Source organism: Acomys minous, assembly GCF_964271855.1.
Source record: "Acomys minous genome assembly, chromosome: 9".
NCBI classification, from domain to species: Eukaryota; Metazoa; Chordata; class Mammalia; order Rodentia; family Muridae; genus Acomys; species Acomys minous.
The window spans coordinates 7788170-7849086 of record NC_140490.1 but is presented as its reverse complement, the minus strand read 5'-3'; the positions used below and the strand labels follow the sequence as shown (position 1 = coordinate 7849086).

At 46.1% G+C, this 60917-nt stretch overlaps 2 protein-coding genes, 1 long non-coding RNA gene and 1 pseudogene across 9 annotated transcripts; 1 reads left to right on the top strand and 3 right to left on the bottom strand.

Annotated features, from left to right (window-relative positions):
* Positions 1-2927: 2927 nt before the first annotated feature.
* LOC311604768 (disks large homolog 5-like) lies at positions 2928-7010 on the bottom strand. Of its 2 annotated transcripts, none has more exons than XM_084794821.1 (5): positions 6818-7010; positions 5624-5783; positions 4478-4621; positions 3533-3695; positions 2928-3062 (listed from the first exon to the last, which is right to left on the bottom strand). In XM_084794821.1, exons 1-4 carry the CDS (start codon positions 6948-6950, stop codon positions 3548-3550), a joined length of 585 nt encoding a protein of 194 aa, XP_084650947.1. In that variant the 5' UTR covers positions 6951-7010; the 3' UTR covers positions 2928-3062; positions 3533-3547. The 2 variants fall into 2 exon arrangements, with proteins under 2 accessions (XP_084650947.1, XP_084650948.1); XM_084794822.1 differs by having other exon boundaries at positions 2929-3062; positions 3533-3680; positions 6818-7007.
* A 16659-nt stretch (positions 7011-23669) lies between these two features.
* Positions 23670-25738, bottom strand: LOC311605253 (stress-induced-phosphoprotein 1-like; annotated as a pseudogene). The gene is made up of 2 exons: positions 25374-25738; positions 23670-24921 (listed from the first exon to the last, which is right to left on the bottom strand). The product of its transcript is annotated as a stress-induced-phosphoprotein 1-like (transcript).
* A 3424-nt stretch (positions 25739-29162) lies between these two features.
* LOC311604416 (uncharacterized protein) lies at positions 29163-41305 on the bottom strand. Of its 5 annotated transcripts, XR_014781485.1 has the most exons (7): positions 41016-41305; positions 40540-40702; positions 39183-39314; positions 38344-38527; positions 35883-35998; positions 29693-29924; positions 29163-29243 (listed from the first exon to the last, which is right to left on the bottom strand). XR_014781485.1 is itself a non-coding variant. In XM_084794321.1 (6 exons), the coding sequence occupies exons 1-6, from the start codon at positions 41287-41289 to the stop codon at positions 29747-29749; spliced, it is 1047 nt and encodes a 348-aa protein (XP_084650447.1). In that variant the 5' UTR covers positions 41290-41305; the 3' UTR covers positions 29691-29746. The 5 variants fall into 5 exon arrangements, 1 of the variants encoding a protein (XP_084650447.1); XM_084794321.1 differs by lacking the exon at positions 29163-29243 and having other exon boundaries at positions 29691-29924; XR_014781486.1 differs by lacking the exons at positions 29163-29243; positions 35883-35998; positions 38344-38527; ... (1 more) ...; positions 40540-40702; positions 41016-41305 and adding exons at positions 31003-32888; positions 33214-34229 and having other exon boundaries at positions 29794-29924.
* Positions 41306-41314: 9 nt separating this feature from the next.
* Positions 41315-45308, top strand: LOC311604417. The gene is made up of 4 exons (XR_014781489.1): positions 41315-41647; positions 41766-41836; positions 44565-44628; positions 45163-45308. It is a non-coding gene; the product is annotated as an uncharacterized lncRNA (long non-coding RNA).
* Positions 45309-60917: the final 15609 nt, after the last annotated feature.

Here is a 60917-nt window from a genome sequence, read left to right as displayed (position 1 = left end):
CTGTGTGCCTGAGAACAGCGGCCCTGCGCAGGCTTAGGCACCAAACTGAAACCTGTGCTTTCCTGTCGGGAGCCATTTTTTTGGAGTGCTTATAGAAGTAGGCCAGAGGACTTACGACCTTGGCTTACAAACTCTCACACAGCCTTGAGGACTTGGCAAGATGCTTGCGTTGGTTAAGAAGGTTTATTATTAATTCCGGGTCACGATGTGGAATTTGATGTAACTCTTTGACCTAAAATTTGAAAGAAGTCTAAGCGTATAGATACCTAAAGTAATTGGTAGCTTTCATTTGTGTTCCAAGAATCCTCTGGTTCACACGTATGTACACCGTATAAAAGCTCTGAGAGAAATAAACTCAGGGCTACAGTATTTACTGTTAGTCCTCACGAATACTTGTCTCTTTTTTCCTTATCTCTTTTGCTATATCTTTTCCTATGTCTTTTTATTTTCTCAGCCTCTTGCTCCATATCCAGGTACTGGTCAATATTGTCCAGAGCCGGCTCTGGCCAGTGGTGCCTGATCCAGGGACCTGAGACCCTGCAGAGTACATGGAGGACACCATGGTAAGTACGAGCTCGGATCAATCAAGAAGTGCGGTGAATAAATCTTCGGGAGGACTGTAATGTAATGGGGAGTGGAAACAGTCGCCTGCTCTTTGTACATATGCTTAAAAATATGCTCCTCCAGGCTGGAGGAGCAAAAATAGACAGCAACGGTTAAGTAAGTTTTTAGATTTTGTTGAACAAGTATGTCTGTGGATTCTAGAAGAAGGTATTGTAAATATAGAAACCTAGGAAAAGGTGGTAAAAAGTTACAAGATTATTGTAATGTGCATAGACCTGGTAAGGTTCCGTGAGATGTCTTCTGTCTCTGGGCACTTATAAGGGACAGTTTAGACCCCAGGCATGAGAGAGAAAAGTTAGAAGCCGAGTTTACGAGGCACGCACGCCTCAATGCTTGGGAAAAGTGAAACTAAGCCTTCTGCTCCGCCACCTGAGCCTGTGTAAACTGAGCCTGCCAAAAAGATAGAAATATACAGGCTTTTCAGACAGCTTTCTCAACACTAGCAGTACAGATGAAACATAAAAAAAAAAAAAAATTAAGCCCTCGAATTAATCAGAATGGCTTTCTAGATTACAGATAAAGAAATCTGCAAATATTGTAACAGGATTGGACCCTCCTTCATTTGAGGGCTCTCCTCCTATGATAGCTGTGATTAAAAATGCTCAGAATTGTAAGCCAATGTCTATTATACCTAAACTATGTTTCCGCTGCAAGCCAGTGGTAAAGGAGAGGACCTTCAAGGATTTCAGTTGGCATAACTGAGTCTTTGAAGACACTGATGGATGCTCGAGTCAGAGACTAAGAGCTCATAGACCCATCCCCTTTAAACAGTTAACAGATCCGAAAACAACTTCGTAGCTCCTTCTAATTCTCCCTGAAATCTGTTCAAAGTCTTGAGACCATGTCGTTTTGTCTTGCCCATCTGACTTTGTTTTATGGTCATCCTGTCAAATTTTGTTTCTATGTGTGTAAATTTGTTTAATTGCTTAAATGTTGTTTTATGTTTTATGTTTTATATTCTGAGGGGGTGAAAGGTCAAACTTCCCCCTCAGGCTGTTAGTCCTAACTAATTTCAAAGATTCTCAGAAAAGGAGGCAACAAAACTAATAAACTAGCTCTGTCCTTGGAGCCAGGCACTTGCAGCTGAGAGTCTCTGCCTACATCAAACTGACAACCAGCCCAGGGCTGCCTAAGCCTCTAATGATGTACTCTGGGCTCAAACAAGCTCAGAAGCCTGGACACGGTTAAAAATCTGTAACATCTATCACAAAAAAGTTAACTTAAACTCGTAATTTAAGGTTAAAGCCATTCTAAATAACAAATGACATAAACCAACTCAAGAAGTCTCCAAATGTACTTTTAAATTGGGATAAGATTTTTATTTAATTCTTGTCCTATCAGATTTATAAGTGTTAAGATTTAAGGTAATGTTTTTAAATGAAGTATTAGGGCTGCACATCTATGTGTTCATATACAAGATCTTTTCTTGCTGGCAGACAAACTTTGTAACATGAAAATAATACACTTGGTATTGATTTTTAAAAACACTAAGTTGGAGCTGGTCATGGTGGCCCATGCCTTTAATCCCAGCACTTGGGAGGCAGAGGCAGGTGGATCACTGTGAGTTCGAGGCCAGCCTAGTCTACAAAGTGAGTTCAGGACAGCCAAGGCTACACAGAGAAACCCTGTCTCAAAAAACAAAACAAAACAAAACAAAAACCACTAAATTGTTCATACTGTTAAAATTTAGTTTCATTTTATAAAAATTGTGGTTATGCTCTATGACTTCACTCCCAAAAAGGAAACTATGAGATATTATCACCTAAGGAAAACTTACAATAGAAAAATCAACAAATAAGATATATTGATCATAATTTAGATTTAGAAGCCTATGTTTTAACTACTAAGCATACTCCTACAGCTATTTTATGGCAAAAGGTCTCCCCGTATCTTTTAAAGTATTAACTCCTTACTATGAATTTGTTGCATATTTAATTCAATTAATAAGAGAACAATCACATAAATATTTGCTATTGAACTTGCTATTATAGGAATCCCTTTTACTAAATAGCAAATTAATTGGTTATTTTGAAATAGTGATCCATGGGTGATATCTTTGGCTCACTTCATGGGGGAGAATAGATAATCACTACCCTAAAGGTAAGTTATTACAATTCTTAAATGTTCATACTTTAGTTTTCCCAAAGATAAGAAAAGAAAATCCCATCCTTGACACTCCAGTAGGTTTTGCTGATGGTTCACCCAATGGAGCTGTTTTATATGTGATCCAAGATCAAAATACATATTAAAAACGTGTTCTGCTTCAGCACAAGTAGTAAAATTACGAGCTGTGACAGCTGTGTTTGAGATGATGGCACAATACTCTTTTAATTTGTCTTGTGAGGTTGTGGGTCACAGGGACGTTGACCTTTAGGCAGGTTGGGTGGAGTTTCTGGGGACTGCTGGCAGATGCAGTTCACAGCAGTGCGTGGTCACTCCTGGAATGCAGGGAGAAGAGTCACTTAGAGGACGAGTTCTCACAGAAAATATCCACTATGGCATGAGTTACAGGACATTCAGAACATGGCATTAGTTACAGGACATACAGAACATGGCATTAGTTACAGGACATACAGAACATGGCATTAGTTACAGGACATTCAGAACATGGCATTGGTTACAGGACACACAGAACATGGCATTAGTTATAGGACATACAGAACATGGCATTAGTTACAGGACACACAGAACATGGCATTAGTTACAGGACATACAGAACATGGCATTAGTTACAGGACATACTGACCATGGCATTAGTTACACAATGTATCAACCATTGCATTAGTTACAGGACATACAGAACATGGCATTAGTTACAGGACATACAGAACATGGCATTAGTTACAGGACATACAGAACATGGCATTAGTTACAGGACATACAGAACATGGCATTAGTTTGGCCCTACCTGCTGTTTCTGGGTCTAGAGGTCGCTGATCTCCTCCTCTTGGTCCTTGCAGATCTGCTGCAGCAGGGCCCAATCCCCTTGCACTTTCTTCTTCTCCTGCCTCAGCATGTCCACCCTCTTCTTCAGCTGACTCTGCTCCATCAGAAGCCTGCGGCGGAGGTTGCTTGAAACCCCTCTGCAGAGTCAGCCCCTCCCAGCCTCCTCCTTCTAATCCCTACTCCCAGCCCCATAACCCTCACCTGGCCCCAGGTTCCCATGAAGAACTAGGAAACAGGCCAATCCAGCCAAGACAGCTGCACTCAGAAAATCATACAGAGAGAACAGCCAATTCAGGAAAGAACAAACAAGTTCTAAAGTCCCCAACACCTACAAGTAAGTTTTAAAGTCCCCAACACCTATAGGGATCCATGATATTCAAAATGGAAGAGGAGCTGCCACCTGGCCTTTGCCTTCCAAGCATGAAAAAGAAGGCGAGATGGCAGGCACACCAAGGAAGGGTTAGCTGGATCCTGAATGAGACCGGACAGACTATGGCCATATGGTGGGGGAGGAGGTTCCTTTCTGTCAGAGCTCTAGGGGAGGGAAGGAGGTGGAAGAGAGAGGGAGAGTGGGACAGGGAAGATACAAGCCTGGGGATAACACTTGGGATGGAATCTGGATAAATTATAACAAATTAACATTAAAAAAGAAGGGGACAAATATTAACAAGGAAGGACAGGAGACCCAAGGGGAGAACATCCTAACTACTGTCCCTTAAGAATAAGCTCTGTAAACCCTGCCTGAGCCCCTGAGGGTCAGGCATGCCTGACACCTCTCTCATGTCTCTAGATAAGTGATTCACAGCATGAGAGGGGTAGAATCAAAGCTGGGGACTCTCCTGTCCAAAACCCAAGAAAGGCTGTGATGGTCACTGCAGAACTGTTGTGGTCCCTGACAGGCACTTACCAATAGAAGGCAATCTCCATGTCCAGCTCTGTGAGGTTCTTTGAGGCTTCAGCATTCTCTCTCTCCAAATTCTGGAGGTCCAACATGACCTGTTTGTGCTCCTTCCTGAGTTTCTCCAAGAGAGGATTTGGCCTATTGTAGGGCCTGGCCCCAAGAGCAAAGAACCACATGAATATGGACCTCAAGGAGCTGGTGAAGTCAGGCTGTGCCCTGGACTTAGGCAAGCCCAGAAGATGTGCAAGCCCAGAGGCTGCGCAAGCCCAGAAGATGCGCAAGCCCAGAAGATGCACAAGCCCAGAAGATGCGCAAGCCCAGAAGATGCTGCATCCTGGCTTCTAAGTACTGGGATGTCCTGCTGCTCATCAAGCTTGCTTATGAAACACTAGCAGAGGCTAGGTGTTCAGCTGAAGGGTGTCCTGGCTGCATGAGTTCAGTAAGGAAAGTCAGTAAGCGGGGGCCCATTACGTTCTCATGAGTCTATCCCACAGGTCCTGGTGCCCCAAAACCTGTGCTTTCATTTCTGCTTTCAGAGCAGTGATTGTAGATACTGGGTGACTACTACCACAGAGTCAGACTGTGCACATAATTCTGGGGATGAGACACAGCATCAGGACAGCTTTATGAACTGCCCAAGGCATTCCAATGTCCTCCAGAGTATAAGGCACAAGGTCAGAGACAGTGTTGATCTCCAGGCCTTCCAGTCATGCACTGAGATAGAGCAAGTGGGACCAGGACACTCCAGATGCTACCAGGAGCTTCTAGCACTCAGTCACCTGCCAGGCAAGTAAAAAAAAAAAAAAAATCTCATCCCAAACCCACTTACTATCTCACATAAGCCACCACCTGTCAAGGCCTTTCCAAATGCATGCTGGGGACTCACTCTCCACTGCCTCAATCCCTGTGCTGTGTGACTCAGACCACGGGATCAGGTTTTCAACTGGAGGAAGCAGAAGAATCTGTTTCCCATCTCACTCTGTCCAAACTTTAAGTCGTGCCTTGCCTCTGAGAAGCATCAAGGGACATGAGGCTTGGCACAGAAACACCTTGGAGGTGCAGCCTCCTAGAACCCATGACCTTAAAAGGATAAGGATCAAGGTGGCATCGCAGACCCAAGACTGACACCACGGGGTTTGACACAATGCGTACCTTTCATCCAAGGATCCTTCGGTTATAAGGATGAGGCTGTCCCTCAGGTCTTTTCCCTCCTGGGTTATCACCTGCAGCTGGTTGGTCAGCTTCTTCATTTCCTTCCTCATCTGCCTCTTGGAGAGGAGTTTTGTGGGGTATGATGGCTCCCCACTGGCCCCTGTAGGTAGAAGAACTCAAGTGAACTTGCATAGTGACAAGGCATAGAGTTCAGACAGACAACCCCCATTTCCACACAGGCAGAGTCTCTGCCTGGAACCCAGTGACACGCTAAAAATTTTTGTCTCAGGCCTGAGATGCCTACTTTGTGGATCTCAGCTCTCCCATCACTCTGCAGAGAAGTGTCTAAGCAGCCAGGATTTTCTCCACCTTCCTACACATGCTTCAGGTGACCACAGAGATGGCCTCCTCAGGCTTGTTCACAACAGCATAGGAGGCAACCTGGCTTCAGAGCCGTTGGTCTGTGGTTACAGAAGCCAGGAGAATAATGGCACAGTCACAAGCACCCAGGGGCTGTGGACAGGCCTGGGCCTCCTGCTTTGTCACTCTAGGACAGTGACTGTGGATTAAAAACCCATCAAGTAGTGGAACAAGATCGATAGACTGATCAGTTCTCCCCACTGACAGACCCAAACACCCCAGAGCTGGCAATAAGGATCCAGTCTCTGTCTTGCTCCACTACCTGTGACAGTTTGCCTGCACTAGAGCTATGCCAGCCACCCACAACTACTGATTCAGAAAACCTGTAGATGCCACTGTCAGGGAGAGGTGGTCAGAGGAATCCTGAGAACATAAGGTCACAGCCAGGAGCATGTTTCTCTCTCTGTTACTACTGTCCCATAGCCACAGCACTAAAAGAAGCCAGTGGGAGTGAAGTGCAGTGATGCCCTGCCTTAAATTGGGAAACACTGACACCCCTTGACTCCTGATGGCCTCCACTGTCCCCATGTTACACCTCAAATGACAGTAAGAGTAAAACCTAGGCCCTCCCAGTACAACAGCTTTGGCTTTGCCAGCTCCAGACTTTGGAGATGGACAAACTGCTTTTGTGAAATCCTAAACTTTCAGGAATTTTGATAAGCAAGGAAGTCTATTTGCTTCCCAGAGGCTCCTGTTCTGTGCCCCATTACTGGAAAGGCCAGCTCAAGCCCCCACCTCCTCAAGGAAGGTCTGCATCCCCTGCCCAGGACTCACTGTGCTTTCCCCAGGACCACTTCTTTCTTGGTGATTTAAACTCAGATGGAAGGCCAGCTTCCTTCTGTCTCCCTGGGCTTTCTCCGCTGTCCCGATTCTCTCTCCCAAATAGACTCCTCAGTGTGGTCAACATCTTGATTGATAAGGCCTATAGGCACTGGAAGAATGCCCTAAGAGCACTTGCTAACACTAGTGACATCACAAAGGATGCCAAGAGAATGTCCAGAGAAGGGAGCGCTGATGTCATAGGGAGGGAGCAACCTTCACCTCCCTGCTCATGGTCTCCTTGTGCTTAGCAGAAGCTAAGGTGCCCTTTCTAGCATTCTCTCTTGGGATAGCCATTGACCACCACTTCCTCCCAGACCAGAGATCTTTCTAGGCTGGATTAGAAACAGTTTAGCTCTTTTCATGTGGGGGAACTGAGTGTTTACTTGCCAAACAGTGCACAGGAATGTCTCATTCCTTCCTCAAAAACCCCTATTCATCAATATGAGAAATTAAATAGTGGGGAGAGATCACACCAGAATGAATGTGGAGGAAAGGCCACCTGCCTCATGTGTACAGGGGGTTGAAAGCATATCCAGGCAGAGCCTGCAGGGCTAATTGCAATGGCGCATGCTTCTTAGGAGGTACAGTCATGGAAGGCATGTGCTTACCTTTTAAAAGTTGCCCCACTTGAAGTTTAATAATAAACACGCAGAGACCCGTGCTTTGTCTGTGAAACTTCAGATAAAGTCCTGATGCTCAAGAGCTCTGTGAAGATTTCCTGGATTATGTGACCATCAGCTGACAGGCATGTGTGTAAAAGATGCCATTCCAAAATTATCCAGAAGCATACTAGCACCCCACATCCAGCTCAGAAAGGTGGATTCACAGCCCCATAGATTATGATGAGATCCAGCTGAGTATAAATGTCAATATATGGCAGTCTCTTGTGGATCAGGTGACTACCACAACTAAACAGTCACAGCAAACACCAGCTGCAGTGAGCATGGCCAGAGCTTGCTGCCAGTGTTGTGCCTGCAGCTGATGAGGTTCAGGCATGACCCTCAGATGACCTGACTCTATCAGGCCAATTGCCACTTGTTGAATTTTGGGGGGGAAACAGACAATAAAACACTACTAATTATTAACCATGCAGCTCTGAATCCAGCAGAGAGCATCATAATATATGAGGTTTATCATAACCCCAAAGGTGACTGCAAATGGTGTAATGTTGGGGTGCTGAGATGTGCTAAAGAAGCATGCCTGAAGAAGGAGGGACCTGATGTCACCCTTGCAGGTGTGTGCTCCTAAAACATGGAGCTTTAGTTACTCATGAGTTACTGTGCTGAACTGGTGATGCCACACACATTCCATCAATGCATGACTTGCCATCCATGTAAGTGGCAAACAAGAATTTCCCGGAACCTGAGGTGTACCTTCCATGTTAAGTTAAACTCAAAGCCACTGTAAGGATTCAGGATTCCTACTTCTCTCGTGATAAAGACCTCTGTTTACAGAAGGGTGGTGACACCGTGGAGTCAAGGAGCCATGACCTTGAAAGCAGCAACAATGACTCCCACTACAAACAGAGTCTTCTGCTTCCTGAACATGGACTCTACCTGACTGCAGTTTTCATGTCTCAAGGCTGTAGGTTTGGACCTATTGATTATCTGTACATGACTGTGTAGGAGCAATAAAAACTCTACAGTTCTTCAAGCGGAGAACCTAAGAGCCTTCACTATCTATCAATGGCTTAAGTTAAAAGCCGATAGTTGTGTGTAGACAGAAGGTACTGTGTACTTTAAATTCTGATTTCCTCTCTAAATGTAGTGTCAACTCTGCTCCCCAATTGTCCTCCTGTTATGGCAATAAAGCAGCTTACAGCCAATTGATGAGCAGGGGAGAGAATAGGGCTGGACTTCCTGCCAGCCAGAGGAGGAGAGAGGACTGGGCCAGGGGATTCAGGCATGGCTAGAATGGCAAGGAAGATCAGGAGGAAGGAGCTGGAGCCCAGGAAAGCTACAAAGTGCAAGTAGCACTGGGATGTTTGCTGAGAGTAAGGCAAAATAGCACAGAGGGTTAAGAACAGGCTTAGCCTGCTCAGGTTATTATATTGTATTGTAAAAGAGTCTCAGTTATTTGTGGGATAGCCAGGTTAAGAAATAAGCTAAATAGTATTACTATTCAGCTATTAAAAACAAGGAATTCCCGAAATTTGTGGATAAATGGATTGAGCTAGAAATGATCATAATGAGTGAGTTAACCCAGAAGCAGAAAGACTCAAATGGTATATACTCACTTATATCTGCATATTAGCCGAAGGGGCATGTCCCACGAAAGCCTTCACTTACCAGGAAACCGAGACAGAGGGGAGGACATTCTAGTGGGACTCTAGATGAGAGAAGCATGGGAGAATGGCAAAGTAGAAGGATCCAGAGGGTCCTAGAAGCCTACAAGTAGAACATTATGATAGGCAGATTTGGGCCCAGGGGTCCCGCTCAAACTAAGGCACCAGCCAAGGACAATACAGGTGGTAAACCTTAAACCCTTACCCAGATCTAGACAATGGACAGAACATTCTCCACAGTAGAGTGGAGAGTGGGATATGACTTTCTCACATACTCTGGTGCCTCACCTTTGACCATGTCCCCTGGAGGGGGAGACCTGGTGGCAATCAGAGGAAGGACAGCAGGTTACCAAGAAGAGACTTGATACCCTATGAACATATACAGGGGGAGGTAATCCCCCTCAGGAACAGTCATAGGGGAGGGGAATAAGGGGAAAATGGGAGGGAGGGAAGAATGGGAGGATACAAGGGATGGGATAACCATTGAGATGTAACAAGAATAAATTAATAAAGTAAAAAAAAAAAAAGAAATAAGCTAAGAGAAACAAACACAGTTTTATAAAAATGAATTTAAAAGTTGTGAATGGACAAAGTGTTAAGTGTAAGAGGCCCAGATGCCAGTTCAGAGCTGAGGAAGTCACACTCTATCTGGACCTGCCTGGCTGTCTGCAGGATGCATACAGAAATGAACAAGGCTGTGGGGTTCAGGGAAGGCACCGGGGAACTATGGCTCCTAGAAATTATATCATAGAAAAAATAAGATGCACGTCAAAAACTTTCAGAATCTTAGGTCCTGAGGAGTGGAAAATTTGAGTGGAGGAAACACCATGGCCGAGAGTGACCACAGAGGTGCATTTCCACCCAGAAACTGGGATTCCCTTCTTGCTGGGGATGCACCAGGGATGGTCAGAGAATCGCTGAGACACATCTAGAGCTGCTGGCCTCCAGAATAGCTCTGAGAGTGATAATTAGAGCATGTTCCGATAGGACATGGAGGATGCTTTATTAGGTGTGAACAAAGTGAATTCCAGAGTTCTAGCCAAAACCTGCAGCATGTTTCTTCCTTCGCCATGGTGAGAGTATGGCATGTAAAGCCCCAGAGAGGCATGGCTGTGCTCCTTTTGCAGAGACTTTTACAATTGGTATCTGCCTTGCGACTTGTATAGCCAAGGAAAGATTAATGCTGCAGGTCTGTGCTGCTACATCTGCGGTGAGACCGTGTTGATTGGCATAATATTTTGTTTGTGTTTTAGTTTGCATTTTACCTTTGGCTGTTTTGGGTTTTTTTGTACATTTTTTTTATTTATTGTTTTTCATCCTTTGCTAAGGCTATTTACTATATATTGACTGGCTATTTGAAGCTCCTCTTTTTCTCTTTATTTATTTGTTTGTTTTGGTTATCTCAAGACAAGATTTCTCTGTGTAACTTTCTTGGCTGTCCTAGACTCTCACCTTGTAGAGCAGGCTGGCCTCAAACTCACACGGACTGCATTCTGAGTGCGGGGATTAAAGGCTTGTGCCACCAAGCCCAACTTTGAAGCCCTTTTTGAGAAAATGTTTTTTCATGAATTGAAAAAAAGTGATTTCCAACTTTTCACACTTAAGAAGAACTTCTTCATTCAGGTGTGGTGTCACACACCTATAACCCCAGAACTCACAGGCAGAAATGGATCTCTGCAAGTTCCAGAAAATCTGGGCTACCTAGCGAGTTCCCAGCCAGCTAGGGCTACACAGGGGGATGGGCTCTTGGGTGCGGATAGCTTGCCTTACCGCATGGATGCACACTTTATGGTGAAGGACCATACTGTATCCATGCTGTCATGTATTTAGTGACCCCTAAAATATAGTACCCTATATACATACTTTCATGAAGTGAACATGCTGCACAAATTATTGAGACATATTCTGGCATTGCTCTATAGCTTCTCAGGAAATAAAAACATTAATCGAGGAGTATAAAGAAATCAGAAAACCCAGAGATATCTGCATCTGTTTTTGTTTGTTTGTTCATTTGTTTGCTTGTTTGCTTTTGCAACACAGGATCAGTGATAACCACACAACAATGATTACCTGTTTTAAAAAGTGAAAAATCCCAATTGTTTGATTTTTAGCAATGAAGACTCAGGAGCAAGATGCTGGAGTGAAAACCTATTAGCTCAGAGAGGCAGAGAAAGCCCCCAGCTGACCTTCCTACTCAGCTCATACCCTGAAGGAAAAAGCCAAAAACCAAAAGCCCAAGGCCAAGAACTTGCTTGTTCAGCTGACAGCCCAGAAGGAAAAGGCCTGCCAGCTCACCCCACAGCCCAGAAGGAAAAGGTCTGTTAGCTCACCCCACAGCCCAGGAGGAAAAGGCCTGCTAGCTCACCCCACAGCCCCGGAGGAAAAGGCCTGCTAGCTCACCCCACAGCTCAGGAGGAAAAGGTCTGTTAGCTCACCCCACAGCTCAGGAGGAAAAGGCCTGCTAGCTCACCCCACAGCCCAGGAGGAAAAGGTCTGTTAGCTCACCCCACAGCCCAGGAGGAAAAGGTCTGTTAGCTCACCCACAGCCGAGGAGGAAAAGGCCTGCCAGCTCACCCCACAGCCCAGAAGGAAAAGGTCTGTTAGCTCACCCCACAGCCCAGGAGGAAAAGGCCTGCTAGCTCACCCCACAGCCCAGGAGGAAAAGGCCTGCCAGCTCACCCCACAGCCCAGGAGGAAAAGGCCTGCTAGCTCACCCCACAGCCCAGGAGGAAAAGGCCTGCCAGCTCACCCCACAGCCCAGGAGGAAAAGGCCTGCTAGCTCACCCCACAGCCCAGGAGGAAAAGGCCTGCTAGCTCACCCCACAGCCCAGGAGGAAAAGGCAAGAGCTAAAGAGCTCCTTCTTCTCCACACTGTGATAAATGGCCTCCTATCTACTTAATCCCTGTCAGCTGGTTTCTTGCTCTGCCTCATGACCTAGGGTTAACTTTATTAAATCCCGTGTACAGAAAGCTCTTGGATTAAAGGTGTTTTCTGGGGCTGAACCACACTAACAAGAAACAGGCTTTTACAGGTCACAGTCTCGGGGTTCACAATGGGATCAAATATCCTGCAACAATGACCTTCCAAGTCAAGTTGTGAGATAGCTTTGTATAGACGCTGTTGGTCCTTGCATTAGGTGTGATGTTGGTTTTCAGAGTATTTAGATTTATGTGAATGGGTGTTCTGACAACTGTATGTCTTTGCCCCATATTCATGCAGCTCTGTCAATAAAAAATAAAAAATAAACCAAAGAAGAATCACATCCCCTGTTATAGTTGATTGTTGGGCACCATGTAGGTCCTCTGAGAAAGCAGCAAATGCTACTAACCAATGAGCCATCACTCCAGCTTCTGAACTTGACTTTTGCTCTCATAGTTTTAGGTGCTATATTAGTTGGACTGCATCCCCACCAAATGGATAAATCTCTAGGGACGTGTAGGGACAGGTCCATGAGGTAGGCGCTCTGACTGTCTGAGGCTGCCAACTGCCTCAGGGCTCTGGTGTCCCCACCGCTCTCCTCAGGTTCAGGATCATGCACCAGCACTACTTATTGTCAGGTTTAGAGCAGATCTGTCACATCTCATTCGGATGACAACATAGATTGGGCACAACTGATCAAATACAGAATTGAGATGACCATCCTGGAGGCTGGGGTTGGGTAATGAATCCTTCATGGTAACAAGAAAAAAGATCTTCATCTAAACAGGTTGAGAGAAAGCTCCACAGCAGCCACGGGGCATGAGGCTGCAGCACAGGACACATGCTTCTGGTGGGAGCATGTATGTGCGAGCCTGCAACATGAGAGGGACAGTTTACGCTGTCCCTTTGCCATGGCAAATCTCAGGATATATTGAGGAAGTGTTTCTTCCAGGTCACTGTTTTATGATTAATGGAATGGATCCGAATTTGGATATGGGAGGTGAGTCAGAGTTAAAATGTGGGAGGAGTGATCCAGTGGGTCCCCAGACTGTTGGGGACAAACCAAGAGGTTTTAGAAACTCAGCAGCAGGGCCTAGAGAGATGGCTCAGAGGTTAAGAACACTGACTGTTCTTCCAGAGGTCCTGAGTTCAGTTCCTAGCAACCACATGGTGGCTCATAACCATCTATAATGAGATCTGGTACCCTCTTCTGGCCTGCTGAGAATACTGTGTAAATAATAAATAAATCTTTAAAACAAAAACAAAAACAAAACTCAGCAGCAAAAGAAGCTGGGTAGAGGCTTTGGCTCTTCTCTGCCATAGGTCACTTTCTTTATCTGAGCTGACCATGACAGAGAAAGGGCCATCTGCTGATACACTGGAAACTAGGTGAGACTCCATTAATGCCACTCTACCCAGATAGTATTCTATTGAGGGGGAGCTCCTTGTCCAGTACAAAGGAGGAGCCTGGAAATGGCTATTCCTTACTCGCCTGTGCATTCTCCGCATAATGTTTGGATGGCTTCCTAATTACTCCAGAAGAGAAGATCAACCTCAGTACTTCTACTGGCAATTGTGCATGTAAATAATAGTTTCATATCAGCCTTTTACAGGCTAAACTGTCCTTTGTGCGCACAGTCAACTGAGACCCCCTCCTTTTCTCTCCCAGATAGCGAAATATCCCAGTTTGAAACAGTTCTGTCATCCATTCTCACAGACCAGGTTTGGGGTGGCTACATTTCCAGCTGAGTGTACTCATGTAGCCTGCCCTGTGGTTGCTGTAGAAGATGAATAGAGTTCAGATGCTGGATGTAACTCAGGGTTAGATGCCTGGCATGCTCTATGCCCTAGTTCAATCCTAGCTCTAAGGGCTACAAGGGGAAAAAAGTAAGAACCCAGTTATGTCCATAAGTGTAGCCTACAACAACAGGAAAGAAACCATAGAGCCTGTTAAGTCCTCCAACCTTCAGCTTCCACACAGATCTCTCCATGAGATCCATTTGTGAATAAGCTACAATTCATTAATAAACACACACACACACACACACACACACACACACACACACACACACGTGCAAGAGAGAGAGCGACAGAGAGAGAAGACATAAATACAGATAACTAACTTATACCATGCTAGTTCAACATCCTCAGTCATCAGGGAAATACAAATCTAAATGACTCTGAGGTGTAACCTTACACCCCTCAGAACGGCTAAGATAAAAATCTCAAGTGATAGCACATCCTTCTGAGAATGCGAAACAAGGGAGCACGCCTCCACTGATGGCGGGAGTGCAGATTTGTACAACCACTTTGGAAATAAATCTGGAGGTTTCTCAGAAAATTGGGGATAGCTCTACCTCAAGACCCAACTTTACCACTCCTGAGCATATACCCAAAAGATGCTCCATCATAACACAAGGACACTTGCTCAACTATGATCATAGGAGCTTTCTTTGTAATAGCCAAAAACTGGAAACAAACTAGATATCCTTCAACGAGAGAATGCAAAAGAAAATGTGGTACATTTACATAGTGGAATACTAATCAGATATTAAAAACAAAGACATCATGCAATTTCCAGGATAATGAATGGAATTAGAAAAGATCGTCCTGAGTTGGGTAACCCAAACCCTGAAAGGCATGCATGGTATGTACTCACTTATAAGTTCATATTAGCCATAACATACAGGGTAACCATGCTACAATCCTCAGACCCAAAGAAGCTAAGGCGGGGCCCAAGGGAAGATGCTGAATTTGAGTCAGAAAGGGAAATAAAATAGACATCTGGAGTAGAGGGAGGGAGGAAACTAGGTGGGAGAGGGGGTATTCAGGGAAGTGGGGTGAAAGTGGTGGGGATCAGGAATGGAGTAGGGGGTAGGGTAGTGGGCTGAGAGAATGGAATTTGGGGGGACCTATGGATAGAAGAGGCTCCAGGGAGTCTATGGGGTGACCCTAGCTGAGAATCCTCGCAGCAGATGGGATACAGAGCCTAAAGTGCCACCTCCTATATCCTGGTGGGACTTCCAGTAGAGGCAGGAGAACATCAACCCAACCATAACACTTTCGACCCCAAAATTGTCCTGCTTATGAGAAATATAGTGATAAAGTTGGAGCTGCGATTGAGGGAAAGGCCAACCAATGACTGTCCCAACATGAGACCCAACCCATGGGAGAGAACAAACCACCATTAAGAATACTTTGCTATGATTGCAGGCAGGTTCTTCATTTAGCGTAACTGTCTTCTGAGAAGCTTTATCCCACAGGTGAAGGAAGCAGATGCAGAGACCCACGACTGGACAGAAGGCTGAGCTCACGGAATTTTGTGGAAGAGTGGGAGGAAGGATCGAAGGAGCTGGAAGGGTCAAGGACACCACAAGAAGACCCACAGAGTAAACCAATCTGGGCCAATGGGGGAGCTCACACAGACTGAACCACCAACAAAGAGCATGCACGGGCCGCACCTAGACCCCTACACATATGTAGCAGATGTGCAGCTTTCTCACTATGTGGGTCCCCTAACAGTGGAAGTCCAGGCTGTCTCTGACTCTGTTGCCTAGCTTTGGCTCCCTATTCCCTGCCTGGGCTGCCTTGTATGACCTCAGTGAGAGAGGATGCACTTAGTGCTCCTGGAACTTGAGGTGCCTGGGTGGGTCTGTACTCCTTGGGGGCCTCCTCTTCTCTGAGAATACTGAGAGGGGTCAGTGGTAGGAGGGGGTGTGAATGTGGGGTTAGGAGGAGAGGAGGAAGAGGGCTGCAATCAGGCTGTAAAGTGACTTCATATATATATATATATATATATAAAGTTCTGGAACAACAACAAAATAGTGCTCGTCAGCACCTGCCTCAGGACCCATGGCATCCTCTGTAAACACCTGCACTCTCTGACTCACCTGCAGGATCAGAAGTCACGTCTATTCCAGGGAGAGCTTAAGAGGAATAAAGGAGTCATCTGGAAGAAACTCTTCCTCACTAGGCTCTGAGATCCGCCACGGCAAAAGATAAAGCATTAGCCTCCACTCTCACATCCAGTCTGCTCCCTGGGCCTGCACATGGGACTCTCCACCAAGGCACATGGCCTCTGCTGCAGGTTACGTGCACAGCAGCTGCCCTGCTGGTTCCTCAGCTCTGCTGAAAGGAAACTCTATATTTGGGATTCCTTATCTCCCCCAGGAGGGTTTCCTCAAACCTGTCTTGCAGCAGGCAGTGCCATCTGCACTTTGCTCCTGTCTAGCTGTGCTGGGATAACTGGATGCTACAAGGACAAAGGATCACCTCACAAGGAGGAGCCAGGACTGTGTGCAGTGCACTGCTTTAGTAAATCCCAGTGCTCCTGGCAGCCACGGGCACTTTACTAGAACAGACTTCAGGGAGGCCTGCAACAAAGAATGCACAGACCCCTCACAGAGCCTCGCTACTTCCAAGAGGCCCCAGGTGCCCTTTCCATCCAGACAGGATTCTCTGGAGAAGCAGCTCTTGATCTTCTGCTTCCAGGGAACAATCCATTGTGGATTTCACCTCCTCCCGTGCCTCTCCAGCAATGCCCCTCCTCCTCTGACCACCGCTGTCACCTTCTACAATCACAGGAGGCTGCACACCCTCAGCACAGGCTGAGCTGACCAGCCCGGAGCAGGCAGCAGACCTCCAATGTCCTAGATGTTCTGAGTTGCTGACCTACAGCCGGAAGCAGCTAGTTTTCACTTGATGTTATTTGTTCTGCAAGAGGTAAGTTTTGTCCCTAAACCAATGTGATGTAGCTCAACTTCTAGTCTCAGGTCTCTTGAAAAGCTGACTCTATCCCTAGAGACTTAGAGAGAAACGCCACAAACCAAACAGTAGAACCATCAATCAGGCCTATTTAGATAAGGATTAATGACACCAGGTGAACACTGACACTGTGTTCAATCCTGCTAGCTGGTTTAACATTTATCTTTCAATAAATCCTAGTCATAAAAAGACCATAGGTTTCCCTTTGAGCATAGCCAGTTTGGACCTGAGCATCTTTCTGAAAATCCAAGCATATCAACACAGAAAATCTGCCCACTGGACACCAGGTGCTGCCCAGTTAACAAATCACAGGATTCCTGAGCACAAGGCTCACAGGTCAACAAGATCCTTGGCAGAAGCAGCTACCTGATGACCTTGGAAGTGCTCATGGTCTCTTTGTTTAGAGGCACACCGAGGGTGACATGCATGGGGGTTAACAGTGCAAAGCAGAAAGTCTTCAGGGTCATCTGGGTGCCTGGCTGGCCAATGCTCTGGACACAGAATGCACCCACTGCAGAGCCTGGCTTCAGCTTTGCCTTAGAGGAAAAAGCACAGAAGAAACTATTATGCAACAAAGAAAAAGTCATCAAAAGTGCTGGGAACAGGCTTCTGCTTCTTGATTCTTTACACACACACACACACACACACACACACACACACACACACACACACAGCCAAGACACCATGAACATAACATATAATTCCTGATTGTTTCATTGTTCTTTTCGCTGTTTGTAGTTTATTGTATGTGTGTGTAATAATATAAATGTATATGTGAAAAAATAAATTAAAAAACTAAAACAACAACAACAACAAAAAACCCCAAAAGCCATATAGATTCTGTTGGGTTTAGGATGGAAAATGCAACAGGCCAGACAGTATTTGTGCCACAGGCTAGGAACAAGTGACAAGACGGAAGTGAGGGGCTCAAAAGACCTCTGAATTTAGTGTGACTAGATTCTGTGTGGTCAGCATGTGTCCTGGGATGATGTTCAGTGTGTGGAGCAGTTCAAAGTAGTCTGCTCTTCACAGGTGATGAAGTTGATCATAGGGATGAAATCTGCTATACATAATGTGAGTTTCCTTATTTGTAAATGACATTCAGGAAACTCCTCTGTACGATCTTTCATGGTTAGGATCCTGTGGCCCCACTGGAGACCATAGAAGCAAGGCAAAACTCTGCTCAAAGCCTGGCATCGATGCTGGGGCAGTGAGCTCGTCAGTTTTATCTTTAGCCTGGTCTGACCTAGATTCGTGGGGAGAGACAGACACGCAGTGAGGAATCGTCTTGCTTGTCTGCGGGGATTTTACAGATTGTTAGTTGATATTCCTCCTTCTCAAAACTTGCCATTCCGTGGTGACTAAGTATGCAGATTGTGAGTCTATGGGAGCCATTCTTAATTAAGCCACCGCAGTTGCCTTGTAACCCACTTCCTCTTACTCTGAGCACACCTGGGGTCTGGTTTCTTTCCCTTTTATTGACGTACTGAGCCTGGCATCCATGCAGGAAATGTGTTTTCTCATTGCAGGTGAGCTTCTCCAGAGGTCTCTAAGCAACCAGCTTGGTCCCACCTTTCCTTCTTGGCTGATTGGCCAGAAAAGCAAGCTCAAGAGCCTTTGGGGAAATTCTGCGGATTTCAGTTTATCCCTTTGATGAGAAGCAGTAGGGCTCACAGCCGTCACACAGGCAGAAATGAGTGAGAACGGAAGCCTCCTAACCGGAAAATGCCAGCAGTTGCTTGGGAAAAGCGCTCTGTCCTCCCATGTCATTTCCCCTCTGTTTTCAGGGATTGTGAGCTGTACCTGGTCTCTCTGAGGCTCCTTTACTCAGGGGCAGGTGGCTCCCTCCCTGAATTGACCTCGATCCAAGACTGCTGTCCTCTTCACCACGAGACAGGAGCAAAGGGCCCTCAAATCTCTGTGTGGAGCCCAGAGCGTCCCAGTCTCAACAGCTTTCCAGCACTGACCCTCAGTTCTCAGCGCCAGCCTCTGATGTGCGTCCTTCTACCCTGTCCTCTAACAAGATGGGGAAGGCGAGACATGGAGAGAAAGTCAGTTGCTGTGGGGAAGGAGAAGAGGATTAACTTTCCAACCCCTGGTGACCCCTTCTTAGCATGCTCAAGGCCTGGGGGCCATCTGTCAGAACAGATAGAAGAAAAAAATCAAACTAAGCTGACACACACACACACACACACACACACACACACACACACTCACACGCACACAATTGTTTGAGCCACAAAATCTATAAATCCCAAGTTCAGCCCTTACACTGTTTCCAGAGGAGGACACACTTGTGGGTTCATTGTTCATTCCCATTTCAGAGGAATGAGGGGTTCTCACCCCTCTACTCTGAATCTGTGAAGGTGTCACAACTGTGGGACCCCAGACAATAAGATGCACCATTTTTCAGAACAGAGCAGATATATTCCTAGACTATGCATGTGACACTAGAGCAGTGGTTCTCAATCTGTGGGTCCTGACCCCCTTGTGAGTCAAAGCCACTTTCACAGGGGACACCAAATGTCATCTGCGTATCAGACATATCCATAACCATTCATAACAGCAGTCAGTTGTAGTTATAAAGTAGCAATGGAAATCATTTATGACCTGGGTTCACCACCATATGAGGAATTGTATTAAGGTATCACAGGATTAGTAAGGTGAGAACCACTGCATTATAGGGTCTTGTTGAAATACAAATCTCTGGCCTTGGCCTAGACTAGCCAGCCAGGCCCACTAGAGTAATAAACCTGCTCCTGCACACTGTTCAACTTACCAGCAAGTCTCCAGTGAACCAGGGTTTCTCTGTATAACCTGGCTGTCCTGGACTCACTTTGTAAACCAGACTGGCCTTAACGTTGCAGAGATTTGCCCGCCTCTTCCTCTCAAAGTGCCAGGGTTACAGGCATGGGCCACCTCTCTTGGCAAATATTTTAAAAGAAAGGGAGGAAGAAAAGAAAATAACAGATGCTGGTAACCTTTGCTACCTGTTGGTAACTGTTGGGGGGATTTAATTCATTGTTTGTATGAATTTAAGTGAGTGCAGCCTCTGTGACAATCAGCATGGAAGTTCCTTAAGAATCTAAAAACAAAGCAGGATGTGGTGGGCTGTTAAGCCCAGCACTTGGGAAGCAGAGGCGTGGGTATTTCTGTGAGTTTGAGGCCAAACTGCTCTTTATAGCAAGTTTGGGTGAGACCCTGTCTAAAAAAAAATCTAAGAACTATTGAATGATCCAGCTAAACAACTCCTGGGTATATACCCAATGGAATCAAAGTTAGTAAAAACCAGAAATCTTGTGCACCCATGGGTTTTGCAGTTCTTTTCCCCATAGCCAAAGAAGGAACCAGTTTGAACACTGAAAAGTGGACTGAGCTATAAATCATCATGTTAAGCAAAATAAGCCAGACTCAGACAAATGCCATGTTTTGTGTCCTATGTGGAATTTTCATGTGTGTAAGACATGGAAACAGGAGGAGCACTGTGGCAGGGAGAGAACAGAATCTGATCTGGAGGAATGGGGAGAGAGCAAAGGAGAGGACAACGGGGGAAGTCTGCTTATTCTCATGTAGAATCTGAATATAAATATAATGACATAGGATATGAAAGAAGGTGAATTGTCAGGAAATAAGCCTCTTGGGTGGCTGGCTGGCTAAGATAGAGTCTGAGACAGTGAAATATCCAAACGCTAAAGCAAATGGTGTTTATCCTGTGCAATGGGCAACAGGGCCTGCATAATTGCCGCCCCAGGCTCACTGGTTTCACCTGCAAGTGGTCCCTCAAGGCAGCACCATTATTACTCCAGTCTGTGTCTCACAAAATCTGGTTTCAGAGGTGAAGGAAGTGAGGAGAACCTTGTGGAAGAAAAGAAACAGCTGCCTTGAGGAGGACGTGAAGAGCAGGAAGATAGACTTGGGTGTGGTTCTGGCCTAGGAAGTGCATTGCCAGGTTAACTCCGCCTCATTTGCAGGTTCCCGATCCAAGTCTAACGTTTAGTGCATCCTTTAGGCAACTGGAAAGGAGGATGGTCTGCATCCCACCTGCCTCGGTCCTGGGAGGGATGTCCTGTCAGTTATTCTTCTTGATGCTCAAATTCTCAAACAGTGAACAAGCCCCATCCCTGACAACAACACCGCCCCCTTCTGTGCATTTAAAGCATAGCTGCATCCAACAAATAGGTCACTTGTTCATAATGTAAGAAAGGACTCAACACATGAAACTATCGAGGTTTCCTCATAGCACCCTCAGCTGTGGCACCAATGTCAGGTAGATCCCTTCGTAGATTCTCACACACAGCCCATCTCCATGAAATACATCCCTAGGGGGCACATTTAACCATCCTTGTCCTGTAGGCATGCAAGGCTCTCTTCCCCCTCAGCACCATTCACCTTTCCACCTTGCAGCTCCCACCTTCCCTTCAACATCCACTGTTCCTCCTGCCTCTTGACCTGCACAGCTGCCTCTGGCTGTTCCCCCTCATTATACAGGAAAACTGCCTTCTCGCACACACTTACTCGGGACCCTCATAGGAAGCAAGTCTTTCAGGCTATTTTCTAGTTCCAACCATTTTCCTGCACATTTCTTGATGCCCTTGTTTTTAATAGCAGAGTAGTATTCCATTGTGTAAATGTACCACGTTTTCTTTAGCCATTCTTCAGTTGAGGGATATCTAGGTTGTTTCTGGTTTCTGGCTTTTGTGTATAAAGCTGCTATGAACATAGTTGAGCCAGTGCCCTTGAGGTATGGTGGAGCATCTTTTGGATATAGGTCCAGGAGTGATGTAGCTGGGTCTTGGGGTAGAACTTTTCTCAGTTACCAGCAACAGAGGACTGTTCTCCTTGCTCTACATCCTCTATAGCATGTGCTGCCACTTGAGTTTCTGATCTTAGCCATTCTGATGGAAGTTTGATCTCAGAGTCCTTTTGATTTGCCTTTCCCTGATGACTAGGGACACTGCACATTTCTTTAAGTGCTTCTGAGCCATTAGAGATTCCTCTCTTGAGAATACTGTTTAGTTCTGTACCCTATTTTTTTTTTAAATTGGGTTGTTGGTGTTAAATTTCTTGAGTTCTTTATATATTTTGGATATTAGTTCTCTTTTGGAGGTAGGGTTGGTGAAGATCTTTTCCCAGTCTGTAAGCTTCTGTTTTATGCTAATGATGGTGCCCTTTACCTTACAAAAGCTTTTCTATTTCATGAGGTCCCATTTATTAATTGTTGATCTTAGAGCCTGAGTCCCAATGCATTCAAGGCTGTTCCCCACTTTCTCTTCTATTACGTCAAGGTCTTTGATTCATTTGGACTTGAGTTTTGTGCAGGGTGGTAGATATGGATTTATTTATATTCTTCTACAAGCAGACATACAGATAGACCAGCAACATTTTTTAATATTTTTCTTTTTTCCATTGTATGGTTTTAGCTTCTTTGTCAAAAATCAAGTGTCTGTAGGTATGTGGGTTTATTTTCTGGGGACTTCTATTTTATTCTATTGATCATTCTGCCTGCTTTTAGGCCAACACCATGAAGTTTTTATTATTATTACTTTGTAGTACAGCATTATATCCAGGATGGTGAGCTGTCCACTAGTTCTTTTATTGTACAGGATTGTTTTAGCTAGGCTGGGCATTTTTGTTTGTTTTTTTCCCCATATGAAGTTTAGTATTGTTCTTTCAAATTGTATAGATAATTGTGATGGAATTTTGATGGGAATTGCATTGAATCTGTAGATAGCATTTGATAAGATGGCCATTTTACTATGCTAATCCTACTGATTCGGGAGTATGGAAGATTTTTCAGTCTTCTGATATTTTGTTCAGTTTCTTTCCTTAAAGACTTGAAGTTCTCATCATACATGTTTTTCACTTGCTTGGTTAGGATTACACCAAGATATTTTATAGTATTTGTGGCTATTGTGATGGAGATTGTTTCCCTAACTCCTTTTTTTTAACCTGTTTATTGTTTGTATTCAGGATAGCTACTGATTTTTTTTTTTTTTAGGTAATTTTGTATTCATCGCATTGCTGAAGGTGTTTTTCAGTTATATGAGTTCCCTCGTAGAATTTTTGGGGTCACTTATGTGTTCTATCCGATCATTTACAAATAGTGATACTTTGACTTCTTCCTTTTCAATTTGTTAAATTTCCTTCATCTCCTTTAGTTTTCTTTTTCTTTCTTTTTTTTAGGGGAGAAGTTTGAAGACAGCATTTCTCTATATAGCTTTGACTGTCCTGGCCTCAGTCCTTTAGTTTTCTTATTGCTCTAATTAGAACTTCAAGTTCTATGTTAAATACATACAGAGAGATGTGGCAGCCTTGACTTGTCACCAGTTTAAGTGGAATTGCTTTAAGTGTCTCTCCACTTCATTTGATGTTGGCTGTTGGCTTGCTGTATCTTGCATTTATTGTATTTAGGTAAGCGCTTGTATTGCTGATCTCTCCAAGACTTTTTTCACATATAACCATGCCTAGTTGACTTGTCTTATTGAGGAAGGACATGGAGCAACCAGTGAACACAGCTGGGACCCTAGATGGAATGAACACCCTCCCCTCCCCATATGCACCCACTGCCCCAGATAAAAATGACAAGTTATAGAGGAGCAGCCGAGACTGTGAAGGGGGGGTTGACAACAAAGCACATTTGGAATTGAGGACAGCAATGAGAGACCACGCAATGCTGGGAGGGCTGTGGTGGCACTGGATGACTTTGTCTTCCTTGCAAGCATGTACAAATATAAAGACAAGCGTTTTCCCCCCTCCCCCCCAACCCCCCCCACCCTCATCCAGTGCAGCATCCCACCATCCCTCGTCAGTGAAGGGAAGAGGGGAAAAGCAAGCTATTACCGAATTGGGATTCGAGCCACATCCATCAGCTTCTGGATCTTCTGTTATTGCAGCATTCTTAAAATGTTTACCTAGAGCCTTTGGGTCCCTTTGCATCTGCTCCAGGATGGGCCTCTTGGCTGAGTCACTCATTATCTGCTGCACCTCGGGGTCCTCCGTGGCCTACCACGTCACACCCTCAAGGCTAGCGTGTCTATGGTGCCATGCCATCATACAGCCTTGGTAATCATCTACTGCCTCCTTAGACCTGGAGTCCAGTTCTAGCACCTTCTGGTATACATCTTTGGCTTTTCAATAGTCCTTCACGGCTTCCAGGACAGCTACTTTCTCTGTGTAACCCTTGATAAAGGTTGGCTCCAGTTGGACGCACTCCTCACAGGTCTTGAGTGCCAGTTGAAACTCCAGGAGCTTAGTGTACTAAGCAGCTAGTTTGGCATCTCTTGGGTTCTGCTTGACGGCTTTTGTGCAGCACTTCCTGGCCTGGCATAGTCCCCTCTGGGGAAGCATTCGTTGCCCTGTTGTTCTCCTCCAAAGCCACGTCAGGGTTGAAACAGGCCTGTCGCTCTTGCTCCTTCTGGGTTTTCTCTGCCTGCTGGCACTTGCTGAGCACATCTTGGGTTCGGTGCTCTGCCGGAGATTTGTGGTAGGAATGGATGGCACCCTTGTGCCTTCCTTCTTTGAAATAGGAATGCCAATCCAGGCATAAACTTCGGCGAACTGTCGGTGCTCGCCCCGATTCCCTCCGCCCACTTCAACGGCCTTCTCACAGAGTTTCCAGAATTTGTTGTAGTCCCCCTTCTCAAAGTGCACAGCTGCTTGATGAGTTACGTCGGCCATGTTGGTGGCCTCCGGTCCCCTGGCCTTGTCCTCGGGCTTCAGGGCCTTGGCTGACCCGTTCTTCTCATAGGCATCACTTCCCGACTCCTTTCCTTTCAGTGTCCGCATTTTACTCTCTGCAAGATCTTCTTCCATTGCTTCTGGCTTGGCCTCCTTTTTGCCAGGAGGTCGGGGTAGGGGTGTTGCTGCCTCCTCCTCTTCATCCATACTGCCCAGATGAACACAAAGGGGGACACTGAGGGTAGTTGTGACCCGGGCATCTAGGGGTTCCAGGCCCAAGTCTGAAGGCATTTTCTGTAGCTGTTCTGAGTTCCTGGCAGGTGAGGTCACTGAGCAGCAAGCATCCTTGTTTTGGGATCAGTCTCCAACTTCTAGTACAGATTAGCCAAGTTGAAAGAATTCATGAACTTCCTCTCGGCCGATCAGGCCTCCATTGCCAGAGCCCGCTCTGGACACTATAGACCAGTACTTGGATATGGGACATGAGGCTGGAGAAATAAAAAGAGTATAAGAAAGGATGTAGCGAAAGAGATAAGAAAAAAAGGCAAATATTTGGGAGGACAAACAGTAAATACTGTAGCCCCAATTTTATTTCTCCCAGAGCTTTCATACAGTATTCATCCATGTGAACTGGAAGATTCTTGGAACAGAAACAAAAGCTGCCAATCACTTTAGTTCTCTAAATGCTTGGACTTCTCTCATCTCAAGGCTAAAGAAGCACATCAAGCTCACATCCACACCTGGAATAAACACCTTTCTTATCTAGGAAGTTAGCCAACACAAGTATCTTGTCAAGGCCTCAAGGCTGTGTGAGAGTTTGCAAGGCAAGGTCCTAAGGTCTCTGGCCTGCTTCTGTTGAGCACTTCCAAAATGGCTCCCGACACTCCATCTTCTGCAGGCCCTCCTGAAGCTGGAGGTTATTGGCTTCATGTTTTAAGCTCGCCTCATAGGTCTGTTTAGCGTCTTCAAATCGGTCCAGAAACTCAGGAGCTGCTGCTTTTCTTGACTAACCCTGGCCCCAGCCAGGCCTGAGGTCAACAGTCCTGCAGCCATCCTCATAGGCCTTCAGCTAGTCCCCGTCCTTGGCGTAGGCTGCAGTGCTGGTGCTGTAGAGCACATGACTTGGGGGATCTAGTTTACTTGCCTCAGAGCAGCATGGGAAGGCATCTTTGATGTTCCCAGCCCTCAGGGCCTCATTGCCTTTCTCTAGCTCATTCACCTGCTCCATAGCCTGGCCCAAACTCATGTCTCCCCTGTAACCCAGCGTCCCCAACAGTGGGTCCATAACAAAGGAAAGGAAATCAGCTTGTTAATGAGACTTCTGTGCTGCCCCGAGTATTAGAGACCTATTGGTGATAGCCAAGCTATGGAGTCAGCCAGAGTGCAGCGAGGGGATGGGCTGATACAGCACAGTACATGGTTCCCTCACAAAACCAAATCGGACGTTTCAGGTGGCCTGTGCTGCCTGTTCCTCCGCAGGAAGAGAAGTCAGCTGGTTTCTGAGCTTCTTCCCACAGTGATTTGGTTGCTGAGGGCCAAGGCTCCCATCACTTGGATGCCTCTCCATCTCTAGTTCACGTAACAGCACAGACCATCCCTTGTAGCCTGAAGAAAGCTGACCCCTCACAGGATATGAATGGCGGGACAGAAATACAAGTTGAGGGTGAAGCAGATTACAGGCCACCCAAGCCTTAAAAACGGAAGTCAGGGTCCTTGTGAGCATCTGCACACCCAATTATAGGGACCTTTCTGAAGACACTGAAATAGGACAATTGCAGAGAAGACTGGAGAGTTTCAAAATGAATCAAAACCTAATCTGCTAGCAACCTGCCTGTTCTGCATCCACATGTCTATTGAAGAATGTAATTAGCCCTCATAATACAGGAGTTAGGATCCTGTCACCAAAGTCCCTAGAATTCTGAGAAGTGTCAGGAGTTGTAGGCCAGCCTAGGCTACACCGCAAGACCCTGTCTCAGAAAAATAAAGGGGAGGAGGATACTGAGATTTGTGGTCAACCAGAGTAAACTTGAAGGATATTGTGCTATGGAAAATAATCCTGGGGAGAGCGAGGGACATAGTGCATATGTGGAGCCTAACACAAAAATCTTCACTAGTGATGATCACCACCAGGATGGAGATACGTTTCTAGGATGCAGACAGGGCAGAGATCTAGTGCACAGAATGCAGACCACAGTGCACCATGGAGAATTAGTGCTGTTCTCACCACTGGGAGAAATGGTGCATTCAGAAGATAGGAGTGCTGACAACTTCAGTATAGTATCAGAGTAGCCACATAACTATAAATCAGGACAGCACAACACATGGTTCAAATACACAAAGCAGTTTATTATAAGAAAAAGGCCTCTTATCCAGAGTTAGTTGTTTGATAGTTAACTTTGATAGTTAATCTTCACTGGGACACACAATGTCTAAAATAGCAGTCACTCCGTTTTCAACAACTAGGACTGATTTTAAGGGCTGTCCTCGTAGTTCAGTTCTGTAGGTGTTGGTTTGTGTCACTGCTTCAGAGGGGCCCCAGGATAGTCTCCCCTCCCCCAGATGACTGTCAGTGTTCTACTTATGTGCCTCTTGCAGCCAGCAGTCTTTCTTGACCTTTCTTGACGCCCTGCCCAAAGCAGGTAGTGGCTGGAGGGGATTTGAGAAGCACTGTACTCTCATCATCTGGGACAGAAAGGATTGCTTAAGATGCTGGGTGCTCCGGGAGCAAAACAAGTTGGTCTTAAAGGAGACCTGAAAACAAAATGTGGCGGTATGATTACCCAGTGTTCAGCTGCCCATCACCCCTTTGCCAGTCACACCTTCTCCATGCCCTGAGCAAGGCTGCGTCCCCTGTGTGTCCCTCTTCCATCCAGTGTGTTAGGGCTTGAGGGGCTTCCCCTACCCTATGCAGCATGCAGATAAAACTAGTGTCAGGCTTTATCCCATTTTGAGTGTGGCCCCAGGAGTCTCTGGTAGACCCAGCATAGTGTCATACAGGCAGCAAAGACACTAGTCATTCCAAGCCTGCTGCCTGGGGACATGAAGGCTCAGCTACAGCAACATCCCTATAGGGTGTCATAAAGAAAACAGCTTGGGTCTTTGTGTGAGGTCCTATTGAAAATAAGCAAGGCAGGGTGTAATGAGGGCTAATGAGGGGTAGGAATCTGACCCCTTAAATCCCTGAGTTTTCGTATGAGGTGGGAATATGGCAGGAGACCATGAGGAAAGCCCTCCCTGTCAGACCAGAGAGTCTTAATTGTTTTTCCATCAATGGGTTTTTATCCATGATCATGCCAGGAACCAGGTCCAGCGCTGAATTCAACTGTCAAACACTCCAGACTTCACCTTGATTCCACTCAACGTACAGTTGGTGGGTCTCACCTTGTACCAGGCAGGATGTACTAGCGATGGGGCAGAGGGCGTGTGTGTGTGTGTGTGTGTGTGTGTGTGTGTGTGTGTGTGTGTGCACGTGCATGCAGTTTGTCCCTGCCTGTCCAGATATAGAGGACAGAAGAATGGATCCAAATTGACTCAGGTTGCCAAGCAAAAAGTAGGCTCACCAATAATATTGCTGGGGTGAGTAGTGAAGGCTTTTGTAACTTGGTGGGGGTAGAACAAGCTGTCTAGTAAGTCAGGATGGTTCTGAGACTGGTACTGTAACCAATGGACTCACCTGGTTCTGTATAGTCTACATTCTAAATGAGTACTCGATGGAGACGCCTTGCAATCTCATTCCTTTGTTTTTGGCTCTGGTCTGGTCTGCAATATTCATCTCTCTCTTTCTCTCTCTCTCTAGCTCTAGTCTGCAATATTCATCTCTCTCTCTCTCTCTCTCTCTCTCTCTCTCCCTCTCTCTCTGACTCACCTGGTTCTATACAGTCTACATTCTAAATGACTCTCTCTCTCTCTCTCTCTCTCTCTCTCTGTCTCACCTGGTTCTGTACAGTCTACATTCTAAATGACTCTCTCTCTCTCTCTCTCTCTCTCGCTCTCGCTCTCGCTCTAGTCTGCAATATTCATCTCTCTCTCTCTCTCTCTCTCTCTCTCTCTCTCTCTCTCTCTCTGACTCACCTGGTTCTATACAGTCTACATTCTAAATGACTCTCTCTCTCTCTCTCTCTCTCTCTCTCTCTCTCTCTCTCTGGCTCTGGTCTGCAATATTCCTCTCTCTCTCTCTCTCTCTCTCTCTCTCTCTCTCTCTATCTGTCTCTCTCTCTCTGTCTCTCTCTCGCTCTGGTCTGCAATATTCATCTCTCTCTCTCTCTCTCTCTCTCTCTCTCTCTCTCTGTGTGTGTGTGTGTCTCTCTCTCTCTCTCTCTGTCTCTCTCTCTCTCTCTCTGGCTCTGGTCTGCAATATTCATATCTCTCTCTCTCTCTCTCTCTCTCTCTCTCTCTCTCTCTCTGACTCACCTGGTTCTATACAGTCTACATTCTAAATGACTCTCTCTCTCTCTCTCTCTCTCTCTCTCTGGCTCTCTCTCTCTCTCTCTCTCTCTCTCTCTCTCTCTATCTGTCTCTCTCTCTCTGTCTCTCTCTCGCTCTGGTCTGCAATATTCATCTCTCTCTCTCTCTCTCTCTCTCTCTCTCTCTCTCTGTGTGTGTGTGTGTGTGTGTGTCTCTCTCTCTCTCTCTCTGTCTCTCTCTCTCTCTCTCTGGCTCTGGTCTGCAATATTCATATCTCTCTCTCTCTCTCTCTCTCTCTCTCTCTCTCTCTCTCTCTCTCTCTGACTCACCTGGTTCTATACAGTCTACATTCTAAATGACTCTCTCTCTCTCTCTCTCTCTCTCTCTCTGTCTCACCTGGTTCTGTACAGTCTACATTCTAAATGACTCTCTCTCTCTCTCTCTCTCTCTCTCTCTGGCTCTGGTCTGCAATATTCATCTCTCTCTCTCTCTCTCTCTCTCTCTCTCTCTCTCTCTCTCTCTCTCTGACTCACCTGGTTCTATACAGTCTACATTCTAAATGACTCTCTCTCTCTCTCTCTCTCTCTCTCTCTGCTCTCTCTCTCTCTCTCTCTCTCTCTCTCTCTCTCTCTGGCTCTGGTCTGCAATATTCATCCTCTCTCTCTCTCTCTCTCTCTCTCTCTCTCTCTCTCTCTCTCTCTGTCTCTCTCTCTCTCTGTCTCTCTCTCTGTCTGTCTCTCTCTCTGTCTCTCACACACACACACACACACACACACACACACACACACACACGCATGCACACATTTCATCCTCTCCAATTGCCGCAATTTTTCTAATGGTTCACAGGTACATTCGGAGACATATTCTCCTCTTGAATGAAGGACATCTGAGGCTTGTTTTCCTGATGATCACCAGAATGCTGTGGATCAGTGTTGCCAAGATTTCTGAGTCCCATACAGCGCATCTCTTGGCTGACTATATTGTGGTACCACCAGTCATCAGGAATCTTCCTAGAGGGGAGAGTCAGGAGGATCATGAGTTCAGACCTGCCTCCAGAATCCATCCTCAGTCCTCAGGGTCTCAGGTGATCTGGAAGGGTGTCACACACACATGCGCACACGCACACACACATATCAACATACACACATCAACACATACAACAATACACACACTTCAATATACACACAAGAACACACACATACACTTCTGAGGACACAAGATTGTTTTGCCCCTAAGTTTAGCCTATGGTATGGACACAGCCTCCCAGGGGAGCACAGTGAATCAGAATTCCTACCTGTATTTCTCTTCCCTTGCATCTGTGTGCATCAGCAGCAGGCTGATGTCCACTCTCTGCTATCAGCCTACAGGGAGCACAGTGCCTCCACCAGCACAGACAGAAGAGAGGTGGGGAGACACTTTATAGAAATAAATATGCAGGACTTATGCCAGCTGTGCTGGCACGTGGCTGGCATGGGCCCTCAGGCTGCTTCCTCTCCAGGGAGCCAATGCTTCCTTCACCAACCCTTCTGCAGTATCTTTGCCCAGGGTCGAGCCACCATCCTCTGCAGTCTACCTCTTTTCCAAGTTTCTCAGCAAAGATACTATGAAGTTTGCTTTTCAGGGTGATAACACATGATCAGCACACCCTAAGATGTGCGTTCTTATAATCTGTTTCTCTGAAAGCAACTGTTTAAGTCCAGGAAACAGCTCAGTGAGTAAAGGCACTCGCTGCCAAGCCTGGTAACCTTAATCCATTCCCCAGGACCCACACAGTATAAAGATACAACTGACTCCTGAAAGTTAGTCTCCACACACACAAAGTAAGGAAATATTTTTTCTTTAAATGACATTAAGTCAGATGCAGTGGCGCATGCCTGTAATCCCAGCACTTGAGGATGATGAGGCAGGCAGATCTCTGTGAGTTCAAGGCCAGCCTAGTCTACAAAGCAAATCCAGGATTACACAGAGAAAACCTGTCTTGAAAAAACTTTTAAAAAAATAAAGGAAAAAGGAAAGAGAGAGAAAAGCAACATCATTAAAAGAAAAATTAAGCCTACATGCAGAAGGGCATTGTAGCTTCTCACGTACCTGGCCCCACGGCTACCTCCACAGCTCTTTCAGCTCATAGGCATGACTTTGTTGTTAGCTAAATTTCTCTTTTTCACTGATAAGCAGCAGCATAACCTCCTCAGGCCTCTCACAAAGCCATTCTTCAAGATCCTCCAGGTCCGCTCTCTGAAGGGCGCTTTGGGTGTAATCTTGCACCCACCACTGAGAAATCTCTGGTGTGCACACGGGGAGGATGGGCTGGCCTCTTTCTCTTGTAGATCCTCAGTGCTGGAGGATGCAAATGATCTATCCTGTGAGGTCATATTCTCTGATGTAGCCATAGTCACTTCATAGGACTGTCCTCTGAGCTCCTCCTGAGGTGAAATTTGGGGGAGAGATAGGTGGATATTTTCACCAGGTGCCTTGATTTTCTTATGCTGGCCTTCTTCCACAAGATGAGACAAAACATCCTGTGATGATACCTTGTTCACTGAATTGTTAGAACCAACCTTGGACTTGTCCAAGGATGACTGGCTGTGATGGGTTTCCAGTGGTGTGTCCTCTGAAGACATTCTGGTCCATATGACACCAGAGCTAGCACTGTTCTCTGTGTCTCTGGAGCTGCTGCCCATGAAATGAGTGTCATGGCCACACTGGGGGTGGATTTTGAGAACAGGGGTTTCCTTCTTGTCCAAGAAGCTGAGGGTGGACAGTGTACTCTTTTTCCCATTACAATTTTTTGTCATTCTCAGGAGTGGGTAAAATGAAGGTGGCTAGGGAAGGGACACTAGATGGCCTATTTATAGTCTTTTGTGCTTTCGGAGTTGGATCTTTAAGGGTCAAGCTTTGGTCGGACTGCCAGGGTAGGGAATTTTCTAGAAAGTTGTCCCCCCAGGGTGACTGTTGCTTAAGAATAAGGTAGGTAGCCATTATCTCATCAAACTTTCTCTCCTGTAAAGATTCCTCTATCTCTTGTTGCTTGTACGCTATGACATCCATGATGACCATTACAGTGGGGTCTGGGGGGCTGTCAGAGTTGTCTTCAAAGGAGCAGGGAGAGTCTTCACCATCATCCTTTAACCATGCGAAGTTCATGGTGTCACCTACTCTTGGCCTTTGTCTAGGGTTTATAGTTAACAACTTAGCAATCGTCTCCCAAAACTCTGGTGAGAGCCTGAATTTCATGGAGTATGCTCCTACCAAAATTTTCCGCTTTGTTACTTCCTGGGTATGGCCCTGGAAAGGCAGGCACCCTGTGCACATGTAATAGAGTATCACACCTAAGCTCCAGACATCAATGGAGAAACCGTCATAGGCTTTACAGTCAAAGAGTTCTGGGGCACAGTAAGAGAGGGTCCCACAACCATCCTTCAGCTTCTGCCCCATAGTCACCTTGGTGCTCAGCCCAAAATCACAAAGCTTTATGTTTCCTTTGTCATCTACTAATATATTTTCGGGCTTTAGGTCCCTGTGGGCAATTCCTTTCTGGTGACAGTATTCGACGGCACACACTATTTGTTTGAATAGTCTACGGGACTCCTCCTCTTCTAGGCGTCCAAATTCAAGAATCATGTCCAGCAGCTCTCCTCCCGAGGCATACTCCATAATTATGAAAGTATAATTTGCAGTCTCGATTAGGTGTAGAAGTTTAATAACGTAGGGGTGGTCTACAGATTTCAGGATTTCAATTTCTGACTTGGGGAGGGAGTACATCCTGCCTTTCGGGAGATTTTTTTACCGCTACTGCTGTCTGGGTCAGGAGGTGTCTCGCCAGTTTGACTTGACCGAATGCTCCATACCCAACGGTTCTTAGGATGCTATAATGTTCTGTTAAAGCAGAATCATCAAAGGGGTTGGACCTTAGGTCTTTAATCCTTTGCCACCTCTTCATCTTTGTTGGAGTAAATGATCAGTAGAAACACCAACTAGTGATGCCAGATAAAAATGAATTAAAAGTGGGTCTAGGAGAAATATAGCTAAAATTTCCAGCAGTAAAACAGATAGATGTCTCAAATAACATAAAGAAACATGTTAAGACCATAAGATGAAAGACAATTAACAACATGTAAACGATGTAAAAATTTAAATTCTAAAATCAAAACCATGCATTTAAATAAGTAAATTGAAAAGCCAGAACCAACAGGCCCAAAGCACACCTGGGAAAGTGAGGAAAGGCTCACTCTGTCAAACACAAATCCTCACCAGCACAAAAGGCCAAAATGTTACCAATAGCCTAGTCCTAAAGTTTACCAGTGTCCAAGTCCCATGAATCACCACAGAAGAGCTCTCCAAGCTAGAAAGACAAAAACCAGCCGGAGGCAGTAGATTATATGCACAGGCTCCTTGTGAGGTCAGAGCAAGCATGGACCAATGAGGGATGACCACACTCCTGTCCAGAAGGACTGTATTAGTGACTCTGTGGGCAACAAGTGCCCAGCAAGAAGCAACTTATGAAAGGTCTGGTTTTGGCTCACACCATGTGGGAACAGGAAAGACAGGGTAGATATTAGCATATGGTTGCTTACACTACATCTAAGGCCAGGCCAGAAAAATGCTTTCTGGAGCTATACCCCCACCTCCTAAAGCTAGACCTCAACTTTCTAAGACAGTATCACCAGCCAGAGACCACATGTTCAAACCCAAGTGTCTATAGGGGACATTTCACATGTACATGCCAGCAAGGACCGTCTCCACATCAATAGTAATAACAACAGGAATGCTAACAATGATAAGATAGGCCCCCAAATCTATGCTTCACTGGGGATAGACTGTGACATTTATCAGTAAGTAAGTGAACCCTGAGGATGCTCCAATGCCCTTTGCATAGAGAACCAAAAATGCTGTGGCAACATCTGGCTGTTATAGATCTCCCACACCTACATTCAAAGTATCCGTTCCTCTCTTTAAACTTGCATTGGTTTGGGAATTATGAGAGCCCCTCACTGGCACTGTGCTACTGTAACAAAATGCTCAGTCTCCCAAGACACCCCAGGACAAGTGACATCTGTGGGATTGATAGGAAAAGACTGATCACAGCTCCTCTAAGAGACTCGTTAGATTTCTCATGTGGTAGGAACATTTTCTTTTCTGATCCAACTTATTTGGAGTTCTGTATGCTGCTTGTATGTTTATGGGCATTTTCCCCTTTGGCTTGAAGTTTTCTTCTATGACATTATTGAAAATGTTTTCTGGGCCTTGGAGCTTGGAGGAGTCCTTCTTCTTCTTCTTCTTCTTCTTCTTCTTCTTCTTCTTCTTCTTCTTCTTCTTCTTCTTCCATTTCTATTATTATTAGTTTTTTGTCTTTTTATGTCCCAGATTTCTGGGACACTTTGTGTGAAGCAATCATCCATGCTGAATGAAAACTTTCTAAGCATGGCTGCTTTGGCGGTCAGGCACACTCCTGCCAGTTACCTCTCTCCCATGCTTGGTAAGGGAGCCCAATAACCTTGATGTTGGGACCTTGTGAGGAGGGTCTAGGGGCTGACTCTGCCTCCCCGGGGAAGGAATTTTCACAACAGTGCCTGTAACCACAGCCTTGGGAAGACACTGGCTGGCCAGATAGCTGAAAGAGTGAGCTGATAGAGCAGGACATTCGAGGGCTTCCCAGGGCCTCTTCTAACGTGCCTGTGTGCATGCATGCATGTGTGTGCACATTTGTTCACAGTTGACAAATGAAAAACTTCAAACAAAATCTTCATAGGAAAGAAAGCTGTCATCAGAATGAAGACAACTCACAGGACGGAGGAGAATTCTTTGCTAAGTATACCTCTGACAGTGAAAACATTTCTATATAAGGAACTCAAAAATAAAAACAAAAGCCGGGTGTGGTGGCACACGCCTTTAATCCCAGGAGGCAGAGGCAGGTGGATCGCTGTGAGTTCAAGGCCAGCCTGGTCTACAAAGCGAGTCCAGAACAGCCAAGGCTACACAGAGAGACCCTGTCTCGAAAAACCAAACCAAAACAAAACAAACCAAAACAAACCAAAACAAAAAAAACTTGATACCCTATGAGCACATACAGGGGGAGGAAGTCCCCTTCAGTCACAGTCATAGGGGAGGGGAGTAAGGGGAAAATGGGAGGGAGGGAGGAATGGGAAGATACAAGGGAGGGGATATCCATTGAGATGTAATATGAATAAATTAATAAAATAAAATTTAAAAAACAAATAAAATTATAAATCGAAAAAAAGAAACAGCTGAAAGATGAACTGAAAACTACACTCTGTGCTGGACTATAAAAAATGAACAACACATTATTCCAATAGTCTAATTGCATTAGTTTGAATAACAGTATTTTCAATGTCTGAGTCACAATTCAGGAGAGATGTGACCAACCTAATCACCTATATGGAGGCACATTAGGAAGACTGCCCAGCACTGCAATGAAAGCTTTGATGATCCCTACAGTTCAGAAACCTGCCTGGGCTCAACTTGTCAACCCTTAAACCTGCTTATAACCAGAGAAACAATCTCACAGGAAATAGATGTACAGTGCAGAGCTCCTGTCCTCAGCAGGAGTGTGCTGTGTGCAAATCTGCCCAAGGGGAGGAACTCATCACTAATGTGACGTGCATGAAGAAAATAAAGTGCCAGGGGACTCACTGTCTTCCACAAGTGATGTTTCTCCTGCTCAGTTTGGGACTAGGATTATTTGTGGGGAGACTTAAGGAATGAAGTACTCAAATCATACCGGGTAGCTCAGAAGGGAGAAAGGGTACACAATTCCCAGAAACACTAAAGATAAAATATTATTGGCTGGACAGAAGTTCTTGGTGACTGAGCCAGCACAGTACTCTGAGGCTTTCTTTCCCTTGCTGTGGCTGAGAACAATGCAGATGGCCAGAAAACCAAAAAAGGACAGAGATGCAGGTGCAGGGATCCCATGTGGCTCTGCCCTTTCTCACAGCCTGGGCTCCTACCTCATCTCAGAGACATCAAGTTGATGCTGCATCTTTTCTGCCAAGTCCTTTTGCTGGGTGACCAGTTCTTTTTGCTTCATTGGGTCCTGCAGTCTTTCCTCCAATCCGTCCTGGTCCTGTTCATTAGAAGATTGTGTACTCATTGGAGTGATGCATGTACAGACACACGCACACAGACACGCACACACACACACACACACACACACACACACACACACACACACCATGCTGTATTGCAGTAACAAAGTGATCACCCAGGTTACTATGAAGAAGAAAGTTAACTTTCCTTGGATGGGATAAGAATATACTGTGAATTTTTATAAAAGGATATACTGTGTAAACAAGGGCCAGCACACATGCACAAGCACACAGGTACACACAAATCACCCCTCCGCGCCACACACAGAAACATACATATATGTCACAGAGAGAATCGCTGTGTTGCAACACATTTTCTGCCATGAGAAGGTAGTGGAATCTATCTGCTGTATACAAGGCTCTTAGACTCAGCCAGGGTTTGCTGCCCTGGACTCTACCTATTTCCTTTCCAGGTGTTTTTTCCATCCCAAGAGTCAAGATCCTATAGGGAACCTAAAACCTCTGCACAGCTAAGCTGGACCACACAAGACCAAGTTCCCAAGGAGGGCTCCAGGCAAAGTTGCCAGCTAGCTCAAAGCTGACCCATCATTGCCTCCTTCCTTAACCTACACTGGATTCTGCAATGAATAACTCGATAGCACCAGAGGAAGACAGTGACCTGTGGTCATTACCTAGGAACTCTTCATCAGATTACAGTCTATATAATATGATAACAGCACCCAAGTCAGACAGTAGGAGGCAAGTGAAGTCACCTGCAGTGCTTTTCTGAAATGCGTCATTCTGTACAATTATGAGGAGGAATCTGTCCTGAGGCACAGCCATGTGCATGATATAAGTATCAGCAAACTGCCAGCACAAGCATGCCCTGAGGGACAGTGTGTTGTGAGGCCAATGAGTGAAAACAGATTTCCAGGGGCTGCTCTGTCCAGTGAAAGGAAAGAAGTCTACTTTTTCATTTTTAAATGCATTTATTGTTTGATTTATCTTATTATAAAACGCATTAATTGCAAAATGATAAAAATGTATAAAAATGAAGACAAAGCCACCAGGCCCCCCCCCCCTTTCTCTGAGCAATGGAACCTTGTAGCAATTAGATGAGACTAAACAGGACAGAAAGCTCCACCTGGGAGAAGTCAGGAGCTCCAGAGAGTGCTGGCCGAACAGCTTAGCCAACAGAAGCTTCAGGTTCAGTGAGACCCAAGCTCAAGGGAATAAGGGAGAACAGGACAACACCAGATGTCATTATCTGGCCTGCAAAACACTCACCAAAGTACCTAGCTGCACACACACACATGCACACCAGATACACACATACTACAGACACACACACTATACACACATACACACAGACACACCACAGATACACAGATACATACACACCCCAGATGCACGAAGACCACACACACACACCACACACACACACACATATTCACACAGACACACCACACATACACACATACCAGACACACAAACACCACACACACACACACATACGCACACACAAATACACCACAGAAGTCACAAGTGAGCAGAAAGCCATGAGGAGGACATCATGCTGGATGAAGAGCTGACTTTTAGACTGTGCAAACCAGCTGTTTCAGGAGAGACCCACAACTCTGCTGTCTATTCCTTGAGGACTAAAATGCCTAAGCAAGAATGCTGCTTCTTTAGCCTGTGTTGAGGTAGCTGGAGAAATTTTCCTCTTGAAGCCTCAAATGTGGCACACCAAGTGCTAGCCTGTCAGAAGCCTTTCCCACATCCCTGGTCATCCAGTCAGCCCCAGAGTGACCCCTCCAGCAATGCTCACATAAACCACGTTGACAGGCTGCTACTCAGGCTTCCGTCAGTGTGAACCAAGAACTGGGCAGTGTCGAGAGACCACCTAGGGATGCAGGGCACAAGAGGGAGAAAGGCCACACGCCTCCCCCAAATGATGACAGTGATAAACACTCATCTGGCATTTGCACTGGCCTCTAATCCTTGCAAGTTGCTTCCTACATGGGGCCTCACATGACCCCTGCAAAACAATGCACTACAGACCCCTGCTGTCACCAAAGAAAGCTCTGTGCTGTTCCCTAAGTGGCTCCACACATAGCACCTCTGTTATCATAATGGAATGGAGATGTTTGATGTGTTGGTGATCAACCCCTCTGCCTCAGTGGACTGCAATTTTTAGCAGAGCAGGAAGGTTTCTTGTCAATCATCCAGTTTCTCAGAGGAGGCTAACTCCCCAGAAAGACTCGAAATGAACCCATGGGGGAGGTATATGTCAATGGCTGGTGGGTGGGTGGATGGTTACATGGGTGTTATCTATGATTATGGTCAGACAGGCAGGCCTCCTGCCACTGCTGACTCAACCTACCTGCTGCTGCTTTGCCCAGGGGCCGCAGATCTTCTCATGGGCCTCCTCACAGAGCCTCTTTGTCTCCTCCCAGGACTTTTGCAGCAGAACCTGCTCCCTCTGAAGTTTTCTGTTCTCTGTCCTCAAAGATTTAACAGCATGCTTCAGCTTGGTCCACTCAATCAGGAGCCGACTGTGGAGGAAGCTGAGCCGCAGGCAAGATATGGTGAGCCCCAGCCAGTGTGTGTCAGCCTCCCCATCTCCAAGAACCATCACCCCTGCAAGGTCCCTGGTCCCCAGAGAGCCCCAGACTGTGAACCACAGTAGCACTACCAGCATTACCTAGAGGTAGGCTAACTCCAGACAATTGCCAAATTGCAGAAAGAGTCAAAGTACTTCTGAAAACCTTGACACCAGAAGAGATTCACGGACCTCCCAGAACAGGAAGTAATCCCACCTGCTTTTATCAGTCCCTGGTATGGGGAAAACGTCAGCAGACAGAAGACAAACTGTCTCTGAGAAGGACAGGAAGCCCATCAGGAATACAATCTATCTATGGGTCCCATGGAAACCAGCTCTGTAAATCCCCAGCCGGGTCCCTGGGCTGCCTGACTGCCCCCTCCTTGAACAGTTCTTTTTCTGAGGGATCCGATGGCTGACAGGACAGTGCTGGGAGAGGCTCATAGTCTCTTCATACTGAGCAGAACTGAGACCAAGGGGTACAAGTCCAAGAGCCACGAGGCAGGCTGCTTGCTAAGAGGCAGACAGGCTAGAACCAGAGCCCTCACTGTGGTTAAAAGACAAAGAAGGGCAGAGCAGTCCCTGCAAGTGCTGTGACCCCAGACAAGCCAGTCACTCACCAGCAGGATTCGGTCTCCTGTGCCAGCTCCTTGTACTTGTCCCAGGTCTCGCTTAACTCTTTCGGTAATTTCTGCAGGGCCAGCATCGCATTCTGATGTTCCATCTTCAGCATTGCCAGTTCAAAATTCAGCCTGTAGGAGGGCATGTCCCCGAGAGCAAAGAACCCCATGAACACAGGCCTCCAGGATCCCATCAATTTAGGCTGACTCCTAGACCAGGCAGCCAAGGAGATGCCACTTCCTGACTCCTAGATACTGGGACCTCCTGGTGTTTACTAAACTTATTAGTTCCGGGCCCAAGTCAGCAGAGGCAGGGGACCAAGAGGCAGGGAGCTGGGCTGCATAGCTTCTCCACTGCACCTGTAGGAAGAGACTAGCTTTCTAGGAAGTTCCCTAGAGTCTGTGCCATAGGCTTGGGCCTACTAGAAATCTGTGATGACAATTCTTCTCTTTACAGAGTAGGGATTCTCCAGCCTGGGTTCCTATTGCTATACAGATGCCCAGAGTACATAAGCAATATTTCCAGGAATGAGATATATAAACTCACTAGGCACACCAACGTGCCGCCTAGGTGTGCACAGTGGCCAAGAGCTGTGCTGCTAAAAGCGAGGCTCCTTGGCCTCAGCATTGACAACACCTCCAATCTATGAGACAGGAAAATTCTCAACCCTCACCCACCCTCAACCATCTGAGAATCTGGAGAGAATCCAGAAAGTGTCCACATGGTAGACATCATGTGTCTACTCGCTCCCAGGTACACATGTGCCCATGCATGTACACACACACACAGAGAGAGAGAGAGAGAGAGAGAGAGAGAGAGAGAGAGAGAGAGAGAGAGAGAGAGAGAGAGAAAAGAAGAAGAAGAAGAAGAAGAAGAAGAAGAAGAAGAAGAAGAAGAAGAAGAAGAAGAAGAAAAGAAGAAAGAAGACCAGAGATGAGCAGTGATGAGCTCCAGGCCGTTCAGTCACACAGAGAGGAGAGGAACCACGTGGAAACAGAACCCAACAAGTGCACCCCAAACTCTAGGCACCTGCTGCTCAAGTGCAAAAATTTACCATAAACTCATGACACCTAGTATCTCCCACAAGCCAACTTCTTTCAAGGCCCCTTAAACACTACTACCAAACCCCTGGACTGTAATCCAGGCTACAGGCTCTGCTTTTCCTTTGGAGGAAGCAGGACAAGCTGAGTCTCCATTGACTCCTACCCAGGCCTCAAGTTCTGCCTCTCACATGCACTCAGAAACTTGCTTGAGCATGAGGACACCCTGGTGGTGCAGCCCCCTGTGATGTGAGGGAAGCTGGGGTTGACGCAGAGGGGTCAAGACACTCAAGAGAGAACTGGGCACAATGACTACCTGTTGTTCAAATCTTTGTCAGTGAAATGGGCCAGGATTCCCCGTAGTTCGTCTCTCTCACAAGTCATGTTGTGTATCTGTTTGGTCAGTTTCTCCAACTTCTTCATTTGCTGCTCCTGCTCAGTGATGGTGGAGGCTTGGGATGATGCCTTCCCAGTAGACCCTGTAGGGAGATAAACACGAGTGAACTTGCCTGGTTGATGGCACAGGGCCAGGGAGACCATGCTGAGTCCCAAGAAAAAGCCTGAGGGGGAGGGAATGGTAGAGGCCCATGGTCACCAGATTAACAAAGCCATCCTCTCTGACAGCCCAGGAAAACGCAGAGCCGGCAGGATGGAGCCAGCTCTTTAGGAACCCAGAGGAACAGGGTAGGCCTCCTGCTTCCCAGAAGCTCCCAGCTTTTGAGTCTCCCACTGGAAGGCCCAGCTCAGCGTCACCTCCTCCAGGAAGCTCTCTCTTCCCTGCCCAGGACTCACTGCGACTTCCCCAGGACCATTTATTTCTTTTTGTTCTGCACCAAGACCAACGGCCAGATTCCTTCGGCCTCTCATTGGTTCCTCCAAGCTCTCCATTCTCTTTCCCAAAAAACCTGCTCAGCCGAGACAGCATGTTAGCGGGTGAACGCCAGAGACACTGAATGACGTCTCCACAGGCAGTTGGTATCCCCACAACAGTGGTGACATCACAGAGGATGCCAGGGCTCTCCAGAATACAATGGATTCTCAGGGAAGGGACTGCTGCTGATGTCATGCGGAACCACCCTGGCCAACCTGCTAACTAGCTTTCCTCAAATTCATCAGAGGCCAGGGTGTCCATTAAAGGAGCCTGGGCTGTGACACAGGGAGAGCCTTCAGCACCCCTCCCTCCAAAGCTAGAGAGTCTCTCTGTTTCAGTAGAATATTTTATTCCTTATTTCTTCCGTGTGGATTTGAAGGCTCACTTTTAAAGTACTGCTCAGGAACGGCCCTTCCTCTTCTTAGGATTCACACTCAACAAAGAGAGAAATAAAGATGCTGAGAAGTCAGTTCAGGATAAAGGGGAAATGACGTGATGATTCCTTGACAAGACCAAGCATTTAGGGAAGATCCTCAAACTGTTACAGTTTAAGGTGAGGGGGTCAAAAACATGAGAAATCACATATTAGTGATGAAAATATCCCCCAGAGCCTCAACGGGGCTCACTCCAGCCATGAAGCTCTTGGTGAAGCTGTGGTAATCTGTTCGCAGGTCTGGTTGGATCAGCTGAGCCTAGGTCAACCCAAGTGGGACCCAAGACATCAAACAACTCCTCACAGGTTGTGAGTTGTGGGACGGATACAAGCCCAAAGATGGCTCTGTAGTAATAGGTGACAAAATCAAGGCTGGGCAAGGTTATAATTGGAATAAAGTCTCAGGGTAATGGCTTCCAACTGCCCCACAGTGCCTCTGGGGTAGAGGAAAAGCCCTTAGAGGTGGGGAAACAGGGAGTCAGCACCCCTTCACATCTCTCATGCAGCCACAGAATCTTCAAGTAGACACTAGCATCATCCCATAGTCAAGAGAACCTAGGACCAGAAACCAGGCCAACCAAATCCACAGCGTGGCCCTGAGTTCCCTAAGCCATTCTGCTCAGGACAGGGAATACAGTGAGTGGGGAAGGGGGTGGACAGGAGAGTGAGGCCTAGGCTGGCACTGCATCACACATGCCCACCACATACAGGCATACATGGACACACCAGTGGGGCCTGCATACATGCACGAGAGACTCAGAGATAGATGCAAAAGAGTGTTGGCAGTTAGAGGCACCAAAAGATGCTGATGGATCCCAACAGGCTCTAAATCCTTAAGGTGGCTGTGTAACCTGTCCCAGCACTTGTCCATCACAAAGCAGCCCATGTGAGGGCCACAGTAACAGCAAGAAGCCTGAGAGCTGTGGAGGGGATAGTGGGATGACAAGGAATTCATCTCCCCTTCTGATGGGGTGTTCCTGGCCCTTGGCCTCAGGCCCCCAAATGCCAAGCAGTCTCAGGGCAGTCTGGGAAAGCATCTTAGGCCTACAGAGTGAAGGTTCTCACTCGTGCAATCCAATTGTAGCATAACAAATTCACCCAGAAGTCATCTACAAATCTCAGGCTCACAGATGGGGCTTGGCATGTCACCCCTGTGGCAGAGTGTCAAGTCCAACGTGGCCTCAGAGGCCTGAAGGGATGCTCTAATATTGAAAGCCAGGCATGAAGAGTTGGCACCAGATTCAGCAGGGACTGCCCCCTAGGCTAACAAAGGGGTTTCAGAAGATACTGGGAGGCCAGGATTGGCTGCCCTAGAGGTGGTGGGTATTCAAATAGAGTAAGTTATGGTTAGGGAATGCTAAGCTGGGTTGGACCCTGAATCGACTACATGGCCTTCTTTGGTCCCATGAGGGGCAGTTTTTGGTAGATGGAATTGCTCTGGGCTAAGATAAGGGCACTTCTTTTGTTGTGACTCTTAAGGGCTCAGCAGGGCAAGCTTAGGAGGACTAGTTTGTGCTGGGCCTTCAACTAATCGCTGAGGCTGCTTGGAGCCACCTGCTGGCATTGGGGGCATCTAGGCTTGTCCAGGAGGAATCTATGGGGCTGGATCTGCTGACAGGCTATCAAGAGTGCTTGCTGGGGTATCAGCACTGGCCTGAAAGACAGCTGGTGGGACAACAGAATGTTCTAAGGGGCTGGCACTGGGGTAACAGAGACTATGGACTGCACTGTCTGGAGGCAGCCCTTATAGGCCTGGTCATAGTGACCACAAAGGTCGGCAATAGTCCAAATAGTCATTTAGAGACCTACAGAGGTGACACAAGGCCACCAGGGACCAAATTGGACGGTAGTGATGCCATGGTGCCTGGATGGACCACAGATGCTGCCTGGAGCTTGGAAGCATCAAGCTTGACCTGCAGGTCTGGGCCAGGTATAAGAGATGGGTCTAGCTGAGCTGATCTTGGGAAGGAAGCAGATTTAGGGGCCAATGGTGCTGACCAGGACCCAGAAGTGGGTGCTGGGACCGGCAGGGCTGTCTCAAACCTACAAGTGAATGGTGGGGCCATGCACACTGATTCAGGGGTGGCCACTGGGGCTGGCAGGACTGCTCCAGGGCTGGGAGGGGCCCAGGAACTGGCTGGACTGGCTGATAACGTTGCAGCTGCTGGTATTGGGCCAGGCCATTCTGGGACCACAAAGTGCTGGCAGGGAGAGGCCCTTCTGGGGAGCATACCTGATTTCAAGGCTGCAATGGGACTGTCCTAGTCCCTTCATCACAAGTAGGCTCAGGATCTTGCCCTGGGCTGCCCACCTCCACAGCCTTCCTGTTCTGACTCAGCTCAGTTTTCTGACTCTTGGGGCTGCTTTACCAGGTGTTGATCCCATTTCTCCTCCTGCTCCTGTGGCTTCAGAGCCATATCCTTCTCCAGGGCCCCCAGGGTGCAGACAACTTGCCTGTAGGGAAGCCTTCAATAACTTTCTCCTCCTCAGAACTTCACTGGTGCTGGCTGCACTGTGGGGTGCACTCAGCGCAGTCATGTAGGGTGCTGATGTGGCAGGAAGTTGAGTCCAGCATTCTCCTCGACAGTATTGGGCTCCAGCTCCTCACCTGACCACAGGCTCTGCGCGTGGGCATCCAGGCCGGCTCACCGATGCCAGCCACAGTCTTGCTCTGCTCGCAAATGTCTGTCTGCTCAGGTGGACCCTGGCCTCTGGGGCTGCAGTGGTGACCTTGGTGCGCTGCACTATCTGCTATGCCGAGCTGCTGGGCTGTGAGGGCACCACAAGGTCTCCAGGCTGGGACGTGCATGCCAGACACTGGCTCTCAGCAGTGGATTCCTTGCAAGCTGGGACCCTGGATCTGGGCCAGTCGTATCGGTGGGCACCCTAGACCAAGCACCCAGGACAGAGCTGGTGGAGACCAGATGCTGGGAGCAGCAGGTTTCAGAGTTTCTGAGCACCAGAATGTTAAGGCAGACACAGTAGTGGCAGAGGCCAGAGTGGATAACAACTGTCTCAACTCTGTTCCTAAATACAGTCTTGTAGAGACCAGCAAATTGAGGCCTTCCTGAAGTTTAAGAGCTTCACACATGCATAAGAAGGTATGAAAAGTGTCTTTCTGAACATAGAGAGAGGGATGGAGAGAGGAAGGGGGTGGGTGGGAAATTAGAGAATATGTCTTGTGCAGATGAGGCCAGAAGGATCTAGGAGGCAAAGTATGCAAGACTGCCTGCAGCTTCCAGCAACTAGGAGGCCTGGAGCTGTTGTGTTCTTGGGACTTCAGACAGCTTGGCCTTTCTAACAATTAAGTGTGAGACATCATCTTTCCATGACCAAAGCCCCAGCCTGAGAGATATAATTACTGCAGCCCAGGCAAACTCACACTGAACCCCCCACATGTATCTGCCTGCCTCTGTCACACTGAACTCCAACAGCAGAGATGCTCAGTGTTCTTCCCTGAGATCCAGCTGACAAGGGAGAGCACTGGCTTCCACAGTGCTTCATCTCAGCCCACCCTCGGCACATGGAGGGTGTTCAGGAAGGGAACTGGCAGATGAGACCTTGCCTAGCTGGTCCACGAAGGTCAGGCTTGAGAATCCCCTTCTGTGGACCTCAAGTCTCCTGTGTCTCTGCAGGAAAGCGGTATCTCACTGGTCAGCTGGCATCTGCTCTCTTCATCCACACGCTTCAGGTGACCCAGCCTGTAGCCTCCTCAAGCTTTTCCATGGCTTCACAGGCTGCCTCTTGACTTCAGAACCTTCAAGTCTGTTCTCTGCCAAATCTCAAATGGTGAGCCTGGGGCAAGAATACGGGTGGACTCCCTTCCTCAGGGGCCACATGCTTCTTATTTACAGAGGCCACATATGAGAGAACCCATGTGACATAGGATGCTTTCATTTCCAATCCATCCCTAGTCCCAGAGACCTTCCTTGGGCCTCACGTCTTCTCTTCAACCATTCCCCGAAGCTGCTCCTCCAAGCTGACTGAGCACCATCAAATTCACACGAAGTGCACCACTCACCCTCCATTCCTAGCGAGGGTTTGAACCCGCTTATGCATATATAAACATTGATATCTGTCTCAGCTTAACAAGGGCATGCTTGCCCATGACATTGCTGTGAAAAAAATATAAAGAATGGACAGGAAGTTTGGGATTCCTGATGTCTTATGATAAAAATCCAGGGTCAAATTCCTAGGCAGATACTACCCACCGAGACCCCAGAGTGAGAGCTGTTTCCTTCTCATACGTGATTATCTTACAAACCTCAGAAATTATAATCATGTTTGCTCAGCTGTTCCCACTGTGTGCACCAGCGCACCACTGCCAGCCAGGCTATGTTAAGCAAGGCAAGGTAAATAGCTCGCTTTTTGTTTTTAAAAGTTGTACCAAAAAAAGGGTTTTGTTTTTAAAAAAAAATTTAAAGAATTATTGTTACATTTATCCTCTTAAAATGTAAGCATATGATGCAGCGTTGTCAACAGTAAGTACAATGTTGTGTGGTGTTAAAAGTGTCCACAGATCTCTAGAATGTTTCCAATTTGCGTGACTTTAACTCTACATATATAGTAATTTTTTTGTCTCCCAATACTCTTCTCTGCCTTCTGCTGTAGATATTTCCTAAAACTGGAATTGTCCTAGATGTGTTTTTCTATAACTGGCTTCTTTTACTTAGTATAATGACCTCCAAGGGTCAGCCGTAGTATGTAGCATGTCAAGACGTCCTTCTTCTGCAGTGAGCAGAAGTCCTCTGTGTGCGCAGCATGTAATACGTCTTCTGTCCTCACTCACCCACTGGTGGACACCTAGGTTGTCTGCACCTCTTGGTTATGGTGCATAGTGTTGAGATGAACAAGAACGCAAACATCCTCGTGGGATGCTGGGTAGAAGTGGGGACGATGGATCAGCAGCAGCTGTTTGAGAACCTTAATACTGCAGTGGCCGTGCACACCAGTTCTACTTTGTCCAGGTTATTTGTTTTGGTTTGGTTTGGTTTTTGTTAACACATATTAGTCTCTGAGTTTGTTGTTGATATTGTTGTTGATCTTACGGCAACCATGTTAACAAATGTGAGGTCACATACCTTCATTTGCATTTCTCTGATTATTAGTTTATTGAGTATCTTTTCATGGTCCTGTCACTCATTGTTTACCTTCTTCAAAGACATATTGTTTCAGGTTTTATAACCTTTTTAATGCTACTTGTTTTCCATCTATTGTAAAATTTCTCTATATTTCTTGGATACTAATCTTGTCCATGAATGTATGTAGAAAATGCAAATAGACCTATACTTATTATCCTGCACAAAACTCAACTCCAGGTGGATCAAAGACCTTAACATAAAACCAGATACACTGAATCTGATAAAAGAGAAAGTGGGAAGTAGCCTTGAACTCATTGGCACAGGAAAAGACCTGTGGCACAGGAAACCATAACTCTGTTAGCACAGGCACTAAGATCAACAATTAATAAAAAGGATGTCATGAAACTGAAAAGTTTCTGCATGGCAAAGGACACCATCATTCAAACAAAGCATCAGCCTACAGAATGAGGAAGGGTTTTTATTTTAATTTTATTTTTTACATATACATTTATATTATTATACATATATACAATAGATTACCTATAGCAAGAAGAACCATGGCACAAACAGGAAGTATATAAATGTTACATTCATAGTGTTTTGGCTATTTGTGTTTGGCGGCTTTAGGAAAGGTTTTTACCAACTACACATCCGATAGAAGGCTATATCTAAAATATATAAGGATCTCAAACCACTTGACATTAAGAAAGCAAACAACTCAATTAAAAATGGGGTACAAAAGGCAGGTGTGGTGGTCCAATCCTTTAATCCCAGCACTTGGGAGGCAGAGGCAGGAAGATCACTGTGAGTTCAAGGCCAGCCTGGTCTACAAAGTGAGTCTAGGACAGCCAAGGCTACACAGAGAAACCCTGTCTCAAAAAAAAAAAAAAAAAAAAGAGCCTGGCGTGGTGGCGCATGCCTTTGGTCCCAGCACTCGGGAGGCAGAGGCAGGTGGATTGCTGTGAGTTCAAGGCCAGCCTGGTCTACAAAGCGAGTCCAGGACGGCCAAGGCTACACAGAGAAACCCTGTCTCAAAAAACCAAAAAGAAAAAAGAAAAAAAGAAAAAAGAAAAAGAAAAAAGGATACAAATTTAAACAGAAAATTTTCAATAAAGGAAACTCAAATGACTGAAAAACACTTGAGGAAATGTTCAACAACCTAGTTGTCCCTCAACAGAAGAATGGATAAAGAAAATATGGTACATTTACACAATGGAATATTACTCAGCTGTTAAAACGTGAAATCATGAAATTCACAAGTAAACAGATGGAACTTGAAAAAAAAAACACAACTTGAGTGAGGTAACCCAGACCCAGAAAGGCTATTACATAAAGAAACCCTGTTTTGGGGGAAAAAAGAAAGAAAGAAAGAAAAATAAGCAAGCTACAATCTGTATAACCAGAGGTTAGGTATAGAGTAAGGGGGAGGGGCGGTTACTTATCTCCCTAGGAAGGGGAAATAGAATAGCTACTAATGTATGGGTATTGGAGGTGACAGGAACAAGAGAATCAAATAGGGATAGGGAGGGAAGAAGAGGTGAGGAAGGAAATACATATGGGAAGGGACAGCTAACACTAATGGCCATTTGAGATGTCACTGGGGGAATTTAATACAGTAAAAGTTTCCTAAATAGATAGATATATGAAGGCAATCTAAATGAAATGGGACTGCCAAATCACAGGGGAGACAATGCCCCAACTAGACATCTCTTGTCAGCAAATGAAGCATCCAGTGCCTATAATGGGTTACATCTAGTCAAGCTGTTGGCCAAAGTTGCCCACAGGAACAATCAAACAACCCAGACTATAGATTTCTCTCCATAAGCTGATGGCAAGGCCCTATTGCTGAAGACAACACCTACACAGCTCACTGGACACAGAGAAGTTGAGCTGATGCCTCTGTAGAGCCTTCACCCTTCACAGACTAGTGCTCATGGCACTGGAAGGTACTCTGAATGTTTCCAAAGGAAAAAGGTAAACACCAACCCAGCTACAAACCTTCAGATCTACAATAATGACCTACCTGCAAGATGTGCTAGTGCAGTAGTGGCACAAAGCTTGTGAGAGTAACCAAGCAATATCTGATTTGACTGAGGGACCACTCCAGGAGATGGGGCCCATCCTTGACACTGCCTGCATGGCCAAAAACCTGAGACAAGACTGGCTAGGGACTTTAGACGCTATCTCCAACGGATGACTAGTTTTCTCAAGGTGTATAAATCGAGGACCTGACTGTTCTAAGGTGTGGTTGGGGGTAAGGTTTTTATTGTAGATATGAGGGAGAGTACAACCAGAGGTGTCTGGAAATGTCCAGGGCAGAGAAAGAAGCAGACAAAAAATGACCAACACACTAGACGTGGCCAAGAGAGAAGAGAGAGGTGGGGAGAGCAAGAGAAGAGAACAAAGAAAGTGCAACCAAAGGAGACCAGGAAAGAAGGGATCAAGAAAACGAATGACCAAAATAGAGTTCCAAGGGATGTGAAGCCGGAGGAGGGATGTGTAAGAGCTTGAGAAGTCTAGAGCAGAGGGCAGGACAAGAAGAGTTGAGAAGAGCCACGGGTACTGGTGATGCTGAGGGAGTCTGGAGGTGACTGTGGGCTTTGGTTTGCTATTAATAGGCACCACTGATAGCCATTTGTCCCTGAGTTTCTTTTGGACCTGACACAAGTCATCCCACTGGGGATACAAACCACTCTTAAAGGCAGGCCCCATGCCCGGGAGTAGATGGCCACCAGAAAACAAACTCAAGGGTATCTTTGTAAGTTCTTTGTCTCATGTTTTATCAGGACATAAAGAAGAAGAAGAAGAAGAAGAAGAAGAAGAAGAAGAAGAAGAAGAAGAAGAAGAAGAAGAAGAAGAAGAAGAAAAAGAAGAAACAAAAACTTTACAGGATTTTTGTTTACAGATTATGGCTTCCGGTTTTGGTTTTTTATGGGATTCCTGTGTGTATGAATATGTATGTCTCTGCATCTACATATGTTTCTCATGCTTCTTCTTTGGTTCTTTTCTGTAGTGGAAGTTTTGGTTTCTTTTTTTCTTTTATTTTTATTTTTCATTCATTTATTTATTTATTTATTTAGTTTTTTTGAGACAGTGTCTCTCTGTGTAGCCTTGACTGTCCTTGTCCTGGACTCACACTGGAGACCAGGCTGGCCTCAAACTCACAGCGATCCACCTGCCTCTGCCTCCCGAGTGCTGGGATTAAAGGTGTGCACCACCACCACCCAGCTTTTTTTTAAATAATTTATTTACTTTTATTTTGTGTGCAATGATGTTTTGCCTGCACTTGTGTCTATGGGTGTCGGATCTTGGAGCTACAGACAGTTGTGAGCTTCCATGTGGATGCTGAGAATTGAACCCAGGTCCTCTGGAAGTGCAGTTAGTACTCTTAACCGCTGAGCCATCTCTTTGGTTTCCTTTAAAACTCTGTTATATTATGTAAACAAGGTTTTTTGAATCCCAAGTATGGGCTATGGAGATGCTTTTAGTTTGTCCATAGCTGACAATAGCCTCCTGCAGCTCAGAGAGGGGGGCATGGTCTCAGAGAACGTATAAACACCAAAGCTCAGAAAGAGAAAAGGATGCTTCGAGGAAGGTTTAGAGGAAACACTCAGAGAGGGCAGAGGAGGGATGCTCATAGGATGCTGGGGTGGGGGGAACTTGGAGGATAAAGAAGAAGGCTGCTGGTTCTGCTGGACTGCTGGGTATCCTGACGACTGAGATTGGTATTTCCCCCAAAGAACCCAATGATCCTAACCAGCCGGAACTAAGTCTAAAGAGGTCTGCATGCCCTGTCCCTTCAACCTTCTTTCTCTCCTACCTAGGGTCGTGGACTTGGAAAAGGAGTAGCAGCATTAAGAAACCTAAATTAAAATAGATTTTAAAAGTAGAACTATACTTTTCTTTATGTTTTTTTCCTAGTCTGGTTTGTTTTTATTTTATATTATTATTATTTGTTATTCCCACAGATGCAAAGAGGAAGACCACCAACATAAATCATGACCAAATTAATTAAAGCAAACAGTTAATTAAATCAATCTTTTATTTTTTAATTCATACACACAGGTTGTCTCTCCCTAAAGGTGAGGTTCAAGAGATCAACATTAGACATGGGTTAATAGGGGTTTTTATGGTTCAGGGGTAGGGGTTTTCCAAATGGGGCATTTGGGGGCAAATAAACAGGGTTTCAGAAGCCGAATATAAGCATAACAAGCTAATCATAACAACCTCCTGAGACAAAGACATGTTTGCAAGATGGTCATCATTGCAAAGTGGTCATAACAACAGATGGTCATGATAACCTTTAGAAACAACGGCATGATTGCCATTCCTGGAACAGGCAGTACAGAACCATTTAATTTAAGGTTAAAAGTAGTACATAGCGCAATCATTGAGAAGCAGAAACAAATTTAATCATAAACAGAAATCAACTTAGTTTGTCCTTACTACAAGATGTCTTTCAAGCTTAAGAAGGAGGTAGGCTGCTTTATCATTATTCTCTAGATGGCTAATTGTTTTCTAGGAGAGACAGAAAGGGTGTGGATTCAGATGGGAGGAGAGGAGGAGAGGATCTTGGAGGAGTTGGGGAAGGGGGAGCCATAATAAAAATGTATTGTATGGAGAAAACATTTATTTTCAACAAAAGGAAAATAGGAAAAGAAAGAAAGAAAGAAAAAACTGGCTGCATTCTTCCTGTTACTTGAAATTTTTAGTGAAGCTAAATAGAAAAAAAAAAAAAAATGATTTAGCGTGGCAGGAGAAATTCCAGGACAGCATGAAACTGATCAGCACCCAGCATGTTCGATGAGGTTTATAGTGAGAACTCAAAGTAAAAGAGAGGATTGGAAAGATGTAGAAAAGGATGCAGTTTGACAAGGAAAGGTGTGTGAGTGAATCTAAGATTGGAGACAAAGTGTAATTATTAAAAAGATTAGTACAGATGAGATACTTGACACCAAAACACTGAAAGTTTGGAGTGCAGGGGTAACAATGTGGGATAGATAGATGGATGGATGGATGGATAGATAGATAGATAGATAGATAGATAGATAGATAGATGCCAGAACCAATGGAGCTTTCAGAGCATCCTTCTCAAGTAGGGATACTGAGGAATTCGTTTTTCCATGTTTAGCCAAAAACTTAGGCACGTCTGTAAGCTGCAGTGAGATACAGCCAGACTACATCCTGAGCTAACAGCCAAGAATGGCAGTGCCACTCACATGGTACTGTAGGCATGTAAAACACAATCGTTATGGGATCACGGGTGTTTTCGTCAAGGTTCTAGAAAATCAGGCAGTGTGAGGGAGAGCCAGATTTCCTTCTAGAAGGTTTAAGAAGCGGTGTGCATGAAGACTATGCTGAAGTGCAGACTCTGGGGTGTTGGAGATACCAGGAACATGGGGCTTCGCTGAGGAAAGGCACAGGCACGCAGTAAAGCCAACCCGAAAGGGAAACTCCATGCGCTCCAGGGGATAGAACTGAGGGGAGTCGATATCCAACTGCCCGTTTAAGGTGATGCAACCAACAATCCACAGATTTCCAGGTTTTATGTTCATCCCCTCTTTGGTTTCAGTCTTGCTTTGATCTAGTATTTCATCTCCAGTTTTCCATTCCTTCCTTTTAGAATGGGAGTGCCACTCTGCCCATTGTCTGTTAATAAGAAACAGGTGTGATTCAAAGTCACATTTGAGACCAATTGTGCAATCTGAGAGCTGCCTACATAAACTTTGTCGCGCCACTTTGACATAAAAATTATCTCAGGAGGCTGAAAAGATGGATCTGTAGTTAAGGGCACTTGCTGCTCTCCCAGAGGACCCAAGTTCAATTCCAAGCACCCACATGGTGGCTCACAAGTCCAGTTCTGGGGTTCTGGCACCATCTTCTGGCCTCTGCAAGCACCATGCAGGTATGTAGTAGACATACATAAATGCAGGCAAAACAGTTATCCACATAAAATTAAATAAATATTTTAGCACATTTTCTATGTCATCTGAATGTATCTCTGACATTAAAATAAAAGCTAGGAAGCAAAAAAAAAAAAAAATTAGCATATTTCTCTTTAAGTGCCTTGTGCAGATTAGATCCTTTTGGATGGATACCACAAAAGGGCTTCATCTAAGTCTGCCCGGCCCATCCCCAGCCTCCTGCAGTCACAGCAAGTCCTTTTCAGGAAGAAAACTCCAAGTCAGGTCTGGCAATGCGGTTTTGAAATCTCAGCTACTCAGCAGACTGAGGCAGGAAGACCACACTGTTCAAGGCCGGTTTACACTACAGAGTGAGTTCAAGGCCAGCTTTGGCAAATTAGTGAGACTCTGCCTTAAGAGAAAAAGGGTGGAGTTCGGTGGTGGGGCGTTTTGCCTGGCATGTGCAGGAATCCGAATGCAATCTCCAGCCTACCAAGTGAATAAAACAAAATAAAGCAAAACCTTGGTTTCCCCTTCCACAAAAGACTAAATTTAACGCACAGTGGCTTCTCCATAAGGCAAACGAAGGAGGAATGAGATTGGAAATCCAGTGAGGGAAGTTTTACATACCACTAAGTCTCCTAAACGCCATAGTGGGTACGTGCTACTGCCTGCACAAGCGCTGGTCCGCGGTGACTGGAGAAGCATTCGTGGGTAGGGATACAGCGGAAGAGAAAGGCTTGAGGAAGGGAACAGCTGACCTACACCTGGAGGATGCTTCCCTGGAAACATGTCTCAGAGAAGGACGAACGCCCGATGGCCTGAGCTCCAACTCAAGGCTGACCCTGGAAGAAGGTGAGACTGCCCCTTTGCAGCTCTGTGCCCAGCGGGGTACAGACAGAGTTGCTGTCCTCACAGCAGTTAGGGAGAAGACCACAGCAGTTAGGGAGAAGACTAAAGAGAGATCTGGTGGTGAGAGAAAACTAACTTAGAAGGGAGCACTTTGCGGAGTCCTCGGGGGTGGGGGGGGCAGTGGATACAGGCGAAGACAAGTGAAAAAGTTTTTTTTTCCCCTCCGGTATTCTAATCACAGCAGGATCCAACCCAAGCGAATGCAGGACACGGTGGCTGTAAAATAGCAGGGCAGCCACAAGGATGTTGTTACTGGCTGGCTGTAGTATCGGAGATCCACCGCTAGGGGGAGGAGGGCAGCCCACAGATCTTCTTTAGGCTTATTCCATCTCTTTCTCATCTGTGATGATTGTGGATCAATCTCTCAAGAGACGATTTGGAGGAAATTACTGTGTGACCACTGAGAAGGAAGGTTGTATAGAGGTATGTCTTCAAAATGTAGTTCCAAACTGAGCATGATGGCGCACGCCTTTAATCCCAGCACTCAGGGAGGCAGAGGTAGGCAGGTGACTGAGTTTGATACCGGCCTGGTCTACAAAGGGAGTCCAGGATAGACAACCTGTCTCGAGAGAAAGAGAGGGAGGAAAGCAGTTTTCAGATTCCCAGGCTCCTTAAGTCTTTTCCTGAGCTTCCAAAAGTGAAACTATTTTCAGACTGATGCATGACCTGGGGTCCTGTTTTCTGTGTTATTTGCACCTACATTTCCTTTCTTCTTTCCTTCCTTTTTAAAAGTGGGTTTAGAACATAATTTCCAAAGTTGCCCTAATCATATTTTTTGTCACGTACTACACATTTAAGTGAGGCACTGTTCTCCACATTGAAGATTATAAGATCGAAATATCGATCAACTGCAAAAAAGTTGAAAAAACTCTACTTCTTTATGTGAAAAATTGCAATTTTTCATTTTTTATATTTTACTAATTTATTCATATTACATTTCAATTATTATCCCATCCTTTGTATCCTCCCATGCCTCTCTCCCTCCCATTTTCCCCCTACTCCCCTCCCCTATGACTGTGACTGAGGAGGACCTCCTCCCCCTGTATATGCTCATAGGGTATCAAGTCTCTTCTTGGTAGCCTGCTATCCTTCCTCTGAGTGCTGCCAGGTCTCCCCATCCAGGGGTCAAATATGGGGCACCAGAGTTCGCATGAAAGTCAGTCCCCACTCTCTACTCAACTGTGGAGAATGTCCTGTCCATTGGCTAGATCTGGGTAGGGGTTCGAAGTTTACTGCACGTATTGTCCTTGGCTGGTGCCGTAGTTTGAGCAGGACCCCTGGGCCCAAATCTGCCCATCATAATGTTGTTCTTGTAGGTTTCTAGGGCCATCTGGATCCTTCTATTTCCCCATTCTCCCATGCTTCTCTCTCCTAGAGTCCCAATAGGATGTCCTCCCCTCTGTCTCACTTTCCTGGTAAGTGAAGACTTTCATGGGACATGCCCCTTGGGCTAGTGTCCAGATATAAGTGAGTATATACCATGTGAGTCTTTCTGCTTCTGGGTTAACTCACTCATTATGATCATTTCTAGTACAATCCATTTGTCCACAAATTTTGGGATTTCCTTATTTTTAATTGCTGAGTAGTATTCCATAGTGTAAATGTACCACAGTTTCTTTATCCATTCTCCTACTGAGGGACACTTAGGCTGTTTCCATGTTCTGGATATTATGAATAAGGCTGCTATGAACATGGCTGAACAAATGTTCTTGTTGTATGCTGGAGCATCTTCTAATACAGCCACTTTGGAAATCTATCTGGTGCTATCTCAGAAAACTGGGAATAAGGCTTCCTCAAGATCCAGCTATTCCACTCCTTGGAATTTTTTCATCTTTAACAAATGATAAAATGTTGCATGTATACCAAAGACTTGTTTTAAAATGAAATTTCTTATTAGTGAGTGATTGATTTGTACACCAGTTTTATATATTTAGCCATTAAAAATTCCCATCACTCAGGAGAAAAGCACCCTGGGCTTGATATCTAAAAGAGACTCTTTCCAGTTGCTCCCTCTAGAGGGCGCCAGAGGTCTTCTGCCGGCTAAGAAACGTTACCGGTGCGAAGAACTGGAGCGGCTTCTGGAGACCTGGCTCACATCGCTGACTTCAGTTTCAGATTGAAGCCGACAGTCAGGACGAAGTAACAAAGAGAGGCATGTATGCAGCCCAAGACTCGCGAGGGTTTAAGAGTAGTTTATAAGATCTGTCAGCAGAGTCTCTGCCTTTCGTCCCGAGTTTCCCCTTGGCACATCTCTGGACAAAGCCGGTGACTTTAACACGACTTACATTCATATTCTCGATTTCCCAAGTATTATATGCAAGAGGCCACGGGCTTCTGAGAAGCCTGCAGAGCAGGAGCGGTGGCCTGCATTGCCTTTGGCAAGCAAGGTTGTTTTATTTGGGACACTGAGCTGGTAGGGTCGGGAGAGAGTCCCCCCCTCAGCCAAGCCAGGACCATCTTCTACTTCGTGTATGACGAAGCTCTCTGCTCCCTAGACCAAGGAGCCAGTTTCGGGGTTAGCTGCTTTGGGATGGAGCCTGAGAAGGAGCCTCAACCGCCAACCCCAGATGCTACCAATCCGGAGGCTGAGAAGGGCTTTAGCACACACCACATGTTTGCTAATTTGATCCACACCCTGCAACTGGATGGGTGGTGTCCATGTCGCTGAGGATCTCACTTCAACGGCCAGTCTGTTTCACTGCTGGCCAAGATGAATAGGTGTAAACACCAGGCTCCAAAGGGAAGCACACAGACAGAGCTTGGTACTGTTCAGGGTAGGCCCGTGTCTTTTGCTCCTGATCAAGGCTGGTTCCTGAGACTAACCATCTTTCAGAACTTGCTTTAATAGCAGCAGAGATGCTTGGCAACCGTTAGTTGGAAAATGCTTAACATTTAATGTGGGGGGCTGGCTTGAGTCTGGAGCTGTGGAACTTGCCGCACACAGCTATGCCCGGTTTCATCCGACTCCGCCCCTGCAGCGACCTGGTGAAGCCCTTCCTTCTCTCAGAGTATTTAGGAAACACGTTTATTTGAGCTCTCTGTTTCTATACATGGAGCAGAATGTAAGGAAACAGGAAAGAGAACCCTCCCTGTCTTCATCCACGGCATGCTGTAGAGCTAAAAATATCCTTGAGTGTACCTAAAGTTATCAGAGGAGAAACAGAAAATGCCGAATTTCACCTCTTTAGAACTGTCTGTCTAAATGCTATTGGATTTCCAAAAATACCCTGCTTTAACAGAACTTTTTTTTTTTTTTCCTTTTAACACTGTCTCAGTGAGTAACTGCTGGAGCTATAAATAAGATCCTGGCTACAAATCCGGTCTCTGGCTTAAAGGAATTTATGGTGAAGCGGAAAGAAGCAAACTGTTCATAATTAACCACAGTATCATACCAGGCAAAGGGATGTCCACAGACACAGTGCTGGGAGGTGGGAGGGAGGCGAGTTTTCACTTAGGGAGAGTGGATGACAGCTGCAGAGCAAGTGGCATCAGCCTGTCTCTCCGTGGCAGGAGGACCTTGTTTGTGTAAGTCTTCCAGGCAGTGAAAGCCACGTGGGAAAAGGCACAGGTGTGGTTCCTTCCTTGGAGGGACTGTGTGGAGACTCTGGGTGCAGTGAGTCCCACAGACGTGTCACCTAAAACAGCAGAGCACTTCAGACCTGGGGGAGACCTAAATGTGGGTCAGAGCCAGTGACAAGGCAGCTTTCAGGAATGAGGTGAGCAGAGTGGGGTTTGGAACCCTAAGAAAGACACTTCCCCCCCCCCAGGCTGCCGCGGTGAGTGGGCTGTTTTGGGGGGGCATGACTTTGCCGTCTCAGCTGCAACAGCTGCCTCTTTGGATTTGGTTTTCTCACCTGTGAGACAGTGCTTGGTGCTGGCTCCATTGCCTCCTCCGGCTCTGAGGGCCTTATGTTTGGCAAGCATAGCTCTGGATGGCTTACGTCACCTTCACCTTTCTGGTTCCCCCCCAAAAATGATAGGACAGTGTTTGGCAAAAATCGGAAGCGACCAAAGGTCCTCGTTGACCTAGCTGTGGTTTCCGGGCAGGACTGAGAAGATGGAATGCTTGACGCAGAACTGAATTCTGACCCATCTTCTTTGGAACTGACCTCTGTCATAGCAGCTCTTAAAACACAATGTACAAGAGAAAAATTCATCCTGCTGGCTTCATAGACATGAAAGCGCGGTCTGAAAACGCACAGGTGACTTGGGTTGCGTCTTAGAAGCAAAGGGTCTGTATCAGGGGCAGAGACCAGATTTCATGACTGTAACCGGAAATCTCGGACAACAGATTAATCACATAAAACATCACTTCATCCAGAAAGCCGAGTATGCTACCGACAGCATTTAATCTCAGAATACTTAGGGGAAATCTAAGCAAGCTGGAGGAGCCCAAGCTGGGTACAATGGTCCAGCTCAGACTTGGTCCAGGTCAGCCAAGAGACCAGGAGCACCTTTTGTCCTTTGAGGGTGTGAATGTGGTGCCCACGCCACCTCAGTACCGAGCCGAGGGGGAGGGACTAGATTTAACTCATGTACACACACACACACACACACACACACACACACTAACACACACACTAACACAGCAGGTCCTTTGTGCTAAGAGCAGCATCGGTTTATTATTCTCCTCCTTATCAGAGTTCCAAAGAGCCTTCTTATAGGCAGCAGAACAGGAATCCTCCTCCCAGGTGAAATCCCTCAAGAGGTGATTGAACACAGGAGGAAAAGTCTCGAGGAAGGGAGGGGCTCGTTCTCAGAGCAGTAAACATGACTAGCTAACCAAGATAAACACAGACGTGGAAGCTGCTAGAAACAGGACATGAAACAGCAAGACAGGCAGGCAGCCCCGTCGGGCCTGGTTCCTACACGTGGAAGGATATAGAAAAGAAGAATCTGGCCAAAGAGAGGATTCACGGGAGAAAAGTGAATCCTGGGTACCAGGAAATGCCAGGCGCTCTCCAAATGGAGTGGAATCCTGGGCTGGGGTGGGGCCGATGGTATAGGGGTTGTGGGGAGAAGGCTAGAAGAAGGGACCCTCCAGCAGTACCGCTAAGGAGCAAATCCACAGCCACAGGAGTGTCTGTCCCCAGCAGCTGCCCCAGCCCCAGTGTCCACCACAGGCGGCAGCATCTGCTTAAATATGTATTGTGCCCACTGCTCAGTCCTTGTCCAAAACGGCTTTGTGAATGAGGGGGCTGCTCACACAGTTGGCACACAAGCCTCCAACCAGCAGCCTGGGAAGGCCAACCTCTGACCTCACAGGAAAAGGTAGGGCCCCTGCTGCTCTCTGAAGGTCCCATCTATGGCCTGGGGAGGTCTGAAGCACACTTCGCTCCTGAACCCCCAAAGCATCATGGGATTCGAGCTGGATTCTCTTCTGACACACTGTACATCTTTAATTACTTTGGTTTGTTACTTTTAAATCATCCTTACATTAAAATCTCTTCCTTTTGTTTGGGTCTTTTTTGTGTTTCTGAATTAGTCTTTTTTTCAATACAACTTTTAAAAAGTGACAGTTTAAGTGTGTAAAGATTGGCAAGACGATGTCATAATGAACTGTCATGGCCTAACTTACTTCTACAAGCCTTCTGCCAAATTTGTTCTTTTTCTAGGTATACTAAAGCCAGTCCCAAATGTGACAACAGGCCATCTGTAAGTGGCTTGAAACTCAGGTCTAGCACATAAAGATTTTTTTAACATAACAACCTTGTTGTCATCTGTAACAGTAATGATTTTTTTTTAAACCATAAGACACCCAGCATGCCACTCGCTTTTAAATTGCATTTAGAGGAGGGCAGCCATAGCATGCACGTGGAGGTCAGAGGAACACTTGTGGGAGTCAGTTTTCTCCTTCACTGTGTGGGTCATGGGGCTCTACCTCAGGCTTCTCTGGAACCTTCCAGCCAAACCTCCACTTCCTCTGTGTGTCTAACACATGGCCTTTAGAGGTGTCTGGTTGGAGACTGTAGGAACCAGGCCGGACTGGGCTGCCTGCCTGTCTTGCTGTTGCATGTCCTGTTTCTAGCAGCTTCCATATCTGTGTTTATCTTGGTTAGCTAGTCATGTTTACTGCTCTGAGAATGCGCCCCTCCCTTCCTCGAGACTTGTCCTCCTGTGTGCAATCACCTCTTGAGGGATTTCACCTGGGAGGAGGATTCCTGTTCTGCTGCCTATTAGAAGGCTCTTGCGAACTCTGGAGAGGGATAATAATAAACTGCTACCACGGCTACTGTTGCTGTGGCTGCTGCTCTCTTAGCACAAAGGACCCGCTGTGTGTGTGTGTGTGTGTGTGTGTGTGTGTGTGTGTGTGTGTGTGTATGAGTTAAATCCACAGTCCCTCGCCCTCGACTCGGTACCTCGGTGGTGCGGGTGCCACGAGAGACCATGCAGGGTCCACTCACAGACGTTTGTTCCTGTCCCTTGGCCATGCTGTTTACTCCCCTAAGGAAGCGGGTCTTAGGTACTACGGATTTTCCCACACTTCAGGCTGGCTTGTGGCTTTCTTGTGGTGTTTTTTTGTTTGTTTGTTTGTTTGTTTGTTTCAAAGAATTCTCATTCCTTTTGAGAAATGGATGTAGAGACCACAGTCTGGTCAAGGGTATTCTTTGTTCCTTAGTTATCACTATTTGTGAACTGTGTTTCGGGTTGTTTTTGTTTTTTTGGTTTTGTTTTTTGATTTGGGTTTTTTTTTTTCAAGACAGGGTCTCTCTGTGTAGCCTTGTCTGTCCTGGACTCACTTTGTAGACCAGGCTGGCCTCAAACTCACAACAATCCACCTGCCTCTGCCTCCTGAGTGCTAGGATTAAAGGCGTGCACTACCACGCCTAGCTGTATTTTGTTTTGTTTTCAGAATAAACAGAGTTAGGAAGTGTATGTGCATTTGCAAATGAGAAACAAGGACTTTCTGTCTTGTTTAAAAGCTTAGTTTGTTGATCCCCTATGAGCATATACAGGGGAAGGCAGTCCTCCCAGTCACAGTCATAGGGGAGGGGAGTAAGGGGAAAATGGGAGGGAGGGAGGAATGGGAGGATACAAGGGATGGGATAACAATTGAGGTGTAATATGAATAAATTAATAAAATATGTTTTAAAAAAAAAAGCTTGGCACACCGTCTGAACATTCCCAGAAGTCAGAACCCTAAATTCTGAAGTAACTTAAGTAGTGGTAACTAGCCTGTGGACCAGTCTGCACCCTCCATGTCTCTTTTAATGTGCGTCTCCATAGAGATCTTGATGGTATGAGCCCTCACTATCCAATCTAAGGTAATGTGCTAACCAGTCAGTAGACAGGCTTCCATTATACAGTAGTTGTTTCTATGCAATAAAGCAGATGCTGTTTCCTGGGGGGGGGGGGGAAGAGCTTAGTTTGCCTGATAGTGTATAGGTATTTACTAATTTTAGCTTATCACACATCTGTAATATTTAAATCTCAGAATTCATGTTACTTACAATGAAAATTCTGAACATAGGTGTGCTGGTTAAGTTTGTTGTT

Bases quoted from the DNA above. Each gene is read 5' to 3' on its own strand.
- LOC311604768 (XM_084794821.1), bottom strand. From the start codon at position 6,950: ATGTTGACCACACTGAGGAGTCTATTTGGGAGAGAGAATCGGGACAGC. The intron at 4,622-5,623 runs GTACGCATTGTG...TCTTGGGGCCAG, and splicing joins GAAGGATCCTTGGATGAAAG to GCCCTACAATAGGCCAAATC. The intron at 3,696-4,477 runs GTAAGTGCCTGT...AGGGGTTTCAAG, and splicing joins ATGGAGATTGCCTTCTATTG to CAACCTCCGCCGCAGGCTTC.
- LOC311604416 (XM_084794321.1), bottom strand. From the start codon at position 41,289: ATGACATCAGCAGCAGTCCCTTCCCTGAGAATCCATTGTATTCTGGAG. The intron at 39,315-40,539 runs GTAGTCATTGTG...GCCCTCCTACAG, and splicing joins GACAAAGATTTGAACAACAG to GCTGAATTTTGAACTGGCAA. The intron at 29,925-35,882 runs GTAGGAGCCCAG...TCTCCCCTCTAG, and splicing joins CTTGATGTCTCTGAGATGAG to GAAGATTCCTGATGACTGGT.